This window comes from Mustela lutreola, chromosome 3, assembly GCF_030435805.1.
Source record: "Mustela lutreola isolate mMusLut2 chromosome 3, mMusLut2.pri, whole genome shotgun sequence".
Classification (NCBI taxonomy): domain Eukaryota; kingdom Metazoa; phylum Chordata; class Mammalia; order Carnivora; family Mustelidae; genus Mustela; species Mustela lutreola.
Genome location: NC_081292.1, coordinates 101,753,795 through 101,825,883, shown reverse-complemented (window position 1 = coordinate 101,825,883; position 72,089 = coordinate 101,753,795). Strand labels below are relative to the sequence as shown.

At 36.9% G+C, this 72,089-nt stretch overlaps 1 pseudogene; it reads left to right on the top strand.

The window, feature by feature from the left end:
• The first annotated feature begins 41,591 nt into the window (after window positions 1-41,591).
• Window positions 41,592-43,051, top strand: LOC131826904 (elongation factor 1-alpha 1-like; annotated as a pseudogene).
• Window positions 43,052-72,089: the final 29,038 nt, after the last annotated feature.

Genomic DNA, 72,089 nt, shown 5'->3' with positions numbered 1-72,089 from the left:
GGGCTGGGGGTGGGAGGTTGGGGTACCAGGTGGTGGGTATTAGAGAGGGCACAGATTACATGAGCACTGGGTGTGGTGCAAAAACAATGAATACTGTTATGCTGAAAATAAAAAAGAAAGAAAGAAAGAAAGAAAGAAAGAAAGAAAGAAAGAAAGAAAGAAAGAAAGAAAGAAAGTCATAAGGAAGACAAAATACATTGCTCGCAGTTTCACAGGTAAACAGTAGTAAATTATTTTATTAATTTATAGCAACTATCCATTTTCTCCACTTCCCTCCCCTTATAATTAGGGCGTCACTCATTGGATCATACAGAGTTATTCCTCATTCCTTTTCATAGCTGACTCTTCTACTTTTTTCAGAGGTACTGTTGTTTATTCACCCTTCTTATAATAGACATTTGGTAGGTCTGCATCTTTTGCTAAGAAGGTTTCTGTGCCCATGTGCACATGCCTTACAGTATAATCTTAAGGCAGGAATTATTTGGATCAAAGAGTAAGATGTAAATTTGATAGACACTGCCACAACCCCGACTGTAGGTCTTGTATCATTTTTTTCATTTCCACAGACACAATTTCCCCACATCTCAACAATGAAGCATGTTGTCAACTTTTAGCTTTTGTCAGTTCATTGGACAAAAAATATGTATCACTGTATTTAAAATTGTGTTTATCTCTAGTTGCCTACATGGCTCATTACTTAAGCATCTGTCTTCTGCTCAGGATATGATCCCAGGTCCTGGGATTGAACCCCTGTATCATGTACCCTGCTCAGCAGGAAGCCTACTTCTCCTTCTCCCCCTGCTTGTATTCCATCTCTTACTGTCTCTCTCTGTCAAATAAATAAATAAAATCTTTAAAATATTATATTTATATCATTATTTATATATTTATATATATCATTATTATATTTATCTCAGTTTGAGGATCTTTTTATATGATTAAGGTCAATGACTCTTCTTTCTTTGTAAAATATAAGCACATGTTTCTAACTCATTTTTCTATAGAAATGTTGGTATATTTTGCTATATTCTTCTCTCTTTTTTGACCATTGTTTTGTATATTAGTCACATCAACCTTTTGTCGGGGACATAAGTTATAAATCACATTGACGTGACATTGCTCCATATAAGTCTTCATTATTAATGCTACTGAGAAGCAAAGGCAGATAGGCAGACATTAATGAACACCCACTTTCCAGGACATAAGTTTAGAGTTCAAAAGTGAAGAAGTGTAAATACAAAGACTTAGAGCTTATGGTTGCTTAAATTTATAAAACAAGACATGTTCAGTCTTCCAGGTAAAAGAACAGAAATTCCAAAGGGAGACTCCAAATTCCTACAGTTTATATTTTATGGAGTACTTGAAGTAGAGAAAATAATGTTGTGCAGGTTTTTTTCTCTTTTTCCTTTGGAAGATTTAACTATGGGGATGGAGGGATCATAAAGGAGGGAGTAAAGTGCTTGTAAGAAGAGAGAATAATTGAAAAGCACAAATGTATATATAGGTCTATCAAATGACCTGTATAACAGCGACACAGAAAAACAGAACTCCCAGGTAGAATGCTATTTAATTTCAAGCAAATAGAAATAAATGCACCTCAAGTTTTCAACCTCATTAATATAGACAGACTTTTTAAAAGTTAGATAGAAAATCTGAGTGAAACTGGGAAGACAAATCCCCATTAGATTTCTCATCTTGGTTCAGAAAGGAACTTGTTCTGATTTCATTGATTTTACCATTTAATAATTTTAAAAAAGGTGTATTTCTTGTTTTATCAAAATTAGAGGGAAACAGAGCAATCTGTGATATTGAGGAAGTACTCCTAAACTTCTTTATTAGCCTGGAAAATCTTATATGTTGAATCAAATCTTATTTTGATCTTATTTGGGGTTGGGAATGATGCTGTTCCTCAAATGTAATGGGCTTTTTTTTTTAATTTTTCAATAAATATACAATGTATTATTAGCCCCAGCAGTACAGGTCTGTGAATCGCCAGGTTTACACACTTCACAGCACTCACCATAGCACATACCCTCCCCAATGTCCATAACCCCACCTCCTCTCCTGGCCACCCTCAGTTTGTTTTGTGACATTAAGAGTCTCTTATGGTTTGTCTCCCTCCTGATCCCATCATGTTTGATTTATTCTTTTCCTACCCCCAAGCCCCCACATTGCATCTTCACTTCCTCATATCAGGGAGATCATATGATAGTTGTCTTTCTCTGACTGACTTATTTCGCTAAGCATAATACCCTCTAGTTCCATCAATGTCAACACAAATGGCAAGATTTCATTTATTTAGATGACTGCATAGTATTCCATTGTATATATATATACCACGTCTTCTAGTTTCTTTCCATAGTTTGGCTATTGTGGACATTGCTGCTATAAACATTTGGGTGCACATACCCCTTCAGATCACTACATTTGAATCTTTAGGGTAAAACCCAGTAGTGCAATTTCTAGGTCATAGGGTAGCTCTATGTTAAACTTTTTGAGGAACCTCCATGCTGTTTTCCAGAGTGGTTGTACCAGCTTGCATTCCCACCAACAGTGCAGGATGGTCCCCCTTTCTCTGCATCCTTGCCAGCATCTGTCATTTCCTGACTTGTTAATTTTAGCCATTCTGACTGGCGTGAGGTGGTATCTCATTGTGGTTTTGATTTGTATTTCCCTGATGCCGAGAAATGTGGAGCACTTTTTCATGTGTCTGTTAGCCATCTGGATGTCTTCTTTGCAGAAATATCTGTACATGTCCTCTGCCCATTTCTTCATTGGATTATTTGTTCTTTGGGTGTTGAGTTTGATAAGCTCTTTATAGACTTTGGTTACTAGCCCTTTATCTGATATGTTGTTTGCAAATATCTTCTCCCATTCTGTCAGTTGTCTTTTGGTTTTGTTGACTCTTTCCTTTGCTGTGCAAAAATTTTGATCTTGATGGAGTCTCAATAGTTCATTTTTGCCCTTGCTTCCCTTGCCTTTGGCAATGTTCCTAGGAAGAAGTTGCTTATGGCTGAGGTCAAAGAGGTTGCTGCCTGTGTTCTCCTCAAGGATTTTGATGGATTCCTTTTTCACATTGAGGTCCTTCATCCATTTTGAGTCTATTTTCATGTGTGGTGTAAGGAAATGGTCCAGTTTCATTTTTTCTGCATGTGGCTGTCCAATTTTCCCAAAACCATTTGTTGAAGAGGTGGTCTTTTTTCCATTGTACATTCTTTCCTGCTTTGTCGAAGATTAGTTGACCATAGACTTGAGGGTCTATTTATGGGCTCTCTATTCTGTTCCATTGATCTATGTGTCTGTTTTTGTGCCAGTACCATACTGTCTTGATGATGATGGCTTTGTAATAGAGCTTGAAGTCTGGAATTGTGATGTCACCCACTTTAGCTTTCTTTTTCAATATTCCTTTGGCTATTCGAGGTCTTTTCTGGTTCCATATAAATTTTAGGATATTTTTTCCATTTCTTTGAAAAAAAAATGGATGGGATTTTGATAGGGATTGCATTAAATGTGTAGATTGCTTTAGGTAGCATAGACATTTTCACAATATTTGTTCTTCCAATCCAGGAGCATGGAACATTTTTCCATTTCTTTGTGTCTTCCTCAATTTCTTTTATGAGTACTTTATAGTTTTCTGAGTAAAGATTCTTAGCCTCTTTGGTTAGGTTTATTCCTAGGTATGTTATGGTTTTGAGTGCAATTGTAAGTGGGATTGACTCCTTAATTTCTCTTTCTTCTGTCTTGTTGTTGTTGTAAAGAAATCCGGCTGATTTCTGTGCATTGATTTTATATCCTGACACTTTATTGAATTCCTGTATGAGTTCTAGCAGATTTGGAGTGGAGTCTTTGGGGTTTTCAACATATAGTATCATATCATTTGCAATGAATGAGAGTTTGACTTCTTTGCCAATTTGGATGCCTTTAATTTCTTTCTGTTGTCTGATTGCTGAGGCTAGGACTTCTGGTACTAGAATAGCAGTGGCGATAATGGACATCCCTGCCTTAGTGGAAAAGCTTTCAGTTTTTCTCCATTGAGAATGATATTTGTGGTGGGTTTTTCATAGATGGCTTTGATAATAATGAGGTATGTGCTCTCCATCCATACACTTTGAAGAGTTTTGATCAGGAAGGGATGCTGTACTTTGTCAAATGCTTTTTCAGCATCTATTGAGAGTATCATATGGTTCTTGTTCTTCTTTTTATTAATGTAATGTATCACATTGACTGATTAGTGGATGTTGAACCAACCTTGCCAGCACTGGAATAAATCCCACTTGGTTGTGGTGAATAATCCTTTTAATGTACTGTTGGATCCTATTGGCTAGTATTTTGATGAGAATTTTCACATCTGTGTTCATTAAGGATATTGATCTGTAATTCTCTTTTTTGATGGGATCTTGGCCTGGTTTTGGGATCAAGGTGATGCTGGCCTCATAAAATGAGTTTGAAAGTTTTCCTTCCATTTCTACTTTTTGGAACAGTTTCAGGAGTATAGGAATTAATTCTTTAAATGTTTGGTAGACTTCCCTTGGAAGCCATCTGGCCCTGGGCTTTTGTTGTGAGATTTTTGATGACTGTTTCACTCTCCACACTGGTTATGGGTCTGTTCAGGCTTTCTATTTCTTCCTGGTTCAGTTGTGGTGTTTATATGTCTCTAGGAATGCATCCATTTTTTTCCAGATTGTCAAATTTGTTGGCGTAGAGTTCCTCATAATATGTTCCTATAATTGTTTGTATTTCTTTGGTGTTGGTTGTGATCTCTCCTCTTTCATTTATGATTTTATTTATTTGGGTCCTTTCTCTCTCTCTCTCTCTTTTTTTTTTTTAAGTCTGGCCAGGGGTTTATCAATCTTATTAATTCTTTCAAAGAACCAGCTCTTAGTTTCATTGATTTGTTCTATTGTTTTTGTTGTTGGTGGTGGTGGGTTTTTTGTTCTTTGTTTGTTTGTTTGTCTGGTTTTTTTTTTTTTTTGTTTTTTTGTTTTGTTTTTTGGTTTCTATTTCATTGATTTCTGCCCTGATCTTTTATGATTTCTCTTCTCCTGCTGGGTTTAGGCTTTCTTTGTTGTTCCTTCTCCAGCTCCTTTAAGTATAGGGTTAGGTTGTGTATTTGAGACCTTTCTTGTTTCTTGAGAAAGGCTTGTACCAGTATATATTTTCCTCTCAGGACTGTGTTTGCTGTGTCCCATGGATTTTGAACCGTTGTGTTTTCATTATTGTTTGTTTCCATGAATTTTTTCAATTCCTCTTTAATTTCCTGGTTGACCCATTCATTATTTAGAAGGATACTATACAGTCGCCATTTATTAGGTCTCCAAATTTCCTCTTGTAATTGAATTCTAGCTTCAGAGCATTGTGGCCTGAAAATATGCAGGGAATTATCCCAATCTTTTGATACCGGTTAAGACCTGATTTATGACCCAGGATGTTATCTATTCTGGAGAATGTTCCATGTGCACTAGAGAAGAATGTGTTTTCTGTTGCTTTGGGATGGAATGTTCTGAATATATCTGTGATGTCCATCTGGTGCAGTGTGTCGTTTAAGGCCTTTATTTCCTTGTTGATCTTTTGCTTGGATGATCTGTCCATTTCAGTGAGGGGAGTGGTAAAGCCCCCTACTATAATTGTATTATTGGCAATGTGTTTCTTTTATTTTGGTATTAATTGGTTTATGTAGTTGGCTGCTCCCATGTTAGGGGCATAGATATTTAAAATCGTTAGATCTTCTTGGACAGACCGTATAAACATGATATAGTCTCCTTCTTCATCTGTTATTATAGTCTTTGACTTAAAATCTAATTGATCTAAGGATTGCCACCCCAGCTTTCTTTTGATGTCTGTTAGCATGGTAAATTGTTTTCCACCCCAATACTTTAAATCTGGAGGTGTCTTTGGGTCTAAATGAGATTCTTGTAGGCAGCATATTGATGGGTTTTGTTCTTTTTATCCATTCTGATACCCTGTGTCTTTTGACTGGGGCATTTAGCCAATTTACATTCAGGGTAACTATTGCGAGATATGACTTTAGTGCCATTGTTTTGCCTATAAGGTGACTGTTAAGGTGTATCATCTCTGTTCCTTTCTGGTCTACTACTTTTAGGGTGTCTTTTTGCTTAGAGGGCCCCTTTCAATATTTCCTGTAGAGCTGGTTTGGTGTTTACATATTCTTTCAGTTTTTGTTTGTCCTGCAAGTGTTTTATCTCTCCTTCTGTTTTCAATGATAGCCTAGTTGGATATAGTACTGTTGGCTGCATGTTTTTCTTCTTTCGTGTTCTGAATATATCATGCCAGTTCTTTCTGGCCTGCCAGGTCTCTGTGGATAAGTGTGCTGCCAATCTAATATTTTTTACCATTGTATGTTACAGACTTCTTTCTGGGCTTCTTTCAAGATTTTCTCTTTATCACTAAGACTTATAAATTTTACTATTAGATGATGGAGTGTGGACCTATTCTTATTGATTTGGGGGGGGGGGTCTCTGCACCTCCTAGATTTTGATGCTTGTTCCCTTTGCTAAATTAGGGAAATTCTCTCCAATATACCTTCTGCTCCCTTCTCTTTTTCTTCTTCTTCTGGAATCCCAATTATTCTAATGTTGTTTCATCTTATGGTATCACTTATTTCTCAAATTCTCCCCTCGTGGTCCAGTAGTTGTTTGTCTCTCTTTTGCTCAGCTTCTTTATTCTCTGTCAATTGGTCTTCTGTTTCACTAATTCTTTCTTCTGCCTCATTTATCCTAGCAGTAAGAGCCTCCATTTTTTATTGCACCTCATTAATAGCTTTTTTTATTTCAACTTGGTTAGGTTTTAGTTCTTTTATTTCTCCAGAAAGGGCTTTTATATCTCCCAAGAGGGCTGCTCTAATATCTTCCATGCATTTTTGGAGCCTGGCTAGAACCTTGAGAATCGTCACTCTGAACTCTAGATCTAACATATTACCCATGTCCATATTGATTATGTCTCTAGCCTTTGGTAATGCCTCTTGTTATTTTTTTTTTTTGGTGAGTTTTTGTGCCTTGTCATTTTGTCCAGATAAGAATATATGAAGGATCAAATAAAATACTAAAAGAATGGCAAAGTCCCCAGGAAAATGTGCTTTAACCAAATTAGAAGAGACTCCTAATCGTGGGGGGAGGGGAAAGAAAGGGGGTAAAAAGAAGTTCAGAAAAAAAAAATGTAAAAAAGAAAATAAAGAAAAAAAAATCTAAAAAAGAAAAAAAAAATATATATATATATTAGACTGGTGACTAGAACAGGGTTGCCCACTTAATCTTGGGAGTATTTTGGTCACTTAGAAGAAACTACTTCCAAAAATTTTAAAGTATGAAAAATGTATATAAGGGTAAATACAATGAAGGAATGGAATATGCCTATAAAGATTTTTTTTTTAATTTCTAAAAAAGGAATTGATAAGATAAGTTTTTTGGGAAAATAAAGAAAAAGAAGATGGAGAGAATTTGCTCAGGCTGGAAACTAGAACAAGCCCAGAGCTAGATTTAGAGTGTATTTTGATCTATTAGAAGTTGTATCCCAAAATTTTTAGAAGAAAAAACCCTATGTGTATACAAAAAATAAATTTAGATACAATGAAGGATAAAATATGACTATAATAATGAAAATAATCAAAAAATATTATTACTTTTTTTATGAAAGGTATTGTTAAGATAAACTAGTTAAAAAACGTTAAAAAAGGAAAGGGAAAAAGTTAGAAAAAATTAGCAGAAGAAAAATATAAAATTAAAAAAAATTTAATTTAACTTTGCAAGACTAAAGAATCATGGAGAGAAAGCCATGAATTCTATGCTTTGCTTTCTCGCCTCTGGAATTCCACTGTTCTCCTTGCTAAGCAAACTTGGTCTTGGCTGGATTTCTTGTTGATCTTCTGGGGGAAGGGCCTGTTGTAGTGATTCTCAAGTGTCTTTGCCTGAGGTGGAATTGCACCGCCCTTACTAAGTAATTGCACCGCCCAGGCTAAGTAATCAGCTTAGGTTCACTTTCGGGAGCTTTTGTTCCCTAAATGCTTTCTGTAGAGCTCTGGAAGATGGGAATGAAAATGGTGGCTTCCCAATCTCCAGCCTGGAGGAGCCGAGAACTCTGGGCCCCACTCCTTGGTACGCCCTCAGAAAAAAGCACTCAGTCACTCCTGTCACCCTGGCCTCCAGCTGCGCTCCGAGCTCATCCAGCCTGTGACCAAGCGTCTCTGTCTCTGGCACACAGCTCTGCCTGGAGTCTCCGAACCCTGCAGATCCCTGAGCTCTTCCAGGGGACATCTCCCTGGATCATGTGGGGACCTCACTCACAGAGCAGTGACCTGTGCCACAGATTATGGTTCAAGGTAACCCTGAGTTGTGAGCTCACTCCTTGGCTCTGTCTCTGTAGCCTGCTTTCCTGCTCTAATACCTGTGAGCTCTCCGACACTCAGACACCCCCGATCCTTCTGTGGCCCCACAGGACCTGAGACCACACTGTCCCTGTGTGGGCTTCACCCCAGTTTAGCCTCTGGAGCGATGTCCCTCAGTGGAGCAGACTTAAAAGTTCTGATTTTGTGTTCTGTTGCTCTGCCGCTTGCCAGGAGCTGGCTCCTCCCCCCTGCCGTCTATCTTCTGTCGCTTTGGATTCACTTCTCTGCTGGCCCTACCTTTCAGAAAGTGGTTGATTTTCCATTTCTAGAATTGTTGCTCTTCTCTTCAATCTCCTGTTGGATTTGTAGGTGTTCGGAATAGTTTGATAAGCTATCTAACTGATTTCCTGCTACCTGATGTTGTCTCAGCCTGCTACTTCTCCACCATCTTGACTCCTCCTCCTGTAATGTGCTTGTTAATGAAGGTTTATTTCACTGTGTGATGGAAGGAATGTTAAACTTTCTCAAGAACTTCAGATTGCATTTTCCTGTAAAGGCTGTATGATACAATATACAAATGTGTGGAGGATATGATCTCAACAATCATGGGATTTTTTTTTTTTTAATCTGAAAGGGAAGTTGGTAGTTTCTGTTCTAACATCCTAGTTATCAATCAAAAACAAGTAAGTCCAGGGGGTTGCATTTTGTGGCCCTAAAATGCTCTTTATCAGAAGAGCAAAGACATAATTTAGCTCTCTAAATTCCAGTCTCTTGTGATTTCCTCCTATAAAAAGCTGCTTCTCCTAAATAATGTGATTTGGAAGGAGAAAATGTATACATCAGGGTCCCCCTTTGCCACAGATCTAATACAGATAATATCAGTGTACCACCAATGGACCAATAATTTTGCATTAATTCTCAAATTTGAAAATTACAGCAATCTGCATTTTACAGGGTTGGTCCAGAGGGATAAGACATTGATAACCAGTCCAAGTGGGAGGTAGAATTAAAAATCCAAGCCTGACCAATTCAGCTTCTCCATCTCTACTGCAACTCATTGCTATAATTAAATTGGATATCTTCTCTTAGTCTTGAGATTCAAGGCCAGCAGAGCTAAGGTCATGCACAAAGTACTCACTAAGATATCCCTGAACAAAGGCACTCCAGAATTGAGTAATCTACTGTAAACTGCCTTAGTCTGTGCCTGCAGAGGCATTCTATTCAACTGTCTTCATTAGTACTTCTTAAAAGATCAAAAGGATTTCAAGAAATGTTACTGTTAACTTAAAAGAGAACTAAACAAACTCCCCACTAGTCAAGTCTTCAAGGGCATCATTTTGATGGCCTAATAATGCCTCTGTGTGTGAAGGTAACATATGTGTGTAAGTGGTTTCAATAGCATTGTAGGTGTTCAAAATCCAGTGCTAGTCACTCTGCTGCCCCCTTCATGACAAATGGTTAGGATCTGACCATAGCTCCAGACAGTACAGAATTCAGTGCTTCTCTAGAGTTCAATATCCACTGTTTGCTTTATCATCAATGGTGTCTTAACCCACTGCTAACAAACTCTGACAAAATAACCTTTTTAAGCTGGAAAGGCCTAAAACACTTGAATTCTTAATGCTGTATGCACCTGCTGCTTCTCTTGAGACATAGGGTTAGCACAGTGAGCATGGATATATCGAACATGGCTAAATGGTTCAATTTGATATAGGTTGTGATGAACTTTTTGTAATGGTTTTATATTCCAGATACTAGAATCTGAAATTGTAATGCATTAAATAAAGGATAGGTCTGGGGCCACATAGACCTGCTTATGAGTTAATACTCCCTATGACCTCAGGAAATATGCTTCAACATTTTGAACTTTATTCTTCTTATCTCTAAAATTAATGGGGTTTTCTTTTGTTTGAAATTTTTCCCCTTTCTATTTGGATGTCTCATCTTTTTAAGTTTTTGATTCATATGTTCCAGTGTCAAAGAGGTCTTCCCCAGATTCCTTTCAGGATTTTCTCTTTGTCACTAAGACTTGTAAATTTTACTATTAGGTGATGGGGTGTGGGCCTATTCTTATTGATTTTGAGGGGCGTTCTCTGCACCTCCTGAATTTTGATGCTCGTTCCCTTTGCCATATTGGGGAAATTCTCCCCAATAATTCTCTCCAGTATACTTTCTGCTCCCCTCTCTCTTTCTTCTTCTTCTAATTATTCTAATGTTGTTTCATCTTATGGTATCACTTATCTCTCAAATTCTCCCCTTGTGGTCCAGTAGCTGTTTGTCCCTCTTTTGCTCAGCTTCTTTATTCTCTGTCATTTGGTCTTCTATATCACTAATTCTTTCTTCTGCCTCATTTATCCTAACAGTGAGAGACTCCATTTTTTATTGCACCTCATTAATAGCTCTTTTGATTTCATCTTGGTTAGATTTTAGTTCTTTTATTTCTCCAGAAAGGGCTTTTATATCTCCAGAGAGGATTTCTCTAATATCTTCCATGCCTTTTTCGAGCCCTGCTAGAACCTAGAGAATCATCATTCTGAACTGTATATCTGACATATTACCAATGTCTGTATTGATTAGGTCCCTAGCCTTTGGTACTGCCTCTGTTTTTTTTTTTTTTTTTTTTTTTTTTTTTTTTTTTTTTTTTTTTTTTTTTTTTGTGGTGAGTTTTTCCCGCCTTGCCATTTTGTCCAGATAAGAGTATATGAAGGAGCAAGTAAAATACTAAAAGGGTGGCAACAACACCAGGAAAATATGCTTTAACCAAATCAGAAGAGATCCCAATCATGAGGGGGGGAGAAAGGGGATAAAAAGAGGTTCAGAAATAAAGAAAGGAAAAAAAAAAGAGAGAAGAGAAGAATTAAAAGAAGAAAACAAATAAAGAAAAATATAAAAAAGAAAAAAACATATATATATTAGATAAACTAGTTAAAAAATGTTAAAAAAGAAAAGGGTAAAAGTTAAAAAAATTTTAGCGGAAGAAGAGAAAAAAAATGAAAAAGAAAAAAATTAAATTAACTGCAAGACTAAAGAATCATAGGGAGAAAGCCATGAGTTCCATGCTTTGCTTTCTCCTCCTCTGGAATTCTGCTGCTCTCCTTGGTATTGAAACTGCACTCCTTGCTGGGGCGCCTGGGTGGCTCAGTGGGTTGAAACTGCACTCCTTGGTAGGTGAATTTGGTCTTGGCTGGATTTCTTGTTGATCTTCTGGTGGAGGGGCCTGGTGTAGTGATTCTCAAGTGTCTTTGCCCTAGGCGGAATTGCACCGCCCTTACTTGGGGCCAGGCTGAGAATCCCATAGGGTTTGCTTTCAGGAGCTTTTGTTCAGGAGCGCTTTCTGTAGAGTTTCAGGAGCGCTTTCCGTAGAGTTCCGGAGGACGGGAATACAAATGGCAGCCTCCTGGTCTCCGGCCTGGAGGAGCCGAGAGCCCGGGGCCCCACTACTCAGTGTGCCCTCAGAGAACAGTGCCCAGTAACCCCTGTCTGCCTGACCTCCGGCTGCGCTCCGAGCTCACCAAGCCTGCTACCGGTTCAAAGTAACCCCAAGCTGTGAGCTCGTTGTTGTCTCTGTCTCTGTAGCCGGCTTCCCCATTCTAATACCTGTAAGCTCTGTGACACTCAGACCCCCCCGATCCTTCTGTGACCCTGTGGGACAGGAGGCCACACTGACCCTGCGTGGGCTTCACCCCGGTTTAGCCTCTGGAGTGATGTCCCTCAGCGGAACAGACTTTTAAAAGTCCTGATTTTGTGCTCCGTTGCTCCGCCACTTGCCAGGAGCCGTCCCCTCCCCCCGGGGTCTATCTTCCCGTGGCTTTGGTTTCACTTCTCTGCCAGTCCTACCTTCAGAAAGTGGTTGTATTTCTGTTTCTAGAATTCCTGTTCTTTTTCTCTTTGATCTGCCAATGGATTTGTAGGTATTTGCAATCTTTAGATAAGCTATCTAGCTGATCTCCTGCTAGCTGAAGTAGTCTCAGCCTGCTACTTCTCCGCCATCTTGACTCCTCCCCGCTCTTCCCCAGATTCCTAAACAAAATAGCATGTTGTCGTTACATGCCTTTCTATAGTTGGCTTCCCTGATTTATGTTCAATATTCCTTGTCATTATCTGATATGTTATAATTTTACTTGTTTACTATATATATCCCCAACTGGAATATAAGTTTTTTGTAAGGAAGGACTTTTGTTTGTTTGGTCCTTGCTTTATCCTCAGTATTTCCAACAACTCATATTCTGTAGAATCAACCTAATAAAATTATATAAAATAGGGGAAATAGTTTCCATCTTACAAGGGTGTTGAGAGGACATAGTGAAACATTTGTTTTTAACAAATATTGTCACATACCAATTTTTCATGCATAAGATTTTTCATAGCTGCCTAGGACACAGAGCTTCAAATGAAGTGGATTTTGTACTAACCTTCACTGACCTTATGTTTTAATAGGTATAATGTGACATTAAAAGACAAATTCTACCATAACTTATTTGGCATGTACTACAAGTAGGAAGTAAATGGTGGACTGAGAGTGTCTGACAAGGAAACATGCATGATCTGAACTCAGGGAAGGGCTTACAAAAAAGCAATGTTTAACTTGAGACATCAGGAGTCAAGGGTGGGAGGGACCCATTCCTCCTAATGAGGAGCATTTATACAAATGCATGAGGTAAAAAGAAATTAGTGTTTGGTGACCTGAAAGAAATCTAGCATGAGTGGAGTCAAGAGCATGAGGACAACTGTCTCTGGAGATCATACTGGACAAACAAGGAGGCTGGAGGACATCTATGACAATGTCTGGGACACAATGGCTGCCCCCAAAATAGTAGCCTTAAAATAGTCAATAAAAACATCCAAGATATATATACCACATTTTCTTTATCCATTAATCTTTTGATGGACATCTAGGCTCCTATATAATGGAATACTATGCAACCATCAAAAATTGAATTCTTGCCATTTGCAACAATGGGGATGGAACTAGAAGGTATAATGCTAAGCAAAATAAGTCAATAAGAAAAAGAAAATTATCATATGATCTCATTGATACGAGGAATTTGAGAAACAAGACAGAAGATCATAGGGAAAGTGAGGGAAGAATGAAACAAGAAGAAACCAGAGAGGGAAACAAACCATAAGAGACTCATAATCACAGGAAACAAACTGAGGGCTGGAGGGGAGAAAGGTGGGAGGGATGGGTGGCTGGGAGATGGACACTGGGGAGGGTATGTGGCATGGTGAGTGCTATGAATTGTGTAAGATTGATGAATCACAGACCTGTACCTTGAAACAAATAATAAATTGTATGTTAATTTAAAAAAATAATAAATAAACACAATATACATAAAAAAATTCCCAAGATAGAAATGTTGCATGGATTTCTAGGGTGGCTGTGAAGAGTGACACAAATGACCACTATAAGTTATAAGAGTCCAGTCTAGAAAATAGAATCCAATCTATCTATTTTAAATAGAAAAATATGCATAAAACTGGTCAGACTGTGATGGAAGACCTGAGAAATCAAAGAGCGACCTCACTGTTAACAAAACAGGAAGCCACGGCTGCTAAAAATGGAGGTCCTAAGAGAGGAGACAGTGTTAAATGAAAGCCGGTGGAAATCAGGCTGTAGTGCAGTCATCTGGCAGGTCTAGAAGTCACTGTAGAGGGCTCACAGCCTCTTCTACAGAAGATACAGTTAGAGGCAGAGGGAAAGGAAACATCTGTTCTCCCTTCCTTCTGCCTTCAAATCACCTTCTTATGCCTCCCATCGGCTGAATGAAATGGGAAGTCAGTCAGTAAGACATTATGAGAGATGTAGTTTCTATGATGAACAGAGTGTCAGAAAATCAGGGAAGGAAGCTGAGAGCAGTGTCACAAATAACCCCTACAAAATCCTTTTTAAATAGAAATAGGGATGTTAATTGCTGCTCTGTGCTCATTAGGAGGCACAAATATATTTTGCAGGCTTCACCCCATCTCCATAAGTCATGAAACCACAAGCTGTACTATGCAAGAAAAATATCTTTCTAATGCAATGGTCTATAAGTGTTATATATAAGGCAGTAATATACACATTAATAAGCCATACTGAAGGAACTCTAGTTCTTTCCTAATTAAAATGTAAGATCTTCAGGGTTTTTTTAATCTTTATTTTAAAATGCCTTCATTTGAATCAATTGATAATTAATTAATATTTAGAAGGTTTGACCTTTCTAAAAATATGTGTATGTGTGTGTGTGTGTGTGTATATATATATATATATATATATATATATGTGTGTGTGTATAATCTATCATCTATCTATTCCATTACTGCATTATTCATAGATAACTACTATTAACACAGCAGTATAGGAAAGATATTGAAATTACTAAATTTACATAATTGTAACTACTTGGGTATAATAACAAAGTATCCTGATTTAATAATTGTAATTTTCCTGGGACTTGAGTTTGAATTATGCTATAATATGGGAATTGAGATATTTTTTGTCATGGACACTGAACCAATCCCTGACATGCTTATTAAATATGAAAATCTATTATTTGTCTATTCGATGTCAGACACAGAATAATTGCAGTTATATCAATTTGAAAAAAAAAGGTTTATTTCATTGAAGAAAACATAGTAATTTTGCAATCAATGGAATATTAATGAAAATTTCAAAGTTGCTTCATGTTGCATGAGAAAAAAACAAAACAAACAAACCAAAAAAAAAAAAAAAAAAAAAAAAAGCTTTCAATGGAAATACACCTTGGAAATAAGCCAAGATCTATTTAAAAGTTTCTTTGTGAATTGATACTAATCAGATGCTAATCCTGATGAATGGTGAGGTTGATCCACATTTTCCAATTTTATTAAATGCATTTTTATTTGCTAAGTCTATATAATTGGAATAATACTACACATAAATTTACTTATATTATTGTGGTATGAAAATGGTACATTTTCTTATAAATTAGCAGCATTTGCTTTTTAAGTAACACTTTTCCCTAAGGTCTTCAGATTATACACACTTAAAAAGTAGTGGTTTCAGATCAATATTGAGGAGCCATGATCAACAAAGTTTCCTACTTAAAAAAGAAAAAAAAATCTTCTGAAAGCTGAGCTTTATTTTTAGCTAAATGAAAAAACATTTCAGAGTATTTACCAAAAACAATCAATAAGTCCCTAGTAGGTATAAGTCAATATATATCAAGTCAAAAGCATACTATTACATGGAAGTCAATATGTTTTACCAAACATACAGAGAATTTACATTGAAACAGACCACTGACATTTTCAATCCATTATTATTATTATTTTCTGTTTTGGGTAGTATAATATTCATCATCCCAAGCGAAATCATGTGTCTAACTAAATATATTACTCAGTAAAAATTGTGTTTAGCCAACTTTCAAGAAAGTAATATTTAATTTAATTGCACCAAAAAGCCTTCACAGATTAAATCAGCATATTTCAGAGCATCCCTTTCTTTTCTCTTTGACTTGTATGAACCACAGGGAGGGTGTTGGTTTTGAGACTTTAGAACCATGCTACTGGATTCTAAACTCCACTTTGGCATTCACTAGTTCTTTGATAAAGAAATGACTTAACCTCTTTGAAGTAAGAGCTTTGAGTTCTTTCTTCTTCTGCCCTCAGATGACTAAGCATTCAATAAACTCCAGCTTGTACTCTTCTGTTAAACTCAATATTTTCTCATGTGAGCTACTTTGTGAGAAGGAAAGATCTGACAGCTGAGTAATGGAAGTTTCACCTCACAAAAAACATCCCTCTTTATTCTTGGACTTGTTTCTATGCACAGCTATGTTTAACCTACTGTCTCACTGATAGTTACCTGACCTTGGGTATCCTTTCTGGCTGTTGACTAAAAGAGAGATGTTGGACTGGAGGCTCATTGCACAGCAGTGGAAGAAAAGGGTCTTCACAGAAAAGCAAAAAAACTGACTGGTCAATCAGAACTTGACTTGATCAAAGCTAATATCCATCATATTCTTATATGAGTATATCTTATTTATTAAATCTAATATAACCCATTCTTATTTTAGAGATTAAAGGTTTGTAGTTTTTGTTATTTTGAAACTGGAGAGGAGATGATGCATATTCTCCAGGGCAGAAGATAGTCTGAATTACCCTAAAGGCCAGACTCATTCTGGACAAGCATAGTAGACAATGGAGCCTATGATACTCCAAGAAGGAGAACCTTGACAATAAGACAGGAAGGGGGCTAGTGTACCCTGTCACTTATCCAATCACTTTATCCTTTCAAAGGGCTCAAACGCAAATAGGATACAGCATGAATGTGCTCCGTTACTGAAGGCAGATCTGAAAAAGTTGTTATGGAGACAAAGGATGGAGGTGGTGTTTATTTAGCATCATAAAAATCAAGAATGACTTCATGAAAGTTTTTGGCCTAGATTGCAACAGAGCAAGGAGAGTTTCAAGACAGAGATAGTGGAAAGGAACACTCTAGTGACCAATATCAGGGACATGATATGCTACGGTGGCTTTGTGGGAATGCAGATATTTCCATTTCACGGAGTCTGACTGATTAAAGAACAGTAGGACACAAATCTGGAGAAATACTTTTCACAGGAGAAATTAACTGAAAAGCTCTGATAATATCTTCAAATTTACTGTAAAATGATTGTCTTTGGATTTTACAGACTTCATTTGGAAAAAAAAGATAAAGAAAAAAACTAGCAGAACCTATGTTATTTGAGGAAGATGACCTTGACAATCATGTAAAGTTTCTATAGTCATAGATCTTTTGTTTTTGTTGTTGTTGTTGTTGTTGTTTGTTGTTGTTTAGGTAAAAATAGACATAAGTAAAGTAAAACAGATTTCTTCACTACAGGATATCTAAAAAGCTAATGTACACAAAAATATTGAGGAAGACTAATAGAATGTGGTTTCCCCAAAACTGTTTGACAATGACAATTCCCTTTAAAGAAGCATCTTGTAGTATTGCTGTTCACCAATCATAACTTGGAAAATGTTGGTTTCTGCAGTAAGGTTCTTGCTAGACTGTTAACTCCTGTAAGAAGTACACACTGTGTTATTAACATTTCTAATTTCTGTTTCTAAAAGTTTGACATAAGATAAGTCCTCCAAAAAGTTATTAAAAAAATTTATTTATTTGAGATAGAAATAGAAAGTAGGAGAGAGAGCCAGACAAAGAGCACTGAAGTTTGGGGCAAGGGCAGAGGGAGAGGGAGAAGTAGACTCCCCATTGAGCAAAGAACCCAATGTGGGACTCTATCTCAGACTCCCGGATTATGAACTGAGCCAATGGCAGATGCCCAACCAACTGAACCACCCAGGCTTGCCTCCAAAAATAGTTTTTACATGGAGTTGCCACAATTGGAAACTAACATTTGCCTAGTTTTCTATAGTTCTTTATCCTCAGATCATTGTTTTGGAGGCTCGATTATTTAACAATTCATAAGTGGAAGATAAGCTTATAGGAAAAACACTAGAGATGCTGAGTCTTGGACTAGAATAATCTCCCCAAGTACCATCCTGTTTAATATAAAACCTAAGCCAATCTGTCTTTAAAAAGTGATCTTGGAAAAATCTTTCTTTGTCCAAGTGTCTTATTTTCCAGCATGGATGAGCTGGAACTTACCAGTGCTATAGCAATCAAAGGAAGACAACCTGATTTACTAGAAAATCACAGTTTTAGAGATACAAAGGCTTTCTCTGAATGCTATTTCCTAGTTACAAATTATGGAAGTGAGGAAGTTACGTATTTTATTTCAAGTTCAGTTTTTTCCATTTGCAAAAATGTGAAATTCATAGTCTCAATAGAGGATGTATCTGAGCTTATGAAGTGAGCTGGTACATTTGAGGTTCTCAGTGCCGTACCTGGGTCATGGGCCCCTCAGTAAATCATTGATAGTTTAGAGGAGTTAGAGACATTCTAGAATCAGACCTGGCCAGGGGAAAAGTAACAAAATTATAATCATCCTGTATGTCAGGTGATGGGTTGTTGCATGTCATTAATGCAAAAAACAAAACCAGAGAGGTTAGGCTCAGGAAGAAGATGTTTTATCTGAATTCATCCCATGTACACAGAATTTGTGTACAAAATCATTTAATGTTTACAAATAACAAGCCGCAACTTGTTGGCTGGGTGGTATACTAAATCCACATTCTCAGCCAATACTTAGAATAATTCTATGAATTAGATTATGTTTATATCCATCATCGTTCTAGCCCAACATGATGTTTTCAGAAAACAAAAATGCATGTTTATTTTTTGTAACAAGAAGACTCCCAACTTATGGCAGTAAGCATAAGGCATCCAAAGTCCATTTGTGGGAAGAGGAATTCATTGTGGCTGGAGCAGAGATTTTGAGAGAGGGTGTAGGAAGAAATAAAAATATATGGGGTCACAGAGGATTGAATTTTGGATAGATTGTAATCAGACCATAAACCAGGTCCAGATGTGTACACTTACTCCTGCAGTGAAGGCACAGCTATTAAGGGATTCTCAACAGGAAAAGAACAGTGTGACAGTGATTTTCTTTAGAAGACTCAATCTGATAATGGTTGTTTATCTGAAGTGATTTGATTGAATTAACTGGATATGCTTCCCAGCTTCACAAGGAAATTGTAACATCAAGTTTAGGAGCTGTTCTTCCTCTTGCATTTACCACATTTTGTGATTAATTTTTAGAAGCTAACTATAGTTGTTCAGAGAAAGTGGTCTGTAGCCAGGCCACCAAGAACTGCAGCATGATGTCAGTGCAGTTGTTTGTTTGTTTGTTTGTTTTAAGGGAAGCTAAATTAGCCAACAGATGCTATAGCATTGCCTAGCACAGAATAAATGCCTGGAGACCTTTGCTCATGTTTGCATTACTGGTGTAGCAATCCTGAAATTTTACTAGTCAACAATTTGTATTTCCACAAGACTTTCTCACAGGGAAATTTACCTTCCAAATAGTCTCTTGGGTTTGAAATTTATGTCCCCACTCATGCTCTCATAATTAGTGTTTTAGGAAGACATACACTGTGGGGTACCTGGTTAGCTCAGTTGGTTGGGCTTCTAACTCTTAATTTCAGCTCAGGTCATCATCTTAGAATTGTGAGATCCAACTCTGCATTGGGCTCTGTGTTCAGCATGAGTCTGCTTAAGATTATCTCTCCCTCTGCCCTACTTTCACTCTCATTTAAAAAAAGAGAGAGAGAGAGAGATACATTCTCAGAAATACTAGAATTCCTAAGCTTTAGATATTTTAAAGGTGTAACTTAAATATTTTTGTAGAATTTGGATCTCCTTTTTCTTAGTCTTTTTCCCATTTGCATGCATTTCACCAAATTATTTCCACTTCTCTCTCAAAGCTTCAAAATTCTGCTAATTTAGAAAATTAGCACAGCGGTCATACACTTGAGTATCCTGAGAAAGCACAAATACTATGCAACCAGTCTTTATTTTCTGATCTGAAAGCCAAAAAAGCTGTAATTTGACTGTTTTCTATTAATAGAGTCACACTATTTGCTACAATCTTGTTTGCTAAGTTCACACTGCTGTTCATGATGACTATAATCACAAAATCACCTCATGTCACTTTGGGGGAACTTTCAACTGGTATATCTCAACTTGAGGCTTCTTCACTTTTGCCTCACTTTTGCAGTGAGCAGAGTTCCCCTGGTTGATTGGTTCCCAAACTGTCTGCTGTTTTTCAGAATTAGGGTCAAAGGGAAGTGAAGCAGTCCATGGGTCACCAGTCTGCAGCTGTATAGTTTTCCATGCATACCAGGGTCAAAAGAAGTTTCAACTTGAATTCTTTCGAAAGGAAATGTGCTTAAGGTGGAATATATAAGGCAACACTCTGCCTTCGTGAACATAATTCACTCTTTTTTAAATAAACTCCATCTATTTATTTGAGGGGGACAGAGGAAGAGAGAAAATCTCAAGCAGACTCCCCACTAAGCAGAGGACCCTAGGTGGGCTTAATTTCATGACCTTGATATCATAACTGAGCTGAAATTAAGAGCTGGAATTAACTGCTGAGACACCCAGATGCCCCAGATCCCTTTTTTTCTGAAGATGTTTGAGGTCCTCAAGAATACCTGTTATTCTTGTCTGTGCTATATATGTTGATACACTGAGCTGTCCAGGAATGTTTGCCCAGACCATGGTACACTACTGACCTCTTTTTTGAGTCCCTGGGTCCACTTTTAGTTTGTTTGTTCGTTCAGTTATTCTCTCTCTTTATTAGATTTTCCTTTCAGCTTTCTCCTGCCCACCGCCTTTTCTTTTTAAACTAGACCGCCAATAATTAACCTTGTTTACACCACACATCCCTACTGCATTTTAACTTATGCTTCTAATGACATATTCCTCCAGCTGTGAAATCCAAAAACCTACTTCCTGAGAATTATATCAGACAAGAAATAAAGCCCCTAAATAAAGATTTTGTGAGTTCTATTTTGAGGGACATTTGTTTCCTTCTTATATTCACCTCCAGGATTCATTCTCTACATTTCCCACAAGGACTATCGAGAACACCTCCCATCTTATCCCTACATCTGTTTGGTGCAATTCTTTCTTGGCGCAGCTACAAATTCAAATATGATCATGGTGTTTTCTGACTTAAAATCATTTGGAGGTTTTCCTCTGACAAACAATAATATTCAAGCTCCTCTGCATGACAATTAAGGTCCTACATGTCTGCTTATCTCCTACCATTTAGATTTGTATCTGTCACATGTACCTCATACCCTTCTGAAATACTGCAAAGTGCTTCCTTTTTCTTAAAAGCAAAATGAAGCCTTACCTTCAAATATGTTACAATTTATGCCTAGAATAGCACCCCTCCTTTTTCCTTTACCTTCTTGACATCTTGACCTTGAGAAAACAGCTGAGGGTCTCCATGCTGATTACTGGCCTTCCACAAGGCTTGCCAGTGCACTTGTTATTCTATAATTTAATTGCTCTTTCACTCACCAGTTTTTCTCTACTGGGTTTTAGGCTTTTGAGGGCAAAAGCTGTTTATGGCAGAGTTAATCTTGGGCCCACATCCTATCTGTCTCCCACCAGATCTACCAAGATGCTAAAGATTCTCTAATCATTCTAGGCTGCTCTGGATCTCCATACTTCTGCCTGACATGTAAACACTTCTTCATGAGTCCAGATTTATGACCAAGTTAGTTTACCTAAGGACTTTGATAAGGCTCCAACTAGAAATTATTTTCTTTGCCATTAAGCCAAGTGTTCATACCTGCATAATGTCTAGCACTTTGTTGCTGTCCACTGCTTGTAAGCCTATATCCCACGTGCAGAATAGAATATTTCCTCAAGAAAAGGAAATATGTTTGATTTCACTTTGCATTTTCTGAGGCTACCATGGTCCGTCATGAGAGTAAGTTGTCATTATAAATATTGTGTTAAATAAATAAGTGATGGGGCACCTGGGTGGCTCAGTGGGTTAAGCCTCTGCCTTCAGTTCAGGTCATGTTCTCAGGGTCCTGGGATCAAGCCCCACATCAGGCTTTCTGCTTAGTGGGGAGCCTGCTTCCCCCTCTCTCACTACCTGCCTCTCTGCCTACTTGTGCTCTCTCTAAAAAAAAAAAAAAAAAAAAGAGAGATAAATAAATAAATAAGTGATATTTGTAATACCTGTTCTGTCAGAGGGTGGGGGGTGTGATTTTTGTTCCTCATTTCCTTTCTTTTTAATTAATTAAGTATTTGAGAAAGAGAGAGACAGAGACAGCAAGTGAGAGCATGAGTTGGGGGAGAGTAGAGGAACAGGGAGAAGCAGAATCCCCAGGAGCAGGGAGCCCAACATGTGGCTCCATCCCAAGACCCCAGGATCATGACATGAGCCAAGGGCAGACACCCAACCAACTAAGCCGCCCAGATGCCCCTTTTTCTCATTTTCTTTGGTTTAGTCATATTCTTGATGAGTAGTTCTCAGATAGGTCTGAAGTTTAAAAAATAATTCAATATTTTTAGTTAACATTCTTGACCAGTGTTTCTCAGATGTTAAGATGGGTAAGAATCACCTAGGAACCTTGTAAAAATGCAGATTCTGAGCCAGTAGATCTAAGGTGGGGCCTGGGATTTTATTTTTCTAGCAAGTTCTAGGGAAATTGGTATGCTGTTGAATAGAAAGCATACCAAGTGGAGAGCCATGAGCCTCCCAAGTCAGAATCTCTCAGAATCTGCTCCAGGAATTGCACATATCTAAGAATTTCCCCAGTAGCCCTGATAATCAGAGGTTGGCATCTCTGCAAGTTGTGACTCTGTGTATTTTTCTAGTACTCCTCTATTCACTCTGTAACACAGTGGAACAACTAGCCATATATTGTTCCAGAACCTGTGGTTATGTAGGTGACAGGAATGCTCCTGACCTCATGCAGCTCACAGTCTAATGGGAAAAACATAAAAATATGTTAAAACCATTCTTGCATGTTCAGATAAATGCAAAAAAAAAAAAAAATCAAGGTGCTGATTTGGCAATAACAAGGGAAGACTTATGTTTAAGCTAAGATTTGAATGACATAATTACAAAAGTCATGGGATTAGCAGAACAGAGTTGTTTAAAACAAAATTAAGAACAAATTCATTTCTCTGAGTCATAAAAGAGCCTGGCAAATTCTAATCTCTCCAAAGACACAGGTAGCTAGAAAAGAAAATACCAGAGGAAAGAGGCTTGTGGTGAAGTGAATAGGGAACATACAAGCACATACCTTGATCATCTACCCCAGCAGCACAATGAGAGAAATTTTCTTAATCAATGTCTGTGGTAAGGATACTGCGGAGATGGATGCAGTCTATCTTGCTCCCTTTAGCATGCTGTGTAGTTCAGAATAGCAGCAATAATCCTCTGAACCTTCTGCAAATATTTTTATTCACTTCCAGAAACATTTGTGCATGAAAAGAACAATATGAACAATATATATATATTTTTTTACTTTTTCAAAGACATTTAATCCTTTATTTTCTATTTATCTAAGTAAAATCCAAGAAAGAATCTTTTTGGTTTACAATTGGGACCATGTATTGAAGAGCTAATTCCTTCTAACAATCCCCACTCTTTTTTTTTCCACTATGGAAGTAAAGCATAGAATGGCATTTTCCTTGATCCAATATTTTTCAAACTACTTCAAATGGACCTGAATCCCCATCATTTGCAATTTCTATTCCCTTGACATAATAGCAAAGCAATTAAACAAACCAGGACAGGTGTATCTTCTACTACATCCTGATCACTGGATTCTATATCTTGGGAAATTTTTAGATGCTTATTCTTTTAATTAGACTCCTTCTTTCTAGAATTTTCAGTGCCCTCCTTTTTTTAAAGCTCAGGCCACCTTAGTATTGATTCAATAATAAAATCAAAATTGGCATTTCAGTGGTTATTTTATCAACCAACACAATTTCCAACCTGCCTCTTATAAAACTCCATTCAGAGTGCCCAAAATCCCTTTATTCTGAAAATATTTTCTAAATAGCCAGTATTTTTCTGGTACAAATAATTTTTAACCAACATTACAACAAAAACATATTAATTTGCATTGAAATTGCTAGACAAATTGGTCTCACAACAAGTAGCAAAAAAAAAAATCTAAGATAATAGTTTTATTTGTTCATTTTTTTTCAATTTCATCCATATTTTATTTCTCAGAAAGCATTGTATATTTTAACTTGTTACTTATCACATCACCCATTTTAACACTGCAAGTTTGACTCAAACCCTTCAGATTCCAATCTTCAAATATATTAAAATTTAATGAGATAATGAGGCACCTGGGTGGCTCAGTAGGTTAAGCCTCTGCCTTCAGCTCATGTCATGGTCTCAGGGTCCTGGGATTGAACCCTGCATCGGGCTCTCTGCTCAGTGGGGAGCCTGCTTCCCCCTCTCTCTCTGCCTGCCTCTCTGCCTACTTGTAATCTCTGTCTCTCCATCAAATAAATAAATAAAAATTAAAAATCTTTTAAAAAATTAAATGAGATAATTAGATAAGGCATCCGATGTTTGACACATAATAAAGATGTAATAAATAGTAGCTATTTTCATTTACCATTACATCCTCTAATATCATTTTATTATGAGAATGTTCTCAACAGCAACCATGAGTCTTGTTATCTATTCCATGGAGTTTAAAGAATGAGTCAAAATTGAGAGGATTCAGTCATTGGAGAAGATAGTTGAATGAATGAATGAATGAATGAATGAATGACTTAACTTATGAGAAAGACAGTGTGCATGCATGCAGGGTAGAAAGGCAGCAACAGGATAGGGTGAGAGAGAGAGACTCTAAAGTATGCTCCAGGCCCAACATGGAACTCAATGCAGGCCTCAATCTCAGGACCTGAGATCATGACCTGAGCTGAAATCAAGAGTTGGACACTTAACTGACTGAGCCACCCAGGAACTCCTAAGAAAATGTTTTAAATAGAATAAATTAAATACCATATTGAAAACAATAGTTCATAGTCAACTCTTGAAAATCTAGTAAGAGAGGAACAGAAATGCAAGTAGGTAGGAAACCTAAGGGGAGGCATTTTCTAGGGGTCTCCTCCTTATTTCATTGGCAGAAATTTATCTTATTTTCTAGATGCTAAAACTGATTCTCAGAGATATTAGGAAAGTCACACAGCCAGTAACAAATTAAACTATGACTCAGACAAATCTGTCTTAAGCGGAGGTCCCAAGCCATAACTTACCTCTGAAGCTGGAGCTGAGATCTGGGATGACAGAGTGACAAATCTGTCAGCTGACTCTGGGGTGCTACACTGTAGGTCTTCCTTGTACCTCAGCACCATCTTTCTATGAGCCAACACACAGACTGTTGCTAACTGGGGTAAGGGGAAGAGTTTTCTTTTTTTTAACCTGCAACAGCATCAGCAGGCAATGACTAGATACTAATCACCAAGAGGGTCAATCCTTTTCTAATACAGATCTCTAATTGGGTACAAAGAAACTCACAGTTTCAACTAAACAAAGATCATTTACATTGAATGATGAAACACTCACCCTGGAAAAGTCTTCAGGAGTACAGATCTCTGAGATGAATGATTAGAATGTTATCATAACAATCAATCTTAAAGTCTCCAATCTCTCACCAACCTTTTTATCTACAGCACCCTCTACTATAGTGTGTCCTATGGGACGTTAGAGTTGTGTTCAAATGACACCTGTTCAGTGTTTCTTTTTAATGAAACTCCAGAACTTTAATGGGTGAATGTGCATGAGACTTAGCAATTTTCAATTGTGTGTGTGTGTGTGTGTGTGTGTGTAGCACTTATTAACCATTGTTAAGGAATTTATTTGCTATTTTTAGAGATAGGGAAAACCCTCTACATTTGAGCTAAGTGATTTGATATTTAAATTCTTCACTCTTGTTACCATTCTATTGTGTTTAGATGCTTTCTGTGAGTGTATCCTAATAATGGTTTGGAATTGGGTCACTTCAAACTATTTCAAGTCAAAGGGGAAAAACATAAATGTAGCCAAAATAGCTGAAGTGATCAAAATTGGAAACTGAAGAGGGATTGGGCCCAAGGTGGAGTTGAGAACATAGAGGTTGAATAAGCAGAGCTAGACAATACATCTATTGTCAGTTGACAAATGATCGCTGAATCTTTTTGATTGTACATCCTACCACAAAAACAAATGCAAGCATCTCCAAAAATATATGCTACTGTCAAGTTACATTATGTGAATTATAAAACAAGTAAAATCAACAAGGTTTAGATTTGAGCTGAAATGAAATAATCAATATATATTTTAGTATTTTGCCACTGATTTTTCTATTTTCATTAGCTAGTTTCTTAAGACACAGAATATACTCAGGGTACCTGGGTGGCTCATTAGGTTAAGCATCCACTTTCAGCTCAGATCATAATCCCAGTGTCCTGGGCTCAATTCCCATATCATGCTCCCTGCTCCATGGGGAGTCTACTTCTCCCTCTGCCTCCTGTTCATGTGCTCTCTCTCTTTCTCTCTCTCTCTCAAAAATAAATAAATAACATATTTTAAAAAATCAAAATGTGTTTTACAAAGGGAGAAAAAATTTTTAAAAATTATCCAGAATATATTAAAAATTATTCTTCAAAATAATGAATATAAATTTATATTTCAGTCTTCTAGATAATTTTGACAATTGGTAATCAAGCAGTCATGGATGAGATTGCATCAGGAACTAGAGGGTCATCACCTCTGCCATTTTCTTGTCATTTTCTTGTGCTTACATTTTAGTCTTGCCTAATCCAGTGTCATAGCAGAAATCTGTTTTGTAAGGATATGTATATGCCCAGACTCAATATATTCTGTAAATCCACTTAGGGCACAGGGCTATGATTGGGGAAATAGAGGGAACAATGACTTATCCCTCTGCACTGTGGTCTGCCCTCACTCTTGGAATGCTTCACTTATCCTATGTGACCTGGAACTGAAAGGCAGAAGAAAATACAAGAGTGCCATTGTCGACACATGTTAACTGTTGGTTGACATTGTTTTCTATTCTATAATTTGACTTAAAATATAAACATGAAGTAATGTAGTAGCATTTTTCTTTAGTACCTAAATAAATAATCTTAAATTCTCCCTGGGACACAATGGTAGGCTGCTAATGCCTCCCAAAGATATATTAGTATCTTAACCTCAGAAATTTGTCAATGTCATCTTATTTGGAAAAGTGTCTTTGCAAATAAAATTAAGTTAATGTTCTTGAGATAAGTAGACTATCTTGGATTATTTATGTGAGTACTAAACACCATCACTTATGTTCATCCAAGAGAGAAGCAGAGAGAGATCAAGAACATACACAGCAGAGGCCATGTGACCTCATGGGGCAGAGACTGGAGAGATGTGCCCATAAGCCAAGGAATGGTGTCAGGAAGCAAGGAATGGATTCCAGAGCCTCTGGAGAGACAGCAGCCTTGCCAACATGTTGATTTCAGACTTCTGGCCTCCAGAACTAAGATAATAAATATGTGTTGTGTTAAGCCACTAAAGTTAATGCAATTTGTTATAGCAGCCATGGAAGCCTAATACTGGTATCAAATCTAAAAAAAGAGAGTCCAGTGGTTTAGAAACCAGAATGGGTAACTATGGAAAGTGATATATCTAATTTAATGACTTTAAGACAAAACTTTATGAAGGGTTTGGCAAGATGGGGCTGGTTCCTAAGAGGACCAAGAAACAAATTTCTACATCCTAGGGATGAGGTAGACACAAAAACACCTTATATATGTTGAGGATTATATAGAAGATCTTCATGTTCTTGTCATTTTATTTCTTTCTCACAAAAGGTGTCTCTGGTTTGATATACTTTCTCCTTCTTATGAGAAGGAAGTTGAGGCTTGAAGTTACCAAATAATGTGTCTCTGATCAAACTGTTCGTGAATTGTGTTGGAGTTATGTCTTCGGTCTTCTGATTCCAGGTCCAATGTTTAGATGACATAAAATCGATGGTCCTTGATCTCCTCAAATTCCATGTCTTTGTAGACCTATTGCAGACCCATTCTATAAATAAACATATAAATTCATAGCAAATGGAGATGGGAAAATATGCTTCCATAATGGCAGAGTTGCTTTGTATGTACAGAAAGTCAATGTGATTGGCATTAACTCATATATTTCCCTACTCTGACATGAATCAAACATATACCACTGCAATCTACTCCATTCAGGAAAAATTAGCACCATATTTTAAAAAATATAAACAAGAATCTTTCAGGCTTGAACTGTAATATGTGAAACCAAAAATGGCCTTTAATATTATCAGAAGCCATGAATCTGTCTCCAAATCCTAAAGATTTCATGTACCATTTGACATTTTTCCCTAGGACTGATTTATGTGATCTCATTAGGTAGTTCATAGAAAACATATACTTTCAAATACCCAAATAAGCTTTCTCCTATCATTAACTTGTGACATCAGCTACAGTTTTCAGAAAAGATAATCCATTCCTCCATTTTCACTTAAGACATGTTATGCTGCATTTTCCAGAGAGAAATGAAGGTAGTATTAGTATAACATATCCAAAATCCACACACACAATGGCAATTGCAGATTTTGTGAAGACCATTGAATAGATTAAAAAAAAAATAGGCCTTGTTCCCTTAATAACAGGATTTTAGTACTTAATCCCATCTTTAAATTAATCCAACTTATCTCACACTTTTCCCAAGCAATAGGGATGTGCACCAACATACAATGGTTATGTGTTCTGGTCATTCCTGTCCTAAGTTCCTTCTGCTTGAGTTACTCCCTCCCTGTGCTTGCTCCTGTCATCCAGTCTATTGGTTTTATCACCTAGTTATAAGGCCCTCATGTGTCTTTATAGTTGCTACATGTGTTAAGTTTTTGGCTCCTTGGTCTCTTACTTCTTCTTTCTGAAGACCTTGGCTCAGAATCAACTCATCAGTCCATCCTGCTTCAGACTGGCTTGTTGTGTCAGAGAACTTGATCACTCACTCCAGAACACTGGTGGGTGCTTTGTTTTGGCTACCTAACCCGTTTGTGCACAGATATTTGTAGTCCTGGGCAGACTCAGTCTTAAGAAGGTTTCCAAGTGCAAAGATTCTTTATATTCAATCTAACTTATCTATTCCAATTTATACACTAAATAATAACAGTTTAGATTCTAGTATATTCACAGTCTAGAATGTGAGACAGATATGTAAATACATTAATTCATTACCATTTGCAAATATAATAATGAAACCGAAGGCACAGAATTCATAGACAGATAAAATATGTGAAAAAAGTGGCTGACCACAGTGAAGGAGCAGGAAAGTATTGTTGAAGAAATAAAAATTGATGTGGTCTTTAAGCAATGACTATGATGTTCCTACCCAAAGAGAAGGCTACCTCATTTGAAGGAATGATAGAGTCACAGACCAAGAAACAGTGAAACAGTGTGGCCTCTTAGGCAATTATAAAGCATTTGGCATTGCTAGACTAACAGCAAGCAGGGAGACTAAAAACACAGACTGTCATCCTTGAAAGCCTCTTGGGTCAGGAATTATAAAAGCCTTCCAACATCAAAAATTGGATATAAAATCCTAAAACAACTAAGAGGAAGATATTCATAAATTACAGTTTTAAAAAAAAATTTTGAAAAAGCTGCATTTGTCTGAGACATCCAATAAATGAACAGAAAACTCTGTAACCCCATTTTATAAGGTGGGTAGGGCTGGTAGAAGGAGCTGTGCTCTCTTTTCCATCTCTTTGCCCTCTGGTAACTCTTAGCTACAAAATCCCACACAAATGTGGCTAGGAAATATAGTTTCTATATTCACTGTGCATCACCAGTCCTGATTCTCTTGAAACTGTGAAAATGCCATCTCCTATATTCTGAGGCCACAGACTGATATTGTCCAACTCTCCATTTATCTAGTTCCTGGCTTATGGTGAGAGCTAAGTGCTTCATAACAGTTACTTGAGAGATAAATGTCATTAGAGACGGGAAACAGTCAATACCAACCACAAATTCCAAAGTTATGGGACTATGAGACATATTTCTAGGTTTCTGTGAAAAGTGCTTGTTCTTGAATTTCAAACCTTAATTCTAGCACTTACTGGATATGTGACTAAGAAGTTTGCTCAATCCCTCTGTGTTTTCATGTCTTCAGCTTTAAAACTAAGAAACATATATACATATTTTTTTAATCATGATAAAAAGTAGTAATATATATAAGGCTAACATAGCCCCGTGATGAATAATATAAGGGCCTCAAGGAATAGTACCAAGGTCCAAATAACAGCACTGTCACTTCCTGGCTGTATGGCTTCGGGCAGGTAGATTGCCCATGCTGTACCTTATGTCCTTCACCTTTTAAAAGTGAGAATAATGATGATATCTTTCTTACAGAGATTGTGTGAGGATACAATAAGTCAATGTATGTAAATCATAGTGATGTGTGGGTCATAGCTATTGCTTAATAAATGGTAGATATTCATATAGTAAGGCACTTAGGGATATAAAAACTGGTTAATTAAATATAACATAATAATGATATGGCTTGAAACACTTGATAAAAAGTTTCTGGGGCTTTGAAGGGCCCTTGAATATCAGGATTTAAAAACTGGAATAGGGCTGAGTGGGGCATCTGTAGAGAATATACAAAGTTGAATTGAATTCCTGATTTACTGGGAAGTAAGAACCAACTGAAATACCAAGCCAAACCTCATGGACAAAAACTGTCATAAAAATTAAGAGACTGCTTTAGAGGTTACATAAAATGAAGAGAGATACTCAGGATGCATTCCTGGCAGAGATTCTCTGAGGCAATAGAGAGAACCTAAGCCTGGATGTGCATCTGATTTATAATAGAATAAAATCAAGAGTAGGAAGATGACCTTAGCTATCAAATTTCTATGGGAATCACACAGTTATTTTTTTAATATGCTATCAATTGAAAACACTAGTAGAGAAACATAGTATTGTTAATAATGAAGAACACAATGTTGATATTAAGAGTTATCTTTATTTCCAGAGTCATTTATATGCATCTAGTGGAAAGAGAAAATAATACTACAGAAAGCACACATGCTTCTTACAAATCCACGATAAAAAATGACAGGACAATACTTAATGATAAGGAAGCCTGGAATGTGTAGTCAGTCCAGGGAAGGTTGGCTACCCCTCAGTGACTACTTCATGCAATAAATCGAGAAGAATGAATGATCTCCACTGCTCCACTTGGATCAAATGACATTTTCTTTGGGTAGAAAGGGAAAAATGCCCTCAGAACCACAATTAAGCCTTCATTGACCCTAAGCCTTTTCTGTCCTGAATTCATGGCACATAAATATAAATGTTTCTATTGGCAAATATCATTTTACTTGGTATGAAATTGAAGATAAAGAACATATTTGAACTACACATAGAACATTTAGTTTAGAACATATATTCAGTCTGGAACATATAGGAGATATGTTCCTATATCATAGCATATTGGGGTGGACATTTCCAGTAGTCAGTTAGGTATTTGGGTCTATGACTTAAGAAGCAGGTTGAATTCTAGCTATGTATTAGTGGGCATTACATCTAGTTCATTTGAAATCACACAAAGGGGAAAAAGTGTCATATGTTCAGATATTGGTATACTGGGAGGGAGACAAATCATAAGAAACTCAGACGAGATCGGGCGCGTTCAGGGTGGCATGGTACTGGCACAAAAACAGACCCATAGATCAATGGAACAGAATAGAGAGCCCAGAAATAGACCCTCAACTCTATGGTCAACTAATCTTCAACAAAGCAGGAAAGAATGTCCAATGGAAAAAAGACAGCCTCTTCAATAAGTGGTGCTGGGAAAATTGGACAGCCACATGCAGAAAAATGAAATTGGACCATTTCCTTACACCACACATGAAAATAGACTCAAAATGGATGAAGGGCCTCAATGTGCGAAAGGAATCCATCAAAATCCTTGAGGAGAACACAGGCAGCAACCTCTTCGACCTCAGCTGCAGCAACATCTTCCTAGGAACAACGCCAAAGGCAAGGGAAGCAAGGGCAAAAATGAACTATTGGGATTTCATCAAGATCAAAAGCTTTTGCACAGCAAAGGAAACAGTTAACAAAATCAAAAGACAAGTGACAGAATGGGAGAAGATATTTGCAAACGACATATCAGATAAAGGTCTAGTTTCCAGAATCTATAAAGAACTTAGCAAACTCAACACCCAAAGAACAAATAATCCAATCAAGAAATGGGCAGAGGACATGAACAGACATTTCTGCAAAGAAGACATTCAGATGGCCAACAGACACATGAAAAAGTGCTCCATATCACTCGGCATCAGGGAAATACAAATCAAAACCTCAATGCGATATCACCTCACACCAGTCAGAATGGCTAAAATCAACAAGTCAGGAAATGACAGATGCTGGCGAGGATGCGGAGAAAGGGGAACCCTCCTACACTGTTGGTGGGAATGCAAGCTGGTGCAACCTCTCTGGAAAACAGCATGGAGATCCCTCAAAATGTTGAAAATAGAACTTCCCTATGACCCAGCAATTGCACTATTGGGTATTTACCCTAAAGATACAAACGTAGTGATCCAAAGGGGCACGTGTACTCGAATGTTTATAGCAGCAATGTCCACAATAGCCAAACTATGGAAAGAACCTAGATGTCCATCAACAGATGAATGGATCAAGAAGATGTGGTATATATACACAATGGAATACTATGCAGCCATCAAAAGAAATGAAATCTTGCCATTTGCGACAACATGGATGGAACTAGAGCGTATCATGCTTAGCGAAATAAGTCAAGCGGAGAAAGACAACTATCATATGATCTCCCTGATATGAGGAAGTGGTGATGCAACATGGGGGCTTAAGTGGGTACGAGAAGAATAAATGAAAGAAGATGGGATTGGGAGGGAGACAAACCATAAGTGACTCTTAATCTCAGAAAACAAACTGAGGGTTGCTGGGGGGAGGGGGTTTGGGAGAAGGGGGTGGGATTATGGACATTGGGGAGGGTATGTGCTTTGGTGAGTGCTGTGAAGTGTGTAAACCTGGTGATTCACAGACCTGTACCCCTGGGGATAAAAATATATGTTTATAAAAAATAAAAAATTATTTAAAAAAATCATAAGAAACTCTTAATCTCAGGAAACAAACTGAGGGTTGCTGGAAGGGAGGGAGATCAGAAGGTTGGGGTGTCTGGGTAATGGGACATTGGGGAGGGTATGTGCTATGGTGAGTGCTGTAAATTGTATAAGACTGATGATTCACAGACCTATACCCATGAAACAAATAATACATTATATGTTAATAAAAAATAAAAATAAAGAAATCAGTATACTAATTCAGATAGACCCCTCAGCTGAAAATAAACTTAACTGGATTAAATTAAAAACAAAGATGGTGTGAAGTGTGTAAACCTGGTGATTCACAGACCTGGGGATAAAAATATATGTATATAAAAAATATATGTTTATAAAAAATAAAAAATAAAAAAAAAAAAAAAAAAAAAAAAAAAACAAAGATGGATCAAGAGTAGAGCATGGTTATTAGAACTTGAAGAAAACTTTGAAAATAGCTATACAAAAAATATGCTTAATATAATTTATGACTTTAGATAGAGGATGCCAGGTGAGACCACCCAATGTCTAGCCATAAAGGAACAGAGAAGTGACTTACTGAATTTCTCTCTCTTGCCAAACTTCTGTATCTTTTCAGTGCATCCTTTTGGCCATATCCAACTGAGAGCCTGGTTGGTAGACCATAGCATCAACATTTTAAACTGCAGGGAAGGAAAGTGAATTTAGGAAGACCACTAGAAAATATTCAACAACACAACATCAAAAAAGCAAAAAAAAAAAAAAAAAGAAAAAAAAAAAGAAAACCCACAAAGACAAAAACAAAACTGGAAATTAAAAAAAAAAAAAAATACACTTCCTGATGAAGAAAGTTAAAGTTACCAGGCAAGTGAAATGGTTTTATACATACAGGCAACAAAAGTATAACCTCAAAATACATAAAGTAAAAAATGATAAAACTTCAATTTACAGCAGATGAATCCAACAATCACAATGGAAAATTTGAATAAATCTTTCTTTATAACTTATAGACCAAGCAGAAAAAAAGAAAAAGAAAAATTTGAAAGATATGATTAAGAAATTTTCTCTGACATATATAGAACATTGAACTCCTAAATGTCAGTACATAGAATTTTCAAGGTGACATAAAACAATTACAAAAAATAACCATAAAATGCCTGACTAAGCACATCTCAACAATTTCAAAGGATTTCAGTCACACACAGTTTGCTCTTTGAACAAAATGTCACTAAAAGAAAAAAAAGACTAAATAAAAATAATCTTCGTAACTTTGACTAAGATATATACTTCTAAGTAACACATGTCAAGGAAGAAATTTAAATGAAGATTAGAAAACCTTTGGAACAAGATGATATTAGAAACAATGCATATCACAAATTGTAGGATACAACTTTGAAGGATAACTTTAACTTCCAAAAGCATATAGTTAAAACAAGAATTGAAAATTGATAAACTATGTGTAATCTTAAAAAGTTAGAAACTGAACATCAAATTAAAAATGAAATAAAAATACTGTATCTCAGAAGACACAATTAAATAAAGAGCTATTCAGTGTTCATGCATTGGAAGAATTAATATTGTTAAATTGTTCATACTACCCAAATCAATCTACAAGCTCAATGCAATTTCGATCCCAATGGCATTTTTCACTGAAATAGAACGAACAAATCTAAAATTTGTATGGAACCATAGAAGACCCTGAATAACCAAACCTGAGAAAGGAAAACAAAACTGGGACTGTCTTACTTCCTGATTTCAAACAATATAACAAAGCTCTAGTAATCAAAACAGTGTAGTATTGACTTAAAAAAAATAAATCAATGGAAAAGAAGAGAATCCAAAAATTAATCCACATATATATTGTCAAGAATATACAATTGGGAAAAGATAGTCTCTTCAATAAATGGGGCTAGGAAAACTGGATAGCCACATACAAAAGAAGGAAATGACCATTATTTTACACGGTACACAAAAATCAATTCAAAATGGATTGAAGACTTAGGTGCCTGGGTGGCTCAGTGGTTAAGCATCTGCCTTCAGCTAGGTCAGGATCCTGGGGTCCCTGATTGGTTGGAAGCCCACTTCTCCCTCTCCCATTCCTTCAGCTTGTGTTCTTTCTCTCACTGTCTCTCTCTCAAATAAATAAAATCTTTAAAAAAAAAATTGTAGACTTGAAAGTAGGCCCTGAAACCATAAAATTACTAGAAGAGAATATAGGGGTAAGCTCTTTGACATCAATCTCCTTGATGATTTTTTGCTTTGACATTAAAAGCAAAGGTAGCAAAAGTAAAAATCTACAAGTGGGACAGCATCAAACTAAAATGCTTCTGCACAGCAAAGGAAACCATCAACCAAATGAAAAAGCAACCTACGAATGGGAAAAAATAATTTTATACTTATCATGGATTTTTTCATTAACTAGTTGGGGGAATTCTTTCATTATATATGTCTATAAAATCACATGTACGTTTAAAATATTTTATGATTTTATGTATCAAGTATACATCAATAAATTTGTAATTTTAAAAAGTAAATAATGTATTTAGAGTAAAGTTAATAATTAAATAAAAATAAATATCAATAAGACCAATTTGCAGTTCTTTGAAAAAACTAATAAAATTAATAAAAAATATTGAAAGTGCTCAAGAAAAATATCAGAGATGGGGGCACCTGAGTGGCTCAGTTGGTTAAGCATTAGACTCTATTTCAACTCAGGTCATAATCTTAGGGTCATGAGATCGAACCCCACTTTGGGTTCTGTGCTCAGTGGGGAATCTGCCTGAGATTCTCTCCTTCTCCCTCTGCCTCTCCCCCTACTCTCTCTATTACTCTTTTGCATCCTCTCTAAATAAAAATTAAAGAAAAATACATCAGAAATTATTAAGTATAGGGACACCTAGGTGGCTCAGTTGGTTAAGTATCTGCCTTCTGCTCAGGTCATGGTCCCAGGGTCCTTGTATTAGGTCCCATAGTGCACTCCCTGCTCAGTGGAGAGTCTGTTTCTCCCTCTGCCTGCTGCTCCCCCTGCTTGTGTGCTCTCTCTCTCTCTCTCTGACAAAGAAATAAAATCTTAAATAAAAAATAAATGAGTAAGTATAACCATAATAGATCTTGCAGATATTAACATATTCTGAGAATATTATTAAAAACTTTGTCTATTAATTTTGAGAACGTAGAGCAAATGGAAAAATTTCTAAGAAAGTGTAGTTTATCAACACCGACATGAGAAAAATAAAGAACTAAACAATGCTATATCTATTAAAGACATGGATCAAATATTTTATTTTATTTTTTAAGGATTTTATTTATTTATTTGACAGACCACAAGTAGGCAGAGAGGCAGGCAAAGAGAGGGGAGGGGGAGAAGCAGACTCCCTGCTAAGCAGAGAGCCAATGTGGGGCTTGATCCAAGGACTCTGGGATCATGACCTGAGCTGAAGGCAGAGGCTTTAACCCACTGAGCCACCCAGGTGCCCTCAAATATTTTAATCTTCTCACAGAATACTCCATGCCCAGATGATTTCATTAGTGAATTCTAACAGACATTTAAGGAATAAATATACCAATCTTAAATTCATTGGGAAATATAGGAAAAGAACATTTCCAAAATGCTTTATGAGCTTTGTTAGAAAAATATGTCAAGGACATCATAAGAAAGGTAAATAGTAAATTAATTTCTTGCATGAAGATAGATGCAAAATCCTCTCAAAAACTTGCAAGTACTCAGCAAACTTTATAAAAAGATAAATCATGATCAAGTTGGATTTATCTAGGAATGTAAAATTAGCATAATATTTGAAGACAATTGGTGCAATTCTTTACATTAACAGAATAAAGGATAAGAACCAATACATGCAGGAAATCTTGTGACAAAATTTACCATCCGTATTGTGATAGCATTTCCTAGAATCCCAGGAATAAAAGAAATCTTCTTTACCATGCTTCTTTAGTTTACCAACCTATGTGTACAACATACTTAGTGATGAAATATTAGAAGCTTATCTTCTGAGACTGGGAACTATAATGTTTACTACAAACTGCCAGATCAAGAAAAAAGGCAAGAAGAAGTAAAACGCTGGAAAAGTTTTATGAATTACAGGCAACCATTAGGTTATTAGTAGTCCAGTTTCACTAGTCAACCAGATACATGGAGAACCATGATTTAAGAAAAAAAAAGAAAGAAGAAAGAAAGAAAGAAAGAAAGAAAGAAAGAAAGAAAGAAAGAAAGAAAAGTGATAAAGCCATGTAGCACAGGGCAAATAGACTTGAGAAGAAAGGGGAAATAATATGTGATAGTAATTGAAAGATAGGCAGTAGTAGTAACATATTGAAAAGTAAGGGAATATAAAAGAAAAAGGTTAGACAATTAAATATTAAAGTAAAATTTTAGGGTTATTTCTTTTGAGAGTGATATTTTATATATATATACAAGAAGACTATGTACAATATTTATGGGCTTGATGAGCTCAAGAATCTTTATGGTTAACCATTTGTTTATCTCACCAGTATGGATTTTGGAGTTACCCTTTTGAATGGCAGAATTTTAAGAGAAAAAGACTGTGAGCCACAAGCCAGAGTTACCTGTGAAATAACTGAACTAATAAATAAGGGAGGTACCAAGAGTTTAGCCCATCATTGTTCATGATGAGAAACAATAATTGAAATAACCAGATGAAGGTAAAGAGAAAAATAATAAACAATAAAATAATAAAGAAATTGGAAAAGTTAGGATCTGAAACATGGTCATGTTGGAATCTGAAAAATGAACAAGTCTGTAAGAGAATATCACATCTTGAGGGTCGTGGAAATTAAACATCTCCTGCTTGTGAGGTCACAAGAAAGCCAAGTCCTTAGGCTAGATCAAAGCAAAACTTTGGAAAGAGGAATAATTCTGTGAAAAATTTAAAACTTGAATTAAAGGTGTTTTTGGTTGTGTTTTCTTTGTTTGTTTTTTTGTTTGTTTTTTGTTTTTTCCTGCACAAAGACAGCCTAGGCAGTATAAAGCAAAGGGATGGATGGAGGTCAATAGTAATTTACTCCCCATCACTCTGCTGATAGGGATCTTGCTGTTATCACAGATGCTTTCTATAGGATAAAGTAATAGATATTTTTAGTCTCCATCAATGTTTACTTTCTTATCAACTTTCTGGACTGGTGATACATGATGTCCTTGAAACACCCAATAGCTTAACACTTATGGTTGTCTGAGTCAATTATGATAGTGGGGTTGCAAAATATTGATTTTTAAAAATTCTATCATTTTTGGAGCACCAAGTTGGCTCAGTCAGGTAAACATTTGCCTCCTGATTTTGACTCAGGTCATGATCTCAGTGTTGTGAGATCCAGCTCCACACTGGGCTCTGTACTGGGTATGGAGCTTGCTTAATATTCTTTCTCTCCCTCTCCCTCTAGCCCTACCTCTTCTCTAAAAAGAGAAAGAAAAATTTTCATTGCTTCCAAATTTTTAGCTGGCATTCTCCACTCCTCCTCCTCCTCCTTCTCTGTTGTCTTCTCTTCTCCTTCTGCTTCTTCTTCCTCAAATTGTTCAAACTTTGTCCAATGATGTTTTAAAGCCAGTTCTTTTGATCTATTGGTATTCCATACTATTCTTTGCTGATTTGTTTTCTAACAAAATAATATCATACTATTGTGCTTCTTTTGTTCCAAAAGACTAGATTTTTTTTTTTTTTAAGAAACCCTGGTTCTTTTAATAAGAAAAATTTAAAATAAAACAAACAAAAAAAAGCTCTAGAGGCTAGATGAGTTAATTGGTAATGGGATATCTCCATTTCTAAGTTTTTCAAACGAAGAAAAATTACTTATAAAAGTTTGATAAGAAGTTACTGGAGTGATTAAAAAAAAAAGGAGTTGCTTGAGTGATCGCTGATCTTTCTTGAGTGCTTATGTTGACAATTTGAATTACAGTTTTATTTCTTAGAGTTTTATTTCTTTTATTTATTTTCCTTTTTTTTTTTTTAATAAAAATTCTACTTGTGAGGAGGCACCTGGCTGGCTCAGTGGGTTAAAGTCTCTTCCTTCAGCTCAGGTCATGATCCCAGGGTCCTGGGATTGAGCCCCGCTCTCTGCTCAGCAGGGAGCCTGATTCCTCCTCTCTCTCTGCCTGCCTTTCTGCCTACCTGTGACCTCTCTCTCTCTCTCTGTCAAATAAATAAAAAATATCTTTAAAAAAATTCTACTTGTGTTTGCCTTTTTATATCTTTAGCTTTAATTTTTTCTGTATGTTAAGATACATGTAGTTCTAAAGTCAAAAGTGAGTGGAGGGAAATTGGAGGGGAAGATGAACCATGAGAGACTGGAAACTCTGAGAAATAAACTGAGGCTTTTGAAGGGGAGTGGAGTGGGGGGTTGGGTGAGCCTGGTGGTGGGTATTATGGAGGGCATGTATTGCATGGAACACTGGGTGTGGTGCATAAACAACGAATTCTGGAACACTGAAAAGAAATTAAAAACAAACAAACAAACAAAACAAAACAAAATTTCCCCTAGTGCATCAAGAAAATAAAACAATGTCTTTTCCAGTTAAAAAAAAAAAAAATACAGTTATACCCAGAAAATTCTTACTTCTATTCTTATCCTCTCTGCTTTTTCTCACCCACAGGTATTTTTTTTTTTCTCTTTAGATTCTCACTTATCCTTTCTGTATTTCTTTTTGCAACTATAAGCATCTACAGTATGTGTGTTTAATCAGTTCTCCTCTTTTTATACAGAAAATAGCATATTATATGTACTATTTTGCCCCTTGATTTTTTTTTTTTTTCATTTAATAATACATCCAATTTGGGACACCTGGGTGACTCAGTCATGTATGTGGCCAACTCTTGATTTTGGGTCAGTCCATGATCTCTGGGTCTTGGGATCGAGCCCTGCATAAGGCTCCATCCTTAGTGTGGAGTCTGCTTGAGGATTCTCGCCCACTGCCCCTGCCCCCACCTCCAAAATTAATAAGTAAATCTTAAAAAAATATATACCCAATAAATCATGTTCTATCATTTGACAGAAATCAATCTTGTTTCTTGTGCCTAATATGTTTTTATTGCAATAATGCTGTAAAGGATAAACTTCTGATATTCAGCTGACTTTCTTAAACTTTATTCTTGATGGTTCATGTGTGGTAACAATAAAACTTTAATTTCTTGTGACATTTCTTACCAGAAGAAATCTGAAGAACCTTAAAGAAAATGATTCTAAGGAAGTGTTATCCCTATTGAGTTTGGAAGAAGGTTCACTGGATACCTACTATGTTTTGTTCTTGATAATGATAACATGATATTTCTAAAGAAGCCATGACTCTCTTTAGACTAATTTCCAATAAATGTGCTTCCCTTTACTACTTTCAAGTAATTCCCTAGGATCATGCTAGAAGTGTGAACTGTGCTGAATTATATAGATAGATGACAACATAACAGGCTAACCAAGATAAAACAAAACTGGAGAAAAAAGCTAGAGACAAGGAGTAGAATTAGACTATCCAAATATTCACCTATTCCTGTATAGAGCCAAAAAATATCCCTTAGAAACCCAGTAAGTGCCAGAGCTTTGATCATAAAGATACTCAAGTTACATCAGGCATGTTGGAAAACCACATAATGGGAACACTAGGCTTGTAGGTGGGGATCAAAGAGGCTTTTGGAGTCCCTTGAGAGGATATCCAGGAAAGATGCGATTCAGTGTAATGGGGCTCTGACATCAGGCTGCACTGACTGCCTGTGTAGAGCACAATGCCAGGCCTCAGAAAACAGTGGAAGTCCCAACAAAGATTCAAGAAGATTCTGAGCAAGTGATGATTGCTGAGCTCAGAATTGGGAATTTTAATCTAAAAAATATTTTAACAACAATACAGAACTTCTGCCCTACCTGCTCTAGACCACTGGGTGGGAAGAGGAGCCCTAGAACACTCATTGTGGGCTTGGTTACATTGAGGAGCATACAAGTACAACAGATGTGAGAGGTTAAAAGACACAACAAACACAGTGTACAGCAAGCAAGACAGTGTTGGAATTCTAATCAGCTGGACTAAAATTCCTTCATTGGCCTTTGCCTTGTCAGGGCTGGAAGAGGTTTATACACTAGAACGGAAATGGGTGCTCCTGATTGTGAGAATTAGTGGGACTCAAAGGCAGGGAGAAAAAATAGCTGTTATAAAAACAAACAGTAGCTACGGAGCACCAGAGCAGAGGCTGACAGCATGGTATCAGATCAGGAGCAAGACAGAGTTTCCAGCACAGGGCAGGGCATTGATCAGGATATTGGGAAGCTAAGGCCTTGGCAGTCATGGCCAGTGTTACGTGTGAGCTGTCTAGATCCTGAAAGTAAGAGTGGATGAGCCAATTCACAGAAAACTTATGCGTTATAGGAAGGACTCAAGTCCAGAGGCAAGCACAGAGGCACGGATCATGATTTCCTTGATTTTTATTTTCAGAGGCATTTGGAATAATGTTGCTTCAGAGTTCATCTCCAAAGTGAAATTAGAGTTGAATAGAGTCTCCTGCCTCTCCTTGTCCTTCTTCATTCTTGGCCCATTAGCAGAGGGAGGAAAGTTGGGATGCTTCCTTTAACCAATGACTCAGGAAACTGTCTTTGTACCATCACCTCCTCCTGCTTTTAATAAGGCCACTTGATAACCCCAGAAGATTCAGTAGCCATGGTCTCCATGGATTCCTTTCAACTTAAACTTTATATTTTTAAAAAGCTTAATTGTGGTTTTTCGCAACGGGTTTGCTGCCAGAACACAGGTGTCGTGAAAACCACCGCTCATCCTAAACCAGAATGGGGAAGGAAAAGACTCATATCAACATTGTTGTCATCGGACACGTAGATTCGGGCAAGACTACCACTACTGGTCATCTGATCTACAAATGTGGTGGGATCGACAAAAGAACTATAGAAAAATTCGAGAAGGAGGCTGCTGAGATGGGAAAAGGCTCCTTAAAGTATGCCTGGGTCTTGGATAAACTGAAAGCTGAATGTGAACATGGTATCACCATTGATATCTCCCTGTGGAAATTCGAGACCAGCAAGTATTATGTACCATCATTGATGCTCCAGGACACAGAGACTTTATCAAAAACATGATTACAGGCACATCTCAGGCTGACTGTGCTGTCCTGATTGTTGCTGCTGGTGTTGGTGAATTTGAAGCAGGTATCTCCAAAAACGGGAAGACCTGTGAGCATGCCCTTCTGGCTTACACACTGGGCGTAAAACAACTAATTGTTGGTGTTGACAAAATGGATTCCACTGAGCCACCCTACAGCCAGAAGAGATACGAGGAAATCGTTAAGGAAGTCAGCACCTACATTAAGAAAATTGGCTACAACCCTGACATAGTAGCATTTGTGCCAATTTCTGGTTGAAATGGTGACAACATGCTGGAGCCAAGTGCTAATATGCCTTGGTTCAAGGGATGGAAAGTCACCCGTAAAGATGGGAATGCCAGTGGAACCACACTGCTTGAAGCTCTGCATTGCATTCTGCCACCAACTTGTCCAACTGACAAGCCCTTGTGTCTGCCTCTCCAGGACGTCTACAAAATTGGTGGTATTGGTACTGTCCCTGTGGGCCGAGTGGAGACTGGTGTTCTTAAGCCTGGCATGATGGTCACTTTTGCTCCAGTCAATGTTACAACTGAAGTCAAGTCTGTTGAAATGCACCATGAAGCTTTGAGTGAGGCTCTTCCTGGGGACAATGTGAGCTTCAATGTCAAGAACGTATCTGTCAAAGATGTTCGTTGTGGCAATGTGGCTGGTGACAGCAAAAATGACCCACCAATGGAAGCAGCTGGCTTCACAGCTCAGGTGATTATCCTGAACAATCCAGGCCAAATTAGTGCTGGATATGCACCTGTGCTGGATTATCACACAGCTCACATTGCTTGTAAGTTTGCTAAGCTGAAGGAGAAGATAGATCGTCGTTCTGGAAAAAAGCTGGAAGATGGTCCCAAGTTCTTGAAATCTGCTGATGCTGCCATTGTTGATATGGTTCCTGGAAAGCCCATGTGTGTTGAGAGCTTCTCTGACTATCTTCCTCTGGGCTGTTTCACGGTTTGTGACACGAGACAGATGGTTGCTGTGGGTGTCATCAAAGCAGTGGACAAGAAGGCAGCTGGAGCTGGCAAGGTCACCAAGTCTGCCCAGAAAGCTCAGAAGGCTAAATGAATATTATCCCCAATACCTGCCACCCCAGTCTTAATCAGTGGTGGAAGAACAGTCTCAGAACTGTTTGTGTCAATTGGCCATTTAAGTTTAATAGTAAAAGACTGGTTAATGATAACAAATGCATCGTAAAACCTTCAGAAGGAAAGGAGAATGTTTTGTGGACCATTTGTTTGTGTGTGTGTGTGGCAGTTTTAAGTTATTAGTTTTTAAAATCAGTACTTTTTTTTTTAAGATTTTATTTATTTATTTGACAGAGAGAGATCACAAGTAGGCAGAGAGGCAGGCAGAGAGAGAGAGAGAGAGAGGAGGAAGCAGGCTCCCTGCTGAGCAGAGAGCCCGATGTGGGACTCGATCCCAGGATCCTGAGATCATGACCTGAGCCGAAGGCAGCAGCTTAACCCACTGAGCCACCCAGGCGCCCCCAAATCAGTACTTTTAAATGGAAACAACTTGACCAAAAATCTGTCACAGAATTTTGAGGCCCATTAAAACAAATGTTTAATAAGAAAAAAAAAAAAAAAAGCTTAATTGTGATCTTTTGAAGTGCCCAATTAAAGATTTAAAGAAATAATGAATATCCCAAGGTGTCTGTCTGCCCCAGGTTTCTTTGCAAATGAGAGAAGTAGACTTTTTCTCTCAACCATGGGGAATAATTTTAAAGCTGACTCTGCTTTTATTCCCTGCTCTTCATATCCAGTTGCTTTGATTTTTCTTTTCCATATTTCTCTGAACTTTCACTCTCCAGCTCTGAAGCCTGTTCTGACCAGAGCCTGACCAGCCTTTGGCTACCTTCTTCCTTTGTTCTCTGAGGGACCCCTAGACCTTTGTTGTGGAAGCAAAGAAAAAGCAAAATTCCACATGGTTGTTCCAGCCCTTCCACAGATAAGTACATGTTGTTTCCAGTGAGTTCATTTGGGAGCCCTGCAAGACATAGGGTTGAAACAGGCTTCTCTTTGAAACCTCAAGTGTTTCCTTTCCAAAAGAAAATTTTACTCCAGGGGATTCCAGGGACTAAAATACATGTCTATGTGAAATCTTCCATCTAGCTCTTCTCTCAGCAGAATGCACTCACTGTGCCAAGACTGATATAAGTGTCTCTCCTCTGCCCACAAGCCTCTCTAAGGTGCTTCATCACATGCTCTGCTTCCTATTTTCAGCCGTGCATCAGGTCCCTCAAGATCAGGGGCTATACCATTCATATACCCATTCATTTGCACATTCAATAATCACTTAACAAGTGCCTCCATTTTCCTGGTATTATCAGGTGCCAGGGATACCATTGTTACCAAAATCAAAAGCAATTCTTGTCCATTTGGAGCTATACAGACTTTTGGACAAAACAGACATATATCAAATGATCACATGAATAAATATCTAGCTATAAAACTATAAATATCTAGCTCTAAAACTGTGAGCACACAGTGCTATGAGTACATAAATTGCTATATTTAGAGAGGTCAAGACTTTCCTGTGAAGTAAAAACTTACCAACTTCTGAAAGTTGGATAGGAATTCCCTTGGTAAAAAGGAAAAGGGAGGGAATATCACTGGAGCAGAAAAGAGGACCAAGAAGGAAGACCTAAAGTGATATGTCTAAAATATTCCTAATCTTCTATTATTCTCCTATCAATAAGGTGTCATTGGGTTGAGTTATCGCCTGAACTGGAAAATGTTTGGCATTTATCTACCAAAAGCCAGGATCCAAGGCCCAGCTAAATGTGCCCCCTTCCCATATTTTGAAACATCTGCAAAGTCAGACTAACACCTCCAATTAAGAACCACTATATAGGGCTTACTAAAGATTCTTGTATTTAAATGTGATATACAGAGTGGTGGAGGAGACATTGGAATGACATGAACTTGACAACAGTGGTAATGCTGATTCAATCTTTCAGAGTCTTGTGGGACAGGGGACAAATTTCTAAGAATTAATTCCCAGAATTGACTTTTTGAAATAAATGTGCTAACTACACTCATATTGAATGCTTAGTCTTGCCCCTGTCTCTATGTTCATCCCCCCTTGTGTTTTATCTACCTGTTTGTGTTTTCCAGGGTTAGCTTGCTAAGGCCATACACCAGAGAGATGTGGGATTCAATAGGTATTTAGGAAGGAAGATCAACAGTTTTGGACCATGTAATATATATGAGAGTAAAGGACATGGTTGTATAAAACTGGTTTGTGGCTACATAGTTGCTGAGATAAAATACTGGAAATATGACTATATTTTAGTAAGAGAGATTAGCCATTTTTTTGCAGATGTTCCTTTCAAATATCCAAGAAGTGATATCTCACAGTAGTATAACTAGATCAAGGGTTCAGGCATGAGGGGCACGTGGGTGGTTCAGTGGGTTAAAACCTCTGCTTTTGGCTCAGGTCATGATCCCGGGGTCCTGGGATTGAGCCCCGCATTGGGCTCTCTGCTCAGGAGGGAGTCTGCTTCCTCCTCTCTCTCTCTCTGTGCCTACTGGTAATCTCTGTCTATCAAATAAGTAAATAAATAAATCTTAAAAATAAAAAAAAATGTTCAGGTATGAGAGCTGGTTCAGAAACATAATTTTGGGTATCAGACACGTGTAAGTAGGATATATTAGTCTGGTAAGCCTGACATAACATACCACTGACTGGGGGGCTTAAACAACAGAATCATGTCTTCATAGTTTTAGAGTCCAGAAATCCAAGATTCAAGTGCTGGCAGGATCAGTTTCTTCTGATGTCTCTGTCCTTAGTTGGCAGGTTGCCAGCTTCAGCTGTCTTTATGTAGTTTTTTCCACTGGACATGTCTGCATCCTAACCCATATTCTTACATGGACACAAATCTTATTGGATTAGGACCCACCCAGCTCACTTCATTTTATCTTAATTAGCTCTTTAAAATTCATATCTCCAAAAATAGCCATATTCAGAGGTATTGGGGAACGGGTTAGGACTTCAACATATTAACTTGATGGGGGACACAATTCAGTCCACAACAAATGATAATGGAAGCTGTAGATGTGGTAATGGAAGCTATGGATGTGGTATGATATTGCTTAGAGGAAGAGTACATAAGAAGAGAAAACCTAGGTTGCAACATTAGGAACCCATTATAAAGGGGAAGAAGGTCAAAGAGGAACCAAAATCATAGAAAGAAACAAGGAGAGACTAGGTTAGAGAAGCCAAGGAAATTGAATGTCTTGACAAAGACACAATTGTGAAAAGTGTAAAAGATTAAAGATCAAGAAGAAATAAAGACTGAAAAAAGAGCCCTGCTTTCAACTTTATCTACTCATCATCTAATTTAGTGACTGCAATGTAGTAGCCATTATTAATTATGTATGTATGTATATACTGCCAGTTTGCAGTGTGCAGGAAAGAAAAGGAAGACAAGATGAGGCTGAATATTATAGATTTGGCTAACCATATCTGTGCAAACTTAAGAGATTACTCTCTCAGAACCTTAGTTCTAAATTATGTAAAATAAATTTGATAACTTCTATCTTACAGGGTTTTGATTGAAATTATATGATTGGCACACATATCCAAAATCTAGTGTTATATACAAACAATGAATCATGGAATACTACATAAGAAACTAATGATGTCCTGTATGGTGACTAACATAATATTAAAAAAAAAAAAGCCTGTTGGATATTATTCTAGCAGCTCATTGAAATATTTTAAGCATTGTACTCAAACTGGTTAAGAACAGTAAGAAATGGAAAGTCAGACTGTGTCAAGCCCACTCCTCACAAGAGAATGACATAGATCAAATCTAGAGAGTTTTTTTTAAATTTTTTTTAAAGATTTTATTTATTTGACAGAGATCACAAGTAGGCAGAGAGGCAGACAGAGAGAGAGAGGAAGGGAAGCAGGCTCCCTACTGAGCAGAGAGCCCCATGCGGGGCTCTATCCCAGGACCCTGAGACCATGACCTGAGCTGAAGCCAGAGGCTTAACCCACTGAGCCACCCAGGCGCCCCTAGAGAGGTTTTTTTTTAGATATGCATTTTCGAGGGCAATCTAGGATGAGAACGGGAGACTCTAGTAAGAGAAAACAATACAGTATAAGAGAAAACAATACAATGGAAATGGAGCAAAAGCAAAGTTGAAGCAAAGTAAGGATCCCAGCATAGCTGCATAAGCAGCCCAGGATATGGACAGCTCTTTGTTACTAATGTCTGCATGGAACAGTCTCAGTTTAAAATAAGTGAAAAATAAACAAATCCAGAAATAAGTTATTTTTCTTAGTATATATGATGTGTTTTCCAAGCCAGTTAATCAGTCATTCAAAGGCATGGGTTATGGACTTAATATTTGCAGCCTTTTAAGAAAGAAAGCCATGAGGTCCTTGCCCTGAGAGAATATTCTACTGCCTTGGTAGGTGAAACAATCCTATGTAAAGACACATCAAACTAAAGAGCCTCTGCTGGGGTGCTTTCTGTTCAAATACAAATTAAAGTCAAAAAGGCCACTTAGATAACTGATTGTGAATCCTTGGAAGTCTGTTCCGTTTTTCTGGTATTATTCTGCCTTGATGCCAACATTTCCTACTCTGGGTACCCAGAAAATTTATGAAATCTTGATTTCAATTAAGGAGAAAAAGGTATGTTTTTGAATTTCTATTATATGCAAAATAACTATGTTGTTCACTAACATAGCCTTTCTGTTGATAGCCCAGGTAGGTTTCATAGTCTCCACAGTTCATGAAACTGAGGAGTAGAAGCATTGAGTTCATTAATTTACCAAATTCAGAGGGAGAGGCAGTGTGACAATGCCATAGTGATATGCCTGAGCAGGGCCCAACAGGTTCTACAGGAAAGGGTGGGTGCCTCTATACCCAAATCCACACTGAGTAACCTTACACAGGTAGTTCAAAATTGGCCTTGGTGGAATGATTTATACTAAAGAAAATGTTATAAATCAGTGTTTTTATATTTATTTATTTATTTATTCATTTATTCATTTATTTATTTTTCCCCAGAGGGCTAGTTGTTAAACATTTACCAGAATACATTGACTGACTAAAGCCAGTTCCATGCTGTCTCCAGTTTATCATCTTTGGGAGCTTGGCAATACGAGGTCTTAGTCTCTAGATTCTTCTATACTTCAAATCTTTTCTATGATAGCACAGGCTGAGATGCGCCCCCCACCCTGCTTGATTACACCAGAATTTAATTCTTTCATTCATGTCACAGTATTCATTTGAATTAGCTGTCACCTCCTATAAGAAACTCTGCAAATCCCAGCCATATCCTCACTCTCCATGGAATCAAATAATACTCATTATCCTCAATAAAACATGTGTTAATATATGTAACCAGACATCTTCTAATTTGTGCAGATAGGTGAAGACTCATGAACATGGCCATTGCAACATGACCCATTGGAACAAAGCTGGATAGCAAGAAAGTACAAAAAAACAAAACAAGAAACAAACAAACAACAACAAAAACAAAACAAAAGCCCTGAAATGGAATAAATTAAAATATTGGCATCTTTAATCCTCATAACTCTATGAAAGAAATATCATTAACCTATTTTACAGTTATTGAAGCCCAAAGAACTTACATAGCTGACAATGAGCAGAAGTACAATTTGTACTCTCAGCTTCTAGCAGAGCTCCTGGCACAAAGTGTACCCTCGTGAACGTTTATTGATGTGAATACAAGGACAGATGTGTACCACAGACTTTTCTTCTTTGTTACATTTTTGGAGCACATTTTCTAAAGGATGATTTTCATAAATCAATTCCAAATCTCGGTCACTCTGATCTAACTCATTTTGAGAAGGCATTTGATAGAATTGAAGAGGAAAGACAGGATAAAGTGTGTGCTACTGTTTTTAATAAGAGAGAAAATGAAGAAGTTTTAACAGATATAAAGGGGGAGATAGAGAACCACTTCTCAGAAATTTATTTATTTATTGTTTGCTGCCTCTTCCTGTCTCACATTCCTTTTCAAAACAGACCTCCAAAAGGTCAGAATTCATTGCATCAGCCATATGAAATATTATGATACAGAACCAGTTGGAGGAAACTCAAAGAAAGGGGGAAAACTGCCTATTTGGACACACTGGGGACACCATATAGACCTGAAGAATTGATTTCCTTTGGCCTTTTGAAATATAAAAAGAAAGTCATCTTTTAGACACTCTTCTGGTCTATGTCCAAGAAAGACAGCCTCAATGTTGGAAAGCTGCTTTGTCTGTTTTGTGTTCCTCTTTTAGTCAGTCTGAAAGCATGAAAAGGGAGTGAAGGTTGGAAGACATGAGTAGTCCTAGTCAGATCACCAACTTCCAGGGACCTGGGAAAAGTCTCTCTTTTACTCTGGGTCACCATATCCCCATGTTTAAATGACTCTCAGGAGAGATGAGGAAATAATTTCTAAAATTTCCTTTAAATCTAATATTTTATGATCCAAAGAGTCTTCAAGGCTGTTCATGCTGAAACATTTAGTTGTTGTCTGTGAACAATTTTGCTGCTGTGACCTAAAAAGGTCCTGGAAATAATTCCAGGAATATTCTCACCATGACAACCACTGATTTCAATGTGGTTGATGGGTTGATTTCCTGAAGTTAGGTGAATTTGGGGCACTTTAAAAATTAGGTGATAGACTGAAGGAGACCTAAACATTGAACTCGTGCTTTTGTTCTCCAGGAGCCCTGGTGCTTGGAGTAGTATTTTTGAAAGTCTCCTTGATGTCTTTAAGAAAAATGTCAATTCCTTCTTTTCCTCTAGCCCTACTCTAACTTTTCCCAAATGAAGAAAAACAACTCTATCATCTGAAGTTGCCTTAGGTCTAATGCCATCTTTGCTGATAATAAAACTTCTCTTATTTAATTAGGGCAGCCTGAAGTCTATGTTAAGAAAAAAAAATACAAAATAACCAAGATTTTCAAGAAATAGTCAACTAAATAGCTGAACACTGTTTCCTCTTGAATGTGAGCTGATTATACACAGGCTGAAATGCTCAGAGGGCCATGGAAATATATCTCCATTTTTTGCCTTTAACCATTTTCTCTCATTTTAGTTGTAAATGTGCTATTTTAGTAAATTAGCAAAAAATGATGTGTTTGCAATTCATTCAAACCTGTTTCCCAGGCTTTATTTTCCAAGTTTGGTTGGAAGATATCCAAATATTTAGAAGAAGAAGAAAAAAAAAAGGAACAAAAACAGCAAGCTGGAAATTGGAGATGATTCTTCAATACACACGTAATTATGCATGCCCCATACCTTTGTATTTACTCCAATTTTACTTTTCTTCAATTGTTTCTAGATTCTGTTTTAATAATGATTAGAGATACCATAACTCATGTGTTTTATAGAATCTGGGGAGAAATTCTGGTGTTTGGAGTATTCAGTCTTCTTCTTACTATTGGTGCCTGGCTCCCTCCTTTCTGCCCCTGTACCTGTCACTGTATCAGCTATTGTTCTCTCCCATCTCTCCTTGCTTTCCCTCTCCATGACTCTCTCACTCCAGATTTCCCTGCTCCTCTCAACGCTTCTTGATTTCTTTCTATTATCTCTTTTTTTCCCTCTCTCTTTCCTACTTACTCCTTTTTCTATAGTTTATCATTCCTCTTCTTTTTGCCAACTCAAATTTAACAAGAATAACCCATGTAGGGTGACAATCTTCATAAGAAAAATCATTTACAAAGAGGCCTCTTTGTTGTTTTCTTTAAATTTTATTTTATTTTTTTCAGTGTTCCAAAATTCGTTGTTTATGCTCCACGTCCAGTGCTCCATGCAATACGAATGTAGCTTGCTATTTTTAGAAATAATGTCTAGAAATATGCATTGAGCCTGAGTATTGTTAGGCCATGTTGAGCACTGAAATTATGAAGACAAAGAATACATACCTGTTATATTAAGAATGTGGTGGGGGGAATATGTGTAAATGTTTTAACTGAGGAGAAACAATATGTGATGGATTAATTATAAATAGTTTTATTTTTCTGGTAACGTCATCTCCCTTTGCCACTGAAGACTGGACTCATTGTCATATCTTCCCTTGGGACTTCAGCAGACATTCATTGCTTTGTATTTCCTAGATGCAAGTCTTTGCATTTCTTTTTTCAACAGTTATAGTTTAATTCATCATAAAAGTGTTTGCTTTAACATGATGGAGGTATTTCTAACTCTAATTCATTTTGGAATCAAACCAAATCTTTCCAATCAAACATAAGAAAAATATACACAAAAATCCAATATTTTTTGTCATTTAACCAGTTCTAAAAGAGGAAGACCTAAAATGTCCATGGATATAAGAAGGAATTCAGGTAAAATAAACTAAATAAACTTTGCAGGTAAAATAAACTAAAATTCTTAATTTCCTTCTCTCTTTATCTTGCCTTCTATGTCTGGGCTATTCATTCTAGTCAAATTCCCTACATTAAACCACCCAAGCAATGAACCAACAGGATGGGTTAAGTTTCCACCTAAGCCAGCTCCATGTTTTACAAATACATGCTTTTCAATGTCGCATCTTTAAACTACCTGGAAGATACAAGTTCATGTCCAACCTAGTATCTTACTGGTAACTTAGACAGGTGTGGACCAAATTTGTACCCGACCCAGACATTATCAGTCATTCCATATATACCTGTTATGTGCTTGCTATGTTATTCCAACTTGACCATATAGCATGTTCTTTCCATGTGATGTTTCATAAATTACAGACTCTTGGATACTTGAGTCCCATTCAGTATATAAAAATCTGAATGTCCAGGGTGTGAGTGTTGACATATGGCATCTTTATTTTTATTTATTTATTTTTAGCCATTTAATAAGTGACCATAAGCACACTGATTCTTTTTATTTTTTAAGATTTTATTTATTTATTTGACAGAGAGATCACAGTAGGAGAGAGGAAGGGAAGAGATCACAGAGAGAGGAAGGGAAGCAGGCCCCCTGCTGAGCAGAGAGCCCGATGTGGGACTCAATCCCAGGACCCTGAGATCATGACCTGAGCCGAAGGCAGCAGCTTAACCACCTGAGCCACCCAGGTGCCCCAGCACACTGATTCTTAGAACCATGTCTTTGCTCGAATCTAAGCCAGTATATTGAGGTATGCAAGTGAACAGGACATGATCTCTGCCAAAACAGCTTGATAAATGTTTTGATAGAATTACAAACAGGATAGTGCAGCAGACAGAAAAGGATGCCTAAACGTACTGGGCAATGAGAGGTGATGCACACCTGATTAAAAGTAGAGATAAGGAATTATCCAAGCCCCAAAGATAGAAAAATACATTTCAGGGAATGGAAGCCAGTATAAAAAGTAAAGAAGAAAGGGGCAAATAGATCTTAATATAGAGACTCAAAGTCTGACTATTTTTCCTCTTTAGTTATTATGAATAGAAATAGAGATTAAATATATTTCCTTAAAAATAAATTTATTTCCTTAAGTGGGCAGGAGAGTGGTAGTCAATCATATATATCATTCTCTAGTCACTGACAAAGGTCAAAGAAAAACAAAAGCAATTCTTTAGAAGGTTATCCTGTGAAAACAACCACCCAACTTTTATCCCACTGGACAAGTGTTACACTAAGTATCCATAAATCCCAATGAGAGTTACAGGGCACTGAATAAAACGAAAACTTATACTTTTTGATGAGATGTGCTGAGTATACTAGCCTCGTCAAATCTGAACTTTGTTGTGTAGTATTTTTGGAGAAGGGAGATTCCTGAAGACAGTCATGCACAAATAATTTAATGAACCAAATATGTGTCATGTCCTTCAAGTACCTAATTTGAAAGTTAGTATTATGACCCTGGCCTCTGATAACATCTCTTTTCTCCTGTTATGGCCAATTAGTTTCAGGAAAGAAATCCTTTCTTATAGTGAATAGCAGCATGCACTGCCTGGATCACTCAAATGTTTTTTTATGAGTGAGATCAATAATCACAGCAGGAAGGGGAGTTCTAGGGCAGTTTGTTTTGGGAGAATGAAGAACTGGGAGAATATTATACACTTCCTTTTTCTCCTTTTCTGCTGCTTACTTAACAGATGGTTGTGGGAGGAGATACTAGATCTCATGTGCCTTTGGATGCCTCTTGGATAGTCAGAGGTAATGAAGCATGTTCTTTACTATTGTGCCATCACTAGATTCATCACTAGATTCATCACTAGATTCATCAAACATGTTGAGGGACTTCTGCATACACATTTCTCATTTATTGAAGTACATGAGGTGTGGAGGACTCTAACATTTCAAAGCTTGAATGGATATTTTAAGACAAACAAAAGCAAATACTTTTTAAAGACAAGATACTTTTTATGTCTAAGAAAATACAAAGACTGAAGTTCATTTAAAGGGAGAAGTATTGGGGCGCCTGGGTGGCTCAGTGGGTTAAGCCACTGCCTTCGGCTCAGGTCATGATCTCAGGGTCCTGGGATCGAGTCCCGCATTGGGCTCTCTGCTCAGCAGGGAGCCTGCTTCCCTCTCTCTCTCTGCCTGCCTCTCCGTCTACTTGTGATTTCTCTCTGTCAAATAAATAAAATCTTTAAAAAAAAAAAAAGGGGAGAAGTATTGGTGTCTGTGTGTATGGATAATCCCAGTAGAGGAGGAGCTGAGTATCCCCACCTGGTCTCATCTCAGAGACCATGGGTATTTTAACTAAGGAATGCTGTACAATGGAACTTATTTAGCCTCAGAAAAATGGATACAGTAGCAGGTCTGGGAACAAAGACATAATAAATTGGGCAATTTTTTTTTCTGAAAATCCATCTAGAAATGTGCATCAGAAAAACTTCAAATAGAAGTATGTATTCATTAATTCTCAAGAAATAATCATATACATCATCATTGGCCATTAGGGAAATTCAAATCAAAACCACATTGAGATATCACCTTCCACCATTTAGAATGGCAAAGATTAACAAGGCAGGAAACAACAAATGTTGGAGAGGATGTGGTGAGAGGGGAACCCACTTACACTGTTGGTGGGAATGCAAATTGGTGCAGTCACTTTTGAAAACAGTGTGGAGATTCCTCAGAAAATTAAAAATAGAGCTACTCTATGACACAGCAATTGCACTATTGAATATTTACCCCAAAGATACAGATGTAGTGAAAATAAGGGCTATATATACTCTACTGTTCATAGCAGCAATGTCCACCATAGCCAAACTGTGGAAAGAGCCAAGATGTTCTTCAATAGATGAATGGATAAAGAAAATGTGGTCTATATGTACAATGAGATATTATTCAGCCATCAGAAAGGATGAATACACAACTTTTGCATCAACATGGGTGAAACTGGAGGAAATTATGCTGAGTGAAATAAGTCAAGCAGAGAAAGTCAATTATCATATGATTTTACTTACTTGTGGAGCATAAGGAATAACATGGAGGACATTAGCAGAAGGAAAGGGAAAGTGAATTGGAATAAATCAGGAAGGAAGATGAACCATCAGAGACTGTGGACTCTGAGAAACAATCTGAGAGTTTTACAGGGGAGGAGGATGAGGGGGATGGGTGAGCCTGGTGGTGGGTATTAAGGAGGGCATGTATTGCATGGAGTACTGGAAGTTGTACATAAACAATGAATCTTGGAACACTGCATTAAAAACTAGTGATGTATTTTATGGTGACTAACATAACAAAACAACAACAAAAAAGAAATAATCATATAGAAAAATTAAAATGCAAACACAAAATTGTTTATCATAACATTATTTTAAAGAAGAATATTTGAAATAGTCTTGGTATTCAGATTTTAAAAATGTTAATGAATAGCTTCATATCACTATGGTAGATTACTGTGCATCTATTTTAAATTATCTTTATAAATACATAAAGGACCTATCAAGTGTTTTACAAATATAATTTTGCATACAAAGAGTTAGATATAAATTTATGTGTATAATTTGATCCTTTATAAATGTGTATATGTTATTTGTGTAAATATGTGTATATGGAGACAGAAAATGAAAGGAAAAGAACCAAGATCGTGTTAGCAACAATATTGCATGAATGCTTAAGCTTCTTTGTTTTCATCCTTAACATTTTTTCCTGATTTTCAAATTAACTACCATGAATATTTCATACATTTGTACTTAGAAAAAGTCAACAGTTCAGCAATATTTGTCCCTAATTATTTCCTGACTGGATGCCATGTTTGTGCATGTAATTTACTTTGATTAATGGAAAGAGAGCAGAAGTGGCAGGTGCCACTGCTTAGGAGGACCTCTGGGAGCCTCTATGTGGTTCCACTCGGTTTCCATTCTCATAGGCCCTAGAACTGCAATGTCCCTGAAAGATGCTTCTTCTTTAATGTGGATCTCAGAATGAAAAACTCGTGTGGAGCAGAGCCACAGGAGACCCACAATGGCAGACATATAGGATGAATGAGATTCCAGACTTTTTATGTCATAGCATCTTGTGAATTGGAGATTGTTAATACTGTAGCATAACATAAAGAAAACTTGACTAATAGAGTCTATTTCATTACATTTTCCATTTTAAGGACTAGCTAAAAGACTTTTTACCTTAAGCAAGTAATGTATTATTAGTCTCATAGACCCAAGTAGAGATAGGTTCAAGTGTTCTATGTGTAACACAATACAAAAGCAAACCAAGCAAAACTCCTTTTACCTTCTTGCCTTTGTTCAGTTACTTTTTAAAAAAATCTTACTCATCTGATAAATGAGTGAATAAAATTTTTCTCTATCTTCACTCCTTGATATTTTGAAATCTGATTTCTACCTGTGCCATTTACTAATGTAATTTTATTTTTGAACTGTGCAACCCAATTATTTCACAGGATATCCCTGAATTTCTTTAACATCTGAAGTTTTCCCATGACTATATTTGTTTATGTACTTTTGGTAGGAATTCCAAAGAAATAATACCATTTTATTCTCAGTGAATTGCATCAGGAAACATACAATGTCAGTTTGCCACATCACTTGTGATGTTAACTTAAAGATGGTGTTTAACAGGATTCCAGTAAAAAATTTGCCATTCTTCCCTTTGAAATTAATGGGTACTTTGTAGGAGGTTACTATGAGACCATGCATCAGTTAGTTTTAGTATATGTTGATGTCTTTGTTTGAAGCTATTTTCTGTTTATATAAGAATGTACACATATATTTTCATTACATTAAGTGACTTATAGTCTAGCTATCATTATCTACTTTGATGGCTGAATTGACCACATTAGGCCACAGAGAGCTCCTTCAATTGAACTCCTATCCTCATGATGAGTCCCCACCACTTGAGATGTTCCATATTTCTTGAGCAACAAGACATTTTGGACTTTCTCTGTCCTAGATCTGAAATCAGATTTTAAAAATTATAAGAATCCCAAGAAATTCTAATTTCTTTTAATTGAAAGAAGTGTTTAGAAGCCTAGATGTGGGATTTTAGTCTTTTATAAATTGTAGTGTGCTAGTCTTCTAAATCCAATGGATCTAGGAAATATAGATGGATGGACAGTTATCAATATTTTTATATCTCTGTATCCTTATACCTATCTAAAATCATGCTATGACCTTCAAATCCAATTCAACTTCATATCATTAATTTTACTTGCATCCCCAGCATATTGTAAGTTTTCAGTTCACATTCCCCTCATATTTAAGTTTTTGCTCAAATCTGTAATACACAGAAGGTATTTGTGGAACAGCCAACTCACAATATTAAAAAAAGAGCTTACTAACTAGAGTGCACTATTTGTTTAGTTATTTTTGTCTTTAGTCTAGGGCATATAGTCAAAACACTGTATTCAAAACCTACTTGTGTTATTCCTCTTTTCTTTCAGCATAGTTACAATATTTGTTTTGAAGCATAGTTATATCAATTATATTTGTTTAAATTCATTTTTAAGGTTTATTCTTCCCAATTTTTTATTTTATATTATTTGAAGTGGAAGAAGGGGCATTTTCTATGAGCTCCATCCACTGAATTAATAAGAATGTTTATACTGAATAGAGAACTTGGCACCTTTCACAACTTTGACTTCATTATACATTTTATATACGTGTGTGTGTGTGTGTGTGTGTGTGTGTGAGTGTATTTCTTCTCAGTGGATCTTAAGCCCATCAAAATAAGGAAAGCAGGGACTGTGACTTTAAGCTGGTGTCATGCATAGGTTTTATATTTGGTTTTCAAATAATTATTTAAGTAGTTTAAGTGTTTAACTACCTTCGGTAATAGATAATAAACAATGAGATAAGAAGGCAATATAGAAATAAAATACATAAAGGGACATGCTTTTTTCTCCTCTCAGTACTATAGTTATACTCTTTCTGGATTGTGTCATCACTTTTTTTGTTGTTTTATATGGAAAATCAAATTGAAACTGAAACCTAAATAAGGGGTCACATAGTAATGGACACTACAGGAACCCATGAGAAATTACCAGGCCACCTGATGAGAGATTTGGATTGGAAAATGATTCCTTGATGAGTCTGAAATATAGTATGTCTCTTTTTTTGAGCTCTCCATTTCCTGCTGCCATTTCTTACAACAAGACCCTAACATAGGAGACTTTCTTGGGGAATTTAAACTGACAGCTCTGTGCTGATTAGAAGCCTTAGGACAGGGCACCTCTGAAATGAGATCAGTGTCAAGAGTGCTTATGCCCACAGCAGCCACAGGAGGAGGAAAAAATAAAACCAGAAAATACTTCACAACATTCTTTATTAGAAGAATATATGAGGCAGAATCATGGGGAAAGAAAAGAGTTTCACATTGTGCCCTTAAAAAAACTTTCAGCAATGCCACTGGGAAACAATCTTTCTTCTAAGTAGCATGAACAAAGGCCTAAATATCCACATAAAATGTGCCACAACTAGAAATTCCAAATATTCTGAAATATATAGCGTGTAATTGGAATTTTAGAGAATTTTCTTTATAAAGCAAAATTTAGCTATTTCCTATATATGCCTGCATCCACCCCACACATACACAGCTTCCCCCAGTGTTAATGTCTCTCACCAGACTGGTACATTTGTTACAATTGATCAACGAACACTGGCACATCATAATCACCCAAAGTCCATAGTTTACATTATGACTCAAACTTGGTATTGTGCATTTTTTCAGTTAGGACAAATAAATAATAATCTACATTTGTCATTATAATATCATACAGGTTATTTTCGCTGCCCTAAAAATCTTTTGTGCTCCACCTATTTATGTCCCTACCCCTTCTCCCTGACAACTACTGATCTTTTTACTTTCTGTCTTGTATTGCTTTTTCATAATGTCATATACTTGGATTCATACCAAGTAGTAGTCTTCTCAGATTGGCTCTTTTTTTATTTTGATTAAAGCATGCATTTAATATTCTTCCATTCATTTTCATGGCTTGATAGCTCATTTCTTTTTAGTGCTGAATAATATTCCAATGTCTGGATGTACCACTATATGTTTATCCATTCACCCACTGGAAGCCATCTTGGTTGCTTCTAATTTTTGGCAATCAGGACTAAAAAAATCTATAAACAATTATATTCAGAGTTTTTTGTGAACATAAACTTTCAACTCCTTTGAGTATATCAAGAAATACAATTGCTAAATTGTATGGTAAGGAAGTCTTGTTTTGTAAGAAACACCAAAATGTCTTTCAAACTACTATACTAGTTTTCATTTCCACCAGGTTGGAGAGTTCCTATTGCTCCAATTTTTACAGCACCATTTGTTGAAGAAATTCCCTTTGCTCTCTTGTTCAAAGGTCACTTTTCTGTTTTTATGTTGGTCTATTTCTATCCTCTGTGTTCTGTTCCATTTATCTATTTGTCTAATATTTTGCCAATACCAAATTCTCAATTCTTATAGCTTCATAGGAAGTCTTAGTAACATTAGTCTTCTAACTTTGTTCTCCTTCAAAATTCCGTTGGCTATCCTGTGCTTCCTGTCTCTTCACACAAACTTTAGAATCAGTTTGTTGGTATCCATAAAACCCCTTGCTGGGATTTTGTTTGGAATTACATTGACTTTATAGATCAAATTGGGAAAAACTGGCATTTTGCAAACATTGAGTCTTCCTTTCAATGAACATAGATATCTCTCCATTTATTTAGTTATTTGATTGCATTCATTAGAGTTCTGTAGATTTACTAATATAGATTTTGTACATTTTGTTAGATTTATAGCTAACAACTTCATTCTGGGGGTACTAACATAATCGATACTGTGTTTTTAAATTTAAATTCCATATTATTGTCATATAGGAAAGCAAAATATTTTTGTATATTTGCTTTATATCCTGTAACCTTGCTATAATTAATTGCTTGTTAATTCCAGTTTTTTAGTTAATTCTTCCAAATTTCTATGTAGATGATCATGTCATCAAACAACAAAGGCAGTTTTCTTTCTTTCCCAATCTGTACACATCTTGTTTTTCTTTCTTGCCTTATTTCATTGGCAAGAACTTCCAAAGTAATGTTAAGAAAGAGTGGTTAGAGGGAACATCCTAGTCTTGTATCTGATCATAGTGGAGAAGGTTCAAGTTTCTCAAAACTAAGTATGATATTAGCTATAGCTTTTTGGAAATAAATTCTTTCAAGTTAAGAAAGTTCCCCTTTATTTATAGTTTACTGAGTTTTTTATCATGAATAGGTAGAGAAATTTTTTAAATACTTTTCTGCATCTATTGGTATGCTCATGTGATTTTCTTCATCCAGATTATTGATGTGATGAATTACCTTAGTTGATTTTCAGATGTTGAACCAGCCTTATGTAACTGGCCATGGTGTATAGTTCTTTATATACTTTTTTGGAATAAATTTGCTAATATTTTATTATGAATTCTTGCATTTATGTTTATGAGATATATTGGTCTATAGTTTTCTTATAATATCTATCTGATTTTGTGGTTAGGGTAATCCCATCCTCATAAAACAAGTTGGGAAATATTCTCTCTGCTTATATCTTCTGAAAGAGAATATAGAAAGTTGATATAATTCTTCCTTAATGTATGATAGAATTTGCCATTTTACCATGTAAGCCTTGTGCTTTCTGTTTCTGAAAGTTATCAATTATTGATTCAATACATTTAATAGGTATAGGCTTATTCACATCATCTATTTCTTCTTTTATGCATTTTGGAAGTTTGTGTTTTTTAAGGAACTGGTCCACTTCACCAGGTTTGTGGACAAACAGTTGTTCATAGTATTCCTTTATTATACTCTTAATTTTCATGGAATTGGTATTGATTCATTCTTTCCTTTCTCATATTAATAATTTGTGCTCTCTTACCTTTTAAGGAATTCAGCCTGGAGCACCACGCTGGCTTAGTCAGTAGAGTGTGTAACTCTTTATCTCAGTGTTGTGAGTTGGAGCCACATGTTGGATGTAAAGATTACTTAAAAATGAAAACTCTAAAAAGAGAAAAAAAAAGATTAAAATTAATTAATTAATTTAGCCTGGGCAGTAGCTTACTGATTTTATTGATATTTTGAAAGAACTAGCTTTTGAGGAGTGCCTAACTGGCTCAGTTGGTTGGGCAACTTACTCTTGGTTTTGGTTCAGGTCATGATCTCATGAATCCTGGGATTGAGCCCCTTGTTGTGCTCTGTGCTCAACAGAGAGTCTGATTGAAAAGTCTCTCCCTTTGCCCTTCCCCTGACTTGTATGTATCTCTTGAATAAATAAATATATATTTTTATTTTTATTTATTTGTCTTATTTGTCTGTCCAAAATCATTTTTTCTCACTTCATTTTACTTTATTTTTTTTCAGTGTTCCAAGATTCATTGTTTATGCACCACACCCAGTGCTCCATGCAATATGTACCCTCCTTAATACCCACCATCAGGCTCACCCAACCTCAACCTCTCACCCACCCTCCCCTCCAAAACCCTCAGTTTGTTTTTCAGAGTCCACAGTCTCATGGTTTGTCAAAAAAGAACTAACTTTTGTATTATTGATTTTCTCTAGTGATTTCCCATTTTCAATTTCATTGATTTTGTCTAATTCTTTGTATTTTGTTTTTCTTCCCTCACTTTAGATTTAAGTCATTTTTCTTTTTCTAGTTTCCTAAGGTAGAAACTTGGATTATTGACTTTGGATCTTTCTTTTTTTTGGAAAATTTGCATTTGATGTTATGAATATAGTAAATTTTTGACATAGCTTTTGATTTTTTTTTTCTTCACAGTAGATTTCACCAAATTGGAGCCTTGAGAAAGAAGCTTGGCATATCATCATATTTTTGTAAGCGTGCCTATAATTTTGCATGTTTTTTATACCTGGTTAGCCAAATTACAAAAAACAAAGTTTTAGTATTTTCTGGCTGGGCAAACCAGAACATACCTAAGTTAAAAGAAGGTATATGGCCATTTCTGATTCATATTTATCAATGTTACTTCAGTTCCTCCCATACTTAAAGTCTGTACCCAAGTGAGAAATGATATGCTGTTCTGTTTTTTCTGTTTCCCTAAACTCAGCAATTTTCCAGTCATCTTAAAGTTCCTAGAAATTTGTGAGTAATGTAATATGAATCAATGTAAAATAATTTAGTGATATGGGCAACTTTATGTGTGATGTGGATATTGACATGGGGATCTTTATTTAGAAGCTGTACACTTATGAGGAAGAAAAACATGTTAGTACCACCACCACAATTACAGGTTAATGAAAGTGGCATTGAAGATAGCAGGTTCACATGCAATATCATCTGCTCCAGAAAGCCTCTATGACTTCTGTAAAAGAATTGAGTGCTTGAAATTCTTATACCAGAAATTTCCATATTCCTTTCCTATAAATCATAAAAACATAAAGCAAGTCTAAATCCTATGTAGAAACATATCCACAGAAAATGTATAATGATGGGTAGTGAATGAAAAACAGGAAAGGACACATTTGGATGAAGAAATGACTTTCATTAGAACCTTTTTGTAAAATAACTCACATTATATTATAAATATTTATCTATTTGTTGCCCTCTTCTTCTATGAAAGCAGATGGATGGAGATTATTTTCTTCCTGTCTGAATTTTCAGGACTAAGCTACAGGCATTATTAGGTGTTGAATAACAGGTATTAAATAACATATATTGCATAAATTAATAAATGAGTGAATAAGTGAATAAATGTATGACAAAGATCATAGCAGAGTTGATCTTAAGTGTGGTATATCATGTGATACTACACTCTAACCTTTCCATCCATCCTATTGCCTGACAGTCTAGTAAGGTAATGCAATGCCTTTGACTGAGCAGGTTGATATCTACTGAAACAGAGTAAGTATGTGTGTGGGCAGGGGGGGATATATTTTGGGTTCTGAATTTTTGTGTGTGTTGATTATAATGTTGATACTTTCTTCAGAACAGGTTTGAATTGAAAAGGGGCCTGGGTGAGGGCTCTGAAGTTTATAAAGGGAAGAGAATGCCTCCAATGGGCCACAACTTGATTTGGACAGAGAATGTGAGCCAGAGTGCTTGAGGATCTGAGCAGGGACCATTGTGCAGGCAGCAGGGTTAGGGTTTATGAGCAGATGGTCACAATCCAATAATTGTATGTAGTATCATTGAAAATTTTTTAAGAGTACTATTTAATAGCTTTGTTGGAGTGTAATAAATGCACTATATTTGTGTGAACATTTAGAGTGTATGATTTTATAAGGTTTAGACATATGTGTATACCTGTGAAACCATCACCAACATCAAGGGAGTGAATGTATCTATCACTCCCCAGTGTTTTCTTTATGTCCCTTTGTAACACATGACTCTAGCAGCTATGCCTAGAGAACCAGTGATCTGCTTTTGCTCAGTATAACTTTCTTTACATTTCCCAGAATCTTACATAAATGGAATCATAGTAAATACTCTTTTTTGGTCTCGTCCTTTTCACCCTGTATATTTTTAAGTAAATTTAAATATTTTTAGATATTTTTTTATATTTTTAAATTGTATTAGTAGTAGCAGTAGTAGTAGTAGTAATAATGACGATGATCAATGTCTGCACTAGGTACGTTTCATACATTCCCATTTAATTAATTTCCTCTATAATGCTCAGCCAAACTGAATTATTAAAAGGGTCTTTAAAAGGGTCCTTATGAAAATTGATTTGTTTCTGACAAGGGCAATCATTCCATTTACAGAGGCTAATTCTTCTACTCACATAAGAGAAACAATTCATTATTCTTGTACAACTAACAAAAAGATGATTGCAATAAAATGATGATTGGTAATTCATTCATGTATTTAAAGGAAGAACATATTTTATCCCTATTTTCAAATTATTCTCTTTTTCAGAAATAGAGAATAAACACTCCAGATTTAAAGTTCCATCTAAAGCGCCAGTTCTAAAAGTTTATTTTTGTGAAGCTGCTTCCTTTATGCTTTGAAAACTCTTGCAACCCTGTAGCTTCATGTCCTCATTAAACAATAGTATTAAGGGAAAGAGATGAGGCTTTCTCATATAATCTCTTAATTGAAAAAAAGGATTAAAAAAAGATCCTTTTAGGAGACTATAGAGTTTTTAGAAAGTGATATTCTAATAAAAAGAAGACATATTCACTTCAGCAGGAAACAGCCAGAGTGGCATTGATAGAATTGTATTTCAATGGTAGAGGAGTCATTTCATACTGTAATTATTTTATTTTCTGCATTATAGTTGAAAAACTCTTATCTATAAATGGAAATATCAAAAATGAATATAAACCACACACCAAAAAAGTAGTTTCTGGTGTTTCTAAATGGCATGCCATCAGTCAAAAATATCTGTTTCCTTATGACCACCAGCAAGGCACTGTACTAAGTCCTATGGGTGATAAAACACTTGAGGTATATTTTTTTCACTTCAAGAGGATTAATACAAATTGAGGAGTAAAGCATGCATAGAACAAATAACTAAGCATGCATGGTGATACACAATGTGTTTGCAACACCACAGGGAAATCAAGAGAGAGCCTTTGGAGGTAGCGTAGCCCTGAAATCATCAGAGTAGAGAACTGGAGATCAATTCTTGAGGTGAGTAAGATTCAGACAGAATAGCACAATGGGGTATGTGAAGAAGGAGGCTGTGGGCTAGAGGAACTAGGGTCACTAAGATGAACAAATTATAATCTCAGGGAACAACAGCCTTGTGAGGATGAATAAGGAAGACAGTCAAAGAAGCAGAATACCTCAAAGTGGGTAAAATGAGAGCCAGAATAGGACAAACAAAGCAATCTGTCTTTTGGCCTGGAGCTCAGGACAGATGTGCCCATTGTATTCTTAAGATAATTCTAGAACTTGGGGCCCCTGGGTGGCTCAGTGGGTTAAGCCTCTGCCTTCAGCTCAGGTCATGATCCCAGGGTCCTGGGATCGAGCCCCTCATCGAGCTCTCTGTCTCTGCTCAGCAGGGAACCTGCTTCCCCCCTCCCCTCTCTCTGTCTGCCTCTCTGCCTGCTTGTGATATCTCTCTCTGTCAGATAAGTAAATACAATTTAAAAAAATTTTTTCATTAAAGATAATTCTAGAACTTCCCTACCTTCTCATCCCCTCACCAGCACTGTAAAAGTTCCATGCAAATATTTGTGTCTAGAGGGAAAACATTGATAGTAGTCACAGAGATTGATTGCACCTAAACTGAACCCAATCCATTGGGATGTGAGGGGTATTGAATTAACCTCTGGCAATCATATAAAAAGCCCAGAAATACTATGTTTTATTTGTTTGTTGTTTGTCATTTGCCTGTTTGTTTTTCTTTATTCAGTGCTTTGGGTGTAGGTGGAGCAGGTATGGTTGGCCTATAACAGCCTTGGAATATAATTCGTCCAAGACCACATGACTAACTGGTCTTGCAACTGGAACCACACATTCTTGGCTGCTACTATTCCAGGGTTCATTTCAGTGGACTGAGCAGCTAGCTACTGAATGTTGACTTGATTTTAAGGACTGACAGAAGATGGGTAAGGTACACTGTGGAATTCAATTACTAATGAGGATGGTGATTTTTAGGATACAGGTTTTTAATGTTTTTAAAGGTTTTTAAGCTATATATTTGTACGTAATGCACACTCACTCATTTTTCCAATGCTCAAAGGTTTTACACTGAATGTATTCCGTATTAAAAAAAATAATAATTCAATAGAATCAGACTTCAGTTCTCCAGCCCACCCCACCCCCTTTCCCTTGCCACTGTCCTACAACATCCTTTACTCTTCTTGGTCCATCACCATAAAGTCACCAAACACATCTAATTGGACTACTAGGAGTGAGGTGACATGTGTTTTTGTGACTGTGTCTGTAGGATATAGGACGGTGCCTGCCCTAGTAGGAATGTGATCAGTGATAGTTGAAAATGAATGAGAATACATGAATAAATATTTGAACTCTATGGTGAACAAATCCCCTCCTAGCACTGCAATTCTAGAGTCCCCAAGAGTTGTAATTAGTCCTGGTTGTATTCTAACCCTGTCCTCTCTCAGCCAAAATCAAGAAATCAACCAAGAGTAAAGGGAAAAAAAGAAAAAAAAAAAGGCCTAACACATGCCTTTTATGCTGGTTATTTCTTGGCTAACAGTGTCTTAGAAACTCATTAGCAGTGTCTTTTCTCAAAAAATAAAAGAGTTTCACACTTTCTTTTCTTTCTATTATTCTATGATATTTCTATTTTTTCTTTCTGATATCTCAATGAATAAATTTAACCCTGAAATTATTTTATCTCATTTCTATGTGAACCAAATATTTGGATCAAACAGGAGGCTACACTTATTGGTTTTATGTGTTAATGACACATATGTCATTTTGTTATAAGAAGTTTGTAGTTGAGCCATTTTTTTTAATCATTTTTTAAATTTATTCAGCGTAACAGTATTTGTTGTTTTTTATACCACACCCAGTGCTCCATGCAATCTGTGCCCTCTCTAATACCCACTACCTGGTTCCCCCAACCTCCCACCCTCCCACCACTACAAACCCCTAGGAATGTTTTTCAGAGTCCATAGTCTCTCATGGTTCACCTCCCCTTCTAATTTCCCCCAACTCCCTTCTCCTAACTCCCCATGTCCTCCATGCTATTTGTTATGCTCCACAAATAAGTGAAACCATATGATAACTGACTCTTTCTGCCTGACTTATTTCACTCAGCATAATCTCTTCTAGTCCCGTCCATGTTGCTACAAAAGTTGGGTATTCATCCTTTCTGAAGGAGGCATAATAGTCCATAGTGTATATGGACCACATTTTCCTTATCCATTCATCCATAGTTGAGCCATTTTTAATGCTCCTTATGTAGTTAGTTTTTAATGTAAAGTTCTTGGTGATAAATACCAATTATTTTTCACAAGGAGTAAAGTTCTCAGAAAATATCGCTCCTTATCAGTGGAGCAGAGAAGTTATATTTTAGGTTCTTTAATCTGAACAACAAGGAAATGTTGTAGTTTGATTTAGGGAGAAATCTGTTGAATGGGATGCATGCATCTGTGAAAAACTATGGGCAATGGCCCATAGTCACTATTTTGTTCAAGAAAAGAAGGAAAAGAATTTTGTTGTTATTTTTGTTGTGTTGTATTGTTTTACCTCTACTCAGGGTCCTGGATTGTATTCAGGAGACCACAAAGCCTAAGTCAGCTTCTGTCACCCTCTCAAATTTGCTGTTCATGCTGTGCTCCTTCCTCTGTCTTAGATCCACCCCAACAACTATCGGCAGTCTCATATTTTCACTTCACCAGAAACACTATTCTCTCTAAGCATTTTTTTGGTCCAATTTTTTTTTCATTTTTTTAATAAGTCAATGCAACATGTACACCTACTTTAAGTCAGCAGGTCTTCTGCTCCTGTGTGAGATGACAGACTGGGTGATGGAGCTGTGAGAGTGGAAGACACAGAGACTGCCCTTGAGGCAGGAGGTGCACAGGTGAGCAGTCAGTAGCCCAGCAGTGGGCATCACCATGGAGAGCTGTGCAGAGCTCCACAGAGAAGTATTGGAGCAGAAAGATACAGAAAGAAAGGTTTCCTGATAGGTGGGGAAGCTGGTGTGATGGGGTTCAAAGAAGATGAGAGGTCATCAAAGGATTCTTTGGAAAGGATGTAATGTCTGAGTTGAGTCCAAATCATAATAGATATAGATAAGTAGACTTTCCAAACAGAGAATATAGGGTATGCAAAGTATTGAAATGGAGATTTGCCTCTTGTGGAGACCTACTGTTTTTGAAATGGTGAGAGCACCATGTGCACACTGGTGAAGCAGGAGATAAATCATGAGAACTCAATGAAAAATACAAGTCAATATAGCCAACCTTTGAATTCTGTTTTCAGGCTGGTGACTACTTTTCTTAGACAAACACATGACATCTCCCCTCAGGAAAGCTTCTTAGTTTGATGGAATATTCCGTAAGAAAATTAGAGATATGGAAGAAAGGATGGGAAAATACAGAAGCAGAGACGGGGAGAACTGGGCTCTGTGAAGCAGACACATCAGAAGTAGACTGTGGGAAAAAGAGGGCACATTTTTTTTTAACATAGAGTCTTCCAGGAGGTTTGTATTAGGCCCAAGTTTTGCTTCTAATTGTACTACAGAACACCTATAAGGGGAGACAGTAGCAGGACTGGGGCAGCATGACCAAGACCTCCAGAGTGCCTTTTCCTAGAATTCTGTCTTCCGTGGTCTTCTGATCCTCTACAAAACCCATTTGCCCTGTGTCTAGGGCTCCATTTTCAGTGAAGTTTAGACCTCTCTGTTTGTCTTAGAATCACTGGTACCTAGTACAATCCTGGCACACAACAGTTGTTCAGAAAGTCCAAAAATTTTGAAAGGACAATGGGAGGCTTTGGAAACTGAGAAAGCAATCTTACCTACAGGAGGTTTTGTTCATAACATAATGGACAGGATGGGAATGGACAGGAAGGCAGCAGGAAGCAAAATACACAGGTGAGGTGCAATGAGTGGAAGAAACAAACCGGATTTTAAAAACTGGAGAAAGTCAGAGTGGATAATCATTTGACACCCGCAACAGTATGCATGGGATATAGGGATGGAAGAACTAATTCTATGGCAGATACAATGAGAACAATCAATCAGAGAATCAGGAGCAACAAACAGAGGTAGGCAAGGTTCCCTGCAGATGGAAGGTAGGAAGAATATGGAGATTCAGAGGTAGATAGAACCCAGGACCCACAAGGCTCCAAAAGAAGGTTCTCTATCGCCTTCTATATATTCACATTTCTCTGGGGTTTGAATAATCTGAAGTTCTGTGGCCGACCTTTGGTAAGGCATGAGAAACCCCAAGCAAGAAAATGATAATACCACTTGAATGACACAGTTTGCTAACTGGAGCCACTGTCTCCAACTCCTCTTTCCTGACTGGAAACTCCTAAGAGGTCACCACTGCCTTAGTCTTTTCATGGAAGAAATAGTAGCATAGAGGCAGAATATTTTAGTTTTTTCTCTGGTTTCCCTATCCACTGTAGGTATGATAGAGCTTTATAATATGAAACCACAAATCATATGATCAAATTTTAAAATATTTGCCCTTCATGGGTATTAAATGTGCTGATAAAATATGAGCAGAAGATTTAAAAATCAGATCATAAACTCTATTCTTTTAAAGTGGTTAAATTTCAAGAGGAGTTATATATCAAGCTATTTAAAACATTTGTTTTATGTCTCGACCCTTTTTTCAATGTTGCCCTGATTTTTGTGCAAAATATGATACAATGGATTATCAAACTCTCAAAAGCATCGTTAAATAAAATGTGAAAGACAAAGTTTATTAGATTTAGTACTGAAAAAATATGTTTATATAAATATATATTAATGGTTTAAAAATAATCTATATTGAGCATCTCAAGATTACTGTTGTATATTTTGTGATGGGCCTTTCTTCCCATTGGGTAGATCATGGATTTACATTGGCATCACTAATGAGACAAATGAGAACCATAATATTTCACTAAAGAAGAACATGCTAGGTAGGGGAGGAGTCAAGATGGCGGAGAAGTAGCAAGCTGAGACTGCTTCAGCTAGCAGGAGATCAGCTAGATAGCTTATCTAAAGATTGCAAACACCTGAAAATCCATAGGCAGATTGAAGAGAAGAAGAACAGCAATTCTGGAAACAGAAAAACAACCACTTTCTGAAAGGTAGGACCGGCGGAGAAGTGAATCCAAAGCGACGGGAAGATAGACCCCGGGGGGAGGGGCCGGCTCCCGGCAAGCGGCGGAGCAACCATGCACAAAATCAGGACTTTTAAAAGTCTATTCCGCTGAGAGACATCGCTCCAGAGGCTAAACCGGGGCGAAGCCCACGCGGGGTCAGTGTGGCCTCAGGTCCCATAGGGTCACAGAAGGATCGGGGGTGTCTGAGTGTCGCAGAGCTTGCGGGTATTGGAACGGGAAAGCCGGCTACAGAGACAGAGCCGACAGTAAGCTCACAGCTCGGTGTTACCTTGAACCGGTCGCAGGCTCGGTGAGCTCGGAGCGCGGCCGGAGGTCAGGCAGACGGGAGTAACTGGGCGCGGTTCTCTGAGCACGCACTGAGGAGTGCGGCCCTGGGCTCTCGGCTCCTCGGGGCCAGAGACCAGGAGGCCGCCATTTGTATTCCCGTCCTCTGGAACTCTACGGAAAGCGCTCAGGGAACAAAAGCTCCTGAAAGCAAACCCGAGCGGATTACTCACCCGGGCCCCCGGGTAAGGGCGGTGTAATTCCGCCTGGGGCAAAGACACTTGAGAATCACTACAACAGGCCCCTCCCCCAGAAGATCAACAAGAAATCCAGCCAAGACCAAGTTCACCTACCAAGGAGTGCGGTTTCAATACCAAGGAGAGCAGCAGAATTCCAGAGGAGGAGAAAGCCAAGCACGGAACTCATGGCTTTTTTCCTGTGATTTTTTTTTTAGTCTTGCAGTTAATTTAATTTTTTCTTTTTCTTTCTTTTTTTTTTTTTTTTCTCGCCTTCGGGTAAAATTTTTTTTTAACTGTTACCTTTTTCTTTTTAAACGATTTTATACTAGTTTATCTAATATATATATTTTTTCTTTTTTACATTTTTCTTAGGTATTTTCTTTTTTAAAAAATTCTTTTCTTTTCTTTTTCTTTTCTTTTTCTTTTTTTTTTATTTCTTCCTTTTTGAACCTCTTTTTATCCCCTTTCTCCCCACTCACGATTTTAGATCTCTTCTAATTTGGTTAAAGCATATTTTCCTGGGGTTGTTGCCACCCTTTTAGTATTTTACTTGCCCCTTCATTTACTCTTATCTGGACAAAATGACAAGATGTAAAAATTCAACACAAAAAAAAAGAACAAGAGGCAGTACCGAAGGCTAGGGACCTAATCAATACAGACATCGGTAATATGTCAGATCTAGAGTTCAGAATGACAATTCTCAAGGTTCTAGCCGGGCTCGAAAAAGGCATGGAAGATATTAGAGAAACCCTCCCGAGAGATATAAAAGCCCTTTCTGGAGAAATAAAAGAACTAAAATCTAACCAAGGTGAAATCAAAAAAGCTATTAATGAGGTGCAATCAAAAATGGAGGCTCTAACTGCTAGTATAAATGAGGCAGAAGAAAGAATTAGTGATATAGAAGACCAAATGACAGAGAATAAAGAAGCTGAGCAAAAGAGGGACAAACAGCTACTGGACCACGAGGGGAGAATTCGAGAGACAAGTGACACCATAAGACGAAACAACATTAGAATAATTGGGATTCCAGAAGAAGAAGAAAGTGAGAGGGGAGCAGAAGGTATACTGGAGAGAATTATTGGGGAGAATTTCCCCAATATGGCAAAGGGAACGAGCATCAAAATTCAGGAGGTTCAGAGAACGCCCCTCAAAATCAATAAGAATAGGCCCACACCCCGTCACCTAATAGTAAAATATACAAGTCTCAATGAGAAAGAGAAAATCCTGAAAGCAGCCCGGGAAAAGAAGTCTGTAACATACAATGGTAAAAATATTAGATTGGCAGCTGACTTATCCACAGAGACCTGGCAGGCCAGAAAGAGCTGGCATGATATTTTCAGAGCACTAAACGAGAAAAACATGCAGCCAAGAATACTATATCCAGCTAGGCTATCATTGAAAATAGAAGGAGAGATTAAAAGCTTCCAGGACAAACAACAACTGAAAGAATTTGCAAATACCAAACCAGCTCTACAGGAAATATTGAAAGGGGTCCTCTAAGCAAAGAGAGAGCCTACAAGTGGTAGATCAGAAAGGAACAGAGACCATATACAGTAACAGTGACCTTACCGGCAATACAATGGCACTAAATTCATATCTCTCAATAGTTACCCTGAATGTGAATGGGCTAAATGCCCCTGTCAAAAGACACAGGGTATCAGAATGGATAAAAAAACAAAACCCATCTATATGTTGCCTCCAAGAAACACATTTTAAGCCCGAAGACACCTCCAGATTTAAAGTGAGGGGGTGGAAAAGAATTTACCATGCTAATGGACATCAGAAGAAAGCAGGAGTGGCAATCCTTATATCAGATCAATTAGATTTTAAGCCAAAGACTATAATAAGAGATGAGGAAGGACACTATATCATACTCAAAGGGTCTGTCCAACAAGAAGATTTAACAATTTTAAATATCTATGCCCCCAATGTGGGAGCAGCCAACTATATAAACCAATTAATAACAAAATCAAAGAAACACATCAACAATAATACAATAATAGTAGGGGACATTAACACTCCCCTCACTGAAATGGACAGATCATCCAAGCAAAATATCAGCAAGGAAATAAAGGCCTTAAATGACACACTGGACCAGATGGACATCACAGATATATTCAGAATATTTCATCCCAAAGCAACAGAATACACATTCTTCTCTAGTGCACATGGAACATTCTCCAGAATAGATCACATCCTCGGTCCTAAAGCAGGACTCAACCGGTATCAAAAGATTGGGATCATTCCCTGCATATTTTCAGACCACAATGCTCTAAAGCTAGAACTCAACCACAAAAGGAAGTTTGGAAAGAACCCAAATACATGGAGACTAAACAGTATCCTTCTAAAGAATGAATGGGTCAACCGGGAAATTAAAGAAGAATTGAAAAAAATCATGGAAACAAATGATAATGAAAATACAACGGTTCAAAATCTGTGGGACACAACAAAGGCAGTCCTGAGAGGAAAATATATAGCGGTACAAGCCTTTCTCAAGAAACAAGA